The sequence below is a fragment of the Enhydra lutris genome, unplaced genomic scaffold (genome assembly GCF_002288905.1).
Source record: "Enhydra lutris kenyoni isolate GAN:26980312 unplaced genomic scaffold, ASM228890v2 scaffoldscaffold47, whole genome shotgun sequence".
NCBI classification, from domain to species: Eukaryota; Metazoa; Chordata; class Mammalia; order Carnivora; family Mustelidae; genus Enhydra; species Enhydra lutris.
Window position 1 is genome coordinate 14,365,689 of NW_019154131.1, and position 71,324 is coordinate 14,437,012.

The 71,324-nt window shown below is 46.4% G+C and overlaps 1 protein-coding gene across 1 annotated transcript; it reads left to right on the top strand.

Moving 5' to 3' along the window:
- The first annotated feature begins 5,045 nt into the window (after nucleotides 1-5,045).
- On the top strand, nucleotides 5,046-36,149 carry LOC111156598 (alkaline ceramidase 2). The gene is made up of 6 exons (XM_022517587.1): nucleotides 5,046-5,281; nucleotides 13,547-13,661; nucleotides 14,380-14,521; nucleotides 23,021-23,158; nucleotides 29,499-29,636; nucleotides 33,684-36,149. Exons 1-6 carry the CDS (start codon nucleotides 5,174-5,176, stop codon nucleotides 33,868-33,870), a joined length of 828 nt encoding a protein of 275 aa, XP_022373295.1. The 5' UTR covers nucleotides 5,046-5,173; the 3' UTR covers nucleotides 33,871-36,149.
- The last annotated feature ends 35,175 nt before the right edge of the window (nucleotides 36,150-71,324 follow it).

Below are 71,324 nucleotides of genomic sequence, written 5' to 3' on the forward strand. Positions count from 1 at the left end.
TAAAGCACATAACAAGAACTCCATAATTACGTGTAAATGAATGAAAGCATGCTTTAGCCAGGGTCCTCTCATCCCTCAGCTGGATTGTGGAAAGACCTCACCAGCTGTTTCTGGTATCTGTGTACTCCTCAGATCACCTATTAGTCTTGTAGCTTGACTTCCCTGTCTGTCGCTTTTCCAGCTGAAACACAGTATTTGAAGTTTCCCGAATTATTATGCTTCCTCAGACTTTCATCCTTTTGCACATGCTGTTCCTTCCCTAGAATTCCCTTTCTGCACTGCTGTTCCTGGTAAAATCCTCTTCATCTTGTACACCTCCGTTCTGAGGCGGTCTCCTCTGCTGGGCCTACATTGGCTCTCAGTGCAGACTCCAGCCCCCCACCCCTTACTTCCCCATTTAATCCGCACATCTCCATTTTAGCAGTTATCTTGTGGTACTCTGATGGTTTGTGGGCCTCTACTAGACTCAGCTGCAGGAGGCCAAGAAGAATATTTAATATGGGGCCTTGCACAAAGCAGGTGCTCAAAATTGCTCAAAAGGTGCTCAAAAAGGGGACCCTTGTCCCCTTGCAAGCTAATTCTCACAGAGTAACAACTTCTCTGTTGAGAAGCGCCGTCAAAACCCACGTTAACAAATTCCATGCACTGTGGGCATAGGCCAAAGCCTCAGCCTTCCAATCAGAATTGACTGACTTGTGCTATATATATACCCAGTCCTAACAAATTGTTTGTGGTTTTCCAGTATAGATTAGAGAAAGGAGAGGGGCCCAGGGCCAAGGGCAGGAAGTAGCCTCTGACCGTCTGTCCGTGAACTACAGCAAATATGACCACGTTCCTGACATGGCCACAGTAGTGTGTGGTCCTGGGGAGTCCCTGTTTTCTGCACAATTCTGAGCCTGGAGACTCTGTCTTAGATTAAAACAAAAACAAAAACAAAAACAAAAACAAAAACCAAAAAAACCCCTTGCTTTATTTCCTTGTTTCCCTCCTGACTGAAGAGGGCAAGCAGACTCTACCCCTTGGTTTCCTCATGCTTAACCAGGGGAAAGAGAGGACGGTCTCTCTTGGGCTTTGGTCCTCTCCTTCCTTTCACTGGTGGTGGCAATCTTGGCTTGGATTTGACTGATTTTTTTCAGGCAACCAAAGCTTACTGTCCACAGTGGAGTTTTGCCCTGGCGCACATTGGCTCAAATAGTGGTTCTGCACTTTGAGTGTGGGTTGGAATCTCCTGGAGGGTTTGTTAAGCCTCAGATTGCTGGAATCCACTTCCAGAGTTTGTGAGTCAATAGGTCTGGGGTATGGACCTAAAATTTTGCATTTCTAAGAAGTTTCTAGATGATGCTGAGGCTCTTGGGCTGGGGATGGCCGTTTGAGAGACACGGGCCTGAACAATGAGCCTCAAGCAAGACCATGATGAGAAACTCTGGCCAGACAGGAAAACGCAGAAAATTTCACCCTTGATCATGCACTTCGTACTTCATTGGCACAGGTGCCTGCAATTTTTTCCAAGGAAGACTTTGTGACTTGATATTTTCCACTTGTAGAACGAGTTGAACTGGATATTTATTATCAGATATTTACTTAGACCAAATAAACATAGTTAAAAACTCTGTAAAAAGAGAAGATGCTGGCATCCTGACTTCCCTCCTCAAGGATCTGTATCATGGACTCATATTTAGATCCAAAGCCACACAAGAAAGTCATTGTCAGAAAAATCAGGAGTGCCCTGTTGTCTGCGGTCACATCCCCCAACCCGCTCTCCCCAAGCTCTCTGCTTACACCTGATTTCAGAGTTTTGTATTCAACTATTAAAGGTAGTTGTGAAGGCCTATTGTTAATATAAATCAATTTCAAAATTAATGACCCAATGATAGGCCCTAATGTTAAATTACTAGATGACATTCATTGAAAAAGTGGCAACAATGGGGAGAGTCGATGACAACATCTAAAAACTTTAACACACTCCCAAGAAGAGCAACACTGGTGTCTTTGGAGAAACGTCCCTTGTGTCCCTGATGTTTTTCGCCAGTAGCCTCAGGCTTAGCACTGTCTCTCTGTGCAATTGTAATTAGAATCCAGGTGGTTGGTTTTGATCTTAAACTAGGATGGTCATTGCCAGTAAGAATTCCTAAGTAGGAGGAAAACTCATCAGTCTCTAGCAGGACCTGCAGAAGAAAGATTTATATCCAGTGAATTCTACATTTGAGTGGTGCTAAAAAGTCACAGTGTTTTGCATTGTAACATCCTGAAATCCAGATACATCTTACGGTGAATGGCATCTTATAATCACGGTTGGCCAAGTGGGGGTCAAGACGTGTTGTCATTGCCTGAACACGCACAAACTCTGTGGTTAATCCTGATGGGATGACTTGGCAGCTGTAATCTCCATGTTTCTGTCAACAGATCACCTAAGGATTGTCTGGAAAGGAAACATGATGCCTAGTGTCTGAACACTTTTCCTTGCAACCTCCAGGTAAGATCAAGAATGTGCTAGCATCACAATATGTACCCTAGGTTTGGAAGCATTCAGGAGTGAAGTGTAGTTAAGAAATGCTGCATCACCAGTGCCTGGTAATTAACAATACGAGGACAGCAATGACTCAGTTGAAAAATGACTAAGTAAAAGAATAGAGATTCAGAGTGTGAAGAAATTAGAAGTCTTTAATAAGTTTGTTGTGTTCCCTTTTTATGTACACACAAGAGCGATAGAAATATGTCTAAGTCTAAAAGCTCTCATTCAATAAATATTTAAAAGTTCAAAAAGATTAAAAACCTTACGAAGAGTTTAACTGGGTATATCTTTTTTTCTAATAGCAGTTCTCAACCTTTTTGATCTGAGGACTCCTTTTATACTGAAGATTGAGGATCCTAAAATTCTTTCATGTAGTAATATCAATCAGTATTTATCATATTCAAAAATATTTTTGAAAGAGAGAGAGTGCACGTGTTCTTGGGGGGGGAGGGGCAGAGGGCGAGGGAGAGAAATCTTAAGCAGGTTCCCTATCCTGCACTGAGCCCCCCGTAGGGCTTGATCTCACCACCCTGAGTCATGACCTGAGCCCAAACCAGGGGTTGGATGCTTAATGGACTGAGCCACCCAGGCACCCCTCATATTCAACATTTATTTGTTTTAATTTTAATTTTTTAAAAGATTTTATTTATTTGGGACAAAGCGAGAGAGAGAGAGAGAGAGAGAGAGAGAGAGAGGTGGGGAGGGGCAGAAGGAGAATCAGAGCTCCCAATGAGCAGGGAGCCCGATATGGGGCTTGATACCAGGACTCTGAGATCATGACCTGAGCTGAAGGCAGATGCTTAACCAATTGAGGCAATTGGGCGTCATAGTCAACATTTAAAGAGACTTTTAATACCAAAAAATACGCAAGCACAGATTCCATAAGCCGCCAGAGATAATGACACCATTCAGCCTCTGAAAAGCTCTGATGTGCACTGGGGAGAGAATGAGATCCGGAGAGGCGGATTTGTGTTGGCATGTCCACAGGAAGAGGGTTTCTACCTTGTGGATATTTATTTATTTGAGAGAGATAACATAGGCAGAGGGAGAGGGAGAAGCAGACTCATTGCTGAGGAGGGAGCCCGATGCAAGGCTTGATCCCAGAACCCTGAGATCATGACCTGAGCCGAAGGCAGAGGCTTAACCTACTGAGCCACCCAGGCAACAGATAGATTTCCACTTAAGTGCTGGAAGGAGTACAATGTGGAAAACTGGTGTTGGACCACTGGGAGTGCTGTGAGGCATGGGGAAATGAGCTGATTAAATGTCCTCTGTGGCCGTGAGGAATATTCCTCCCAACCCCCAGCTCATACCTGGTGTCCTGCAGGCCTGAGTCATTCCAACCTTAGGAGAAGGTACCCGTGAACCTGGGTTCCAGCACGGTGGAACCGGCCGTCTAGGAGGAGAACAGAGTTGGGACAGAGGAATGAAGGAGTGTGATTTGCCCCCTGGGGAAGAAAGCTGGGTTTTTCTGGAGACCAACGGAGGAGTTGGGGCTTATAGTTTCTGGAGATCTGGGGAAGCCTGCAAATGCCTGTGTGGGCATTTGCTGATGGACACTGGAGGCCAGCCAGGGTTTGCCTGGACTGTCTGGCGGAGAGAGGGCAGTCCCTGGGGAGCTCAGAGGCGGCTTTAGAGACTACAGCAGCAATGTAGTTACCAGCCAGTCTGAGATCATCCTGATGAGTTTGATTTCTAGCTCTGCCTTACTGGCTGGAATGTCATTGTCACTAGAGCCCACTTCGCAGGATCCCCCTGAGAACGTTAAGTAAGGGACACATGGAAGTTCCTCAAACAGTGCCTGGTGTATCATCAATGCTATACATATGCCATCATCTCTTGCACTTTGGATGTCCTGGAGAGGTCATACCTGCCACACCGTGTCCTCCGAGAGTTGCCATGGCTAAAGTTTCACCCTGTGTTTAATTGAAGACCAGATTAAAGCCCTAAGGCTGGAGTCCGGGGGACCAAGAGCATCCTGGAAATCGCAGAAATGCTCTACTGAACAGTGGGTGGGAGAGGCTACGGTGGGGAAGGTCATCGAGCCGGCCACTCCACCCTGTAAGGTCTTCCTGCTCTAGCCCATGGCACTGGGTCCTGCTCAGCAAACCCTCACTGACTTCAGAGGGACTGAGGGCTTTTCTTTCTTGAGTGTGAGCACCGGCGTCCCACGCAGGGCATAGCCAGATCAGTGCCAAACTCCTTGAGAGTCCACCGGGGCCTGGATCCTTCAGTGGGTGGCGGGGAGTGGTGGCGCCTGTGTGTCTGAGCCGGGGAGGTGGGCGTGGGCAGGCATGGGCAGGCACGGGGCCGACCGTCAGGGCTCCTGCCACCTGCCATATAGCACGGGTATCTGAACTTGCCCGGACCTCTGTCCGCGCTTCCGGACTGCCTCTCCTCCCACACGCATCCCGCCCCCAGGGTGGGCGTGGCCTGCTCGTACCCTCGCCTTCCCCTCCAGGGGGCGGAGCTGGGGGAGGGGTCCACGAGTGAGTCACGTCCAACAGGCGGAGCTGAGCACTAGGGGGCCGGCTGGGGAGGCGCCACATCCGGCGGCTGACTCGTTGTGTATAAAACCGAGGCCGCAGTAGTCGGCTTCCAGCAGCAGCACTGGGCTCTTTTCGGCTACGGGAGCAGTTGCTCCAATGCCCCACAGCGGCCATGAGCATCCCGCACTGGTGGGACCAGCTGCGGGCCGGCAGCTCGGAGGTGGATTGGTGCGAGGACAACTACACGATCGTGCCTGCCATCGCCGAGTTCTACAACACGGTGCGGGAGCGGGAGCGGGAGCGGGAGCGGGAGCGGGAGCGGGGATGGCAGGCGGACTGGAGGGAGGGGACCATCCCTAATCGTGGCTGCGCCGGGAACCTGGACATGGGTCCCTGCGTGTATTTGGGGTATGCTCTCTCCAGGGCCAGGGTCGATCCGTGCGCCCCCTTCTCTGCGCTCATTCCAGCTCTCCATCTGTCTGTCCTCTTCTGTCCCTATCCCGACATCTGGGCTTATTCACCCCTTGTCATTTCCTTCTGATGGCTCTATTGTCTTGTTTGACCGGCACCTGTCCCGAAGCCAGCGGTCCGCGCCAGCCCCTCACCTAGGTGGGTGACTCAGGGACTGGTGAACCCGCCGGGACAATTCCCTTCCTCCGCTAGGATCTCTGAGGCGTGACGCACTTGGGTCGCATTGTGCGGTTTCTCCCTGAATACCTGCTCTAGGAGTGGGTGGGGGGGGGGGGAGGTCCCGGGCAGGTTTCAGGGGCAGGGCCCACTGCCACCGCGCTGATTGGCCCCGCCCCGCTAACACACCAATAATAGGTCGAATTACTTTGGGCCAGAATCACGTTGTTACTTGTTCCCATGTCTTTACCTTTAGTTTACAGGCTCACTCCAGCACCCAAGTCAGCTCCCCCAGGTCTGTGCCCTCTCCAGCGATTAAGCCTGGGGAGTGAGAGGGAAGTTTGGGAGTGACTGTGTGCGTGTTTCGTGGACTTGCCTTGGTCCCACTACGGGCAGGCTGAAACTTCCCCACCGCAGTAGTGGGTGTTGCTGTTAGTATTTATGGGAGGGAAAGCTTGATGCTGGAAGGAAATGCCTTTTCTTTTCCCTGTGAGGTGGTTCAGGATTCTCAGACCAAATGGAAGACTCTGCATGGTCATTTCTGCGGCTGCCCAAATACACACAAAAACCAGGAGCTCCTGGTTTACAAGTCCCTGTGAATTTGAGGTTGTTTGTTAGGGTTTTCTCCTTGGATTTTCTGGAGAGAATGTACTTGGCATGAGTCAGTCTGGAGGGATCTCTGATGAGCTGGTCAGAGCCTTTTCATTCATTGATGATGAAACTGAACTCTAGAGAAGGGAGCAGTCATCCTCATGTTTCTGGCACAGTCCAGAAGTCTGCACTCTCCCTCCTTCCTCTCTCACAAACACTCCTGCTTCTTAATTATGACCAGGTTAGTTTTTCAAGAAAACCTACCCTCTCCTGTCCATCGATCCTGTGAAAGACTAGTGGAGGTGGCCACAGGTCACCTGTTGAACCCCTTCCTTCAGAGCGTACCCTCAGGGGTAGACAGGGGCACACAGTACTGGAGCTGGCTGGGTACTCTGAGTACCCGGTGCTCTTCAGTGTCTGTGGGTGATTAGCCTGGCTGGTCCTCCTGACAGGCCTTGTTCTTTGCAATACTCCTAAACCACAAAATTTGCTTTAGCCCATTAGAGAGCTTTAAATCTCAGAGAAGTGTTTGGTCTCCTGACTTTGTTGAGTCTGGGTCCAAAAGAGCTTAGCAAAACTGTTTCCTTCTCTCAGTTTCCTTGCCCTACTTATCTTCTGAAGCTTATCACAGGACAAACGCGTGCTTCTCTTTCTCTTGTATTGAGGAAGACTGAACATAGTTACTTGGCAATAAATAGCTTATTAAATCCTCATTGGAAGGCAGCAGGTCTAATTATCCATTTTAGAATAATCATTACTCATTACTAATTTTGAGGAAGTTTCGGGAACCGAAAATAAAAATCAGGGGATGACTGGGAGAAGGATCTAGAACCTTCTTAATGGGTCTTGGGGTAGCACATCAGTACTACAACTTACGTCACTTCTGGCTACCATTAATTGTTTGCTGGGTGTTGAAGCTTTGCTGTGTAGTGCACAATCACCCCGGGTGGTGGGCACTCGTCATTAGGTCCACTTGATAAAAGGAAGAAACCAGGGTCTAGAGAGATGATGCAATTTGCCAAGGTCAAGAAAATGGCAGAATTAGAGTTAGACCTTAGTTCATTTGACTCTTCAAAGATACTTCTCCTGAGGATGGAAATGTCACGTAGCTCCTTTTGACTTCTTTATTTTGCACAGCACAGCTGTTTATAATTCAGTCATTTTTTAACTGAAAACTCCTGCATTGGGACCATTGGATCTACAGGATAGAACTCATGATGTTGGGTATGAAAAAGTCTGTGTAGTTATTTGTTCCAGTTGTTTAAAATGTTCACCTTAAAAATAAAATTTACTTTACCAGCAAACATGGGTTTATTTTGGAGGAAGAGAAAATTGCCATTCAGGACAAGCAAGCTATAGCAAAAGCATAGGCAAGACCAATAAACAAAGGAGCGGAATGTTATCTTATGGAGAAGGAGGAAGTTGGGAGGGGTTGTTTTGAGCTGGAGAAAAGCAAAGAGTTCAGGGTGATTGTTTCTCATTGGCTGAGGGTCAGGGGTAGTGGATTTCTCTTGGGAGATACAATGTATATCTTTCCCTGTTGGGACCTGCAATAAGTTCCTTGGGGAATCTTCTGTCACCGGTCTGTCATTCACATTGAGTGGTGTGGGCTTCTCCTTCCAGCCTCCCCAGGGAGCATCCCCAGGCAACTTCAGTGAGGTTTGCACTTACTAATTTTCACAAATAGTAGCACGATCAGGGTAAAAAAAAAAATCAGAGTATGCAAGTTATAAAGTGAAAAATCTACTTTTTTGTATTATCTTTTCATACCTTTTCTCAGGCATTGTACAAAACACACGCATTTGTGTGAGTATTTAAAATACATATGTTAAATGTGTACACCCAATATCTAAGTTTTCATTCAACCCGGTTGAGATCATACTACACAGACTCCTTTCGATGTCTTACTTAATAGATCTTAGAGATGGTCCTAGATTTGGCTCAAAGTTACCTTCCTCTTTACAGTGTCTAATCGGTGTTCCATTGAATGGACTGACCGTGATTTATTTAACCACTCAATCTCTTATTGATGGACATGTAGGGCGGTTTCTGTTTTATGCTTTCGATTTGGTTTTGGAGCAGTGATGCAATGAATATCTTTATATCTGCTTCTGGATGGACTTATACAAGTACGAATCCTCTGGAGGGAATTCTGGAGGGAATTGCTAGATCAAGGAGAGAGTTTACTCAGAGACTGATAATCGTTGTTAAATGGCCCACCAGAGAGAGTACCCTGATTTATAGTATACTCGCACTGACAGGGTTTGGGTGGACAAAGCCTTTTGCTTTGGGGCCCTGCAAATCTCTGTTGCCTCAAGACTTGTCATCATCCTTTGCTTCAGCCAATCCTACATTTCCCTTCCAAGAACGTGTCATGTTCTTCCATAGCCATTTGTTTCTGCACATTTTGTACTGTTTCTTCCATCCACAAGTTTTATGGATGTGGGTTCCTTTTTATGTTTTAAGTTTCCAGGCTCTAGTCATACCAAAGAGAAGGACTCTAGAACGCACTGCTTTAGAGAAAAGTAGGGTCTGCTTTTTAACCACAGGGCTTTACTTTTGGGGACTGTCTTGCTGGGCAGTGACTCAGGGGCTCAGGAGGAAATCCACTGGTGCTGAAGAAAGTCTCGAAGCAAATTATCTGCATAAAACCAGTCCATCATCTGTTGCCTTTCCCAATGAGCTCTGCTACCCATCAAGATAAGGAAGGTAGTTCTCCTGATATGCTAAGGCCCATGTCCCCATAGGGCAGAATGACCTATATATTCTGTCTCTGTTCATGGCTAGATCTGTCTGTTTACTGGGCAGCTGCTGTGTGCGTGTCACAGAGATCACACCTGCAAACAATCTTTTGGGTGGTGATGGTCAAACCCTGAGAGGTACACAGGTTGGCAAAGGTATTATTGGTATTCCACATGGGGTTCGGGTACTGTGGAGGAATTTTGCAAGAAGTCTTCTGAGTGGGGTGGCCAACGTGTCCTCGTTTGTCCAGGCCTTGCCCGTGCCCTGGGGGACCCTCCTCAGTCCCAGGCAGGCCAGGACAGCTGGTCATCCCAAAGGCATGAGGGCAGCGATGGAATGGAGGATTAGACATCTGCATGCAGTTAAGAGGCCCAGACCTTCTACTCAGCTGGGGAATACCCCTTAGCTGTTTCTGAACCTTCTGTTCAGAAAATCTCACAGCCTGTTGCTTTGTCAGCATTTACTGTGCGCCTGGGAAAGCGCACACTCCCATGCGTTGGGAGGAGATTGCTGCCTGTTCTTGAGATTATTTTGGGGCGATGTTACGGAGGAATTCGTGGAATGAGGAACTTTCTAAGGAAATAATTAATACATTTTTAAATTGCGGTTTCCTTTTAATTAAAACAATCTGCTCTGCCGACATTAAGCTAATTAGTTCTCCAAAGCAACAACAGGCTTTAAAAAATACCCCTTGGCTGAACTATTCAACTTCAGTAACCCACACAATTGTGAGGGGAAGTTTCATTTCTCAGACGAAATGGAGCCGCTGAATGTGTGTTTTAACCAGGACTTGTTTGCTTTTCTGTATTTCTTTTGGAGTTCCTTCCTCTTTTTGTCTCGGGGAGAGAGTGTCCCTCTGATTTGGTCTTTCCCTTTTCATAGACAGAGGGCTTTAAAAGGCATGGTGGAGGTGGGCCATCATTGGGAGAAGGGCTATGAAGAGGCAATAAGGTGATTTCTGTGTCATCGGGGAGATGTCCAAATGGTGCTTCTAAGTTGAACTCCTTAATACGTGCATTTAAAAAAATGTTTGAGGTCCCATGACTTTCCTGCAGGTGTAATGAATGACTTCATATCTTTGTGAAAAGTGTGTAAATACATTTAAACGTGTTTAACACAGAAGCCAGCATTGCCCCATATGTTACCCAGAATTTACATACAAACTTGAAAAGGCAAAAACAAGTGAAGAACACGCGTTGACAAAGCCGGCGCGGGGGGACAGCTTAGCGGATGCTGTACTTGGCTGGAGCAAGGGAGATTGCAAGGGTTTGAGGCAATGAAGACGAGGTAAAAAGCAAAATGTGTCCTGCCCCCACCCCCACCGCTGACATTGTAGGAGAGGCTGGTCCCTGGGGCTCCTTCCCCTGGGGAAGGACTAGATAACGCCCCCACATGTGGCACGTACAGCAAGTGAGGTCAGTCTCTCTGAACTAAGAGGAGGAGTTTGGCGCAGCCTGTGGTCGGCCTGTTGTTGAAGAAGAGGAGTAGTAGAGCGATGATGTTCTAATACGCGATATGTATGCATTCACATAAATGCAAGGAAAGGGACTTGAAGACTGTGAACCCGAGGGCAACGGGGAACCCCCTGGAGCAGGATGGCAAGGAGACTTGAAACAAAATTACAGAACGGAACAGGAGAACACGTTTATGTCTAAAAGGAGAAAGATCAGTTTTTGAGTTATCTCTGGTATAATAATTCCATTTTCTCCTTCTCCCCCTTTCATTCCCTCTCTGCTCCTGGAAAGGAGAGCCGCATTTAAATCATATCACAGGTGCACAATGCAGGGATGAGTCAGAATTTTTAGAGAACCAGCGAAGAGTTCAGCCAAGGAGGTCAGAGTGTAGCTGGAGGGAAGGGGGCCTTTGGAGGGGAAAATCAGCTCTGGGCCGTGGAAAACAGCTTAGGGCCCGCCCCTGCTCTGTGGGTGATGGGCCAGCCTGCAGAGCCCTTCTGGATGCTCATGCATTGCCCCTTGTAAAACGAAGGATGGTCTTGAAACACTCTCATTTTTACTCCTGAAGAACTCTCGTTCTTTAAAGGACTCCTTGGAAAGTCAAAGGCTGGGATAGTCAAACAACAGCTTACTGCTGACAATGTATGCGGACCCTCGGCCCAGTTCCTCCTTACCTGCTGCTTAGTGACTGAGAGTGGCCCTGTTTCTAAGCTTGGAGACTGCACCCTGGCTGGGACATCTGACACCATTTATCCAAACCCTCACCCTGGGCTGCAAGTAGCTTATGGGCCTTTCCAGTGAGAAGGAGGAAAAGATCCCCCTCAGCAGATGAACTAGAAGGAAGGTACCCTTTTCTGTACAATGGGGTAGCCCCACTGGGGATTTCAGGCTTCAATCTTAACCCCCATCCTGCATCCATCCCGCCCCGACACAGGATCTGGTTCTCCACTTGCCACTGACTGAATTCCCTCCTCTCTTCCCTGCCTTTCTAAAAGTGGTGTCCCTTATAACCTTTCCTGCTCCCAGATGTTGAAAGAGGCCTGCCTGCCTAGGTCACTGACTGTCCCAGTCTTTACTGGTCTGCCTCAGGGGTCTGGTGTTGCTGATGTGTTTGGTTTAGTTGTGCACATGCACATTTTCCTACGTCTGGTAAAGCTTTTCTACCCAGGCTCCTTTAGTTCAACTCAGAGACCCACCCTCACGGTTCTCGTGGGGCTCCCTCTGTGTTGTTCAGCAGCGGGGACTGGACTGGTCTTTGGAAAGAGCCCAGGCCCTTGATTTTCTGGACTTCATCTGCCCCAGCCTCCTACCTGTGAAAGTTTTTTTCTAGTCTTTTTTTTTGTGGAATCCTCCTACCCTTCCCCAGCGGTGTTGCTCAGTTCGACTTAGTTGTGGTTTTCCCATTCTGCACGCTTCCTCTGCCTCCTGTCATTTAGGAGTCACAGTTAGAAAGGAAACTTCAAAAGCCGAATGTCCCCACCACTTTGTACCTTGGAGGATGGCCTTCATTAAGAACAAAAACAACCGGAAAATAACACACGTTGGCAGAGTGGTAGAGCTATGAGAACCCTTGTACAGGGCTGGTGGAAAGGTAACATGGTCCAGCCATGGTGGGAAACAGCTTGGCGGTTCCTCAGTAAGTTAAACATGGAGTTACCATGGGATCCAGCAATGCCAGCTTGGGCATGTACCCAGAAGAAAACAAGTACGTGAATGTTCATAGCAGCCCCGTTCGCAACAATCCATTAATGAGGGAACAGATAAACAATGTGGTCTTCGGATGAAGGAATATTATTTGGCCATGAAAAAGCAGGAAGTACTGAACGCACCACAATGTGGATGAACCGTAGACACGTTGTACTAAGTGAAAGAAACCAGACACAAAGGTCATAGACTGTGTGACTCCGCTCTCATGAAATACCCAGAATAAGGTACACTCATAGACACAGAAAGCAGATCAACAGTTTCCAGGGGCTGGGCTGGGGGGTAGGGAGGGAGTGGAAAGTACCTGCTTAATGGGTGTAGGATTTCTCTTTGGGGTGATGAAAGATTTTAGAGCTAGACGGAGGTGATGGTTGCATATTCTGAGGGCATATAATGACATAGAATTGTACACTTTAAAATGGTTAATTTTATGTGATGTGAATTTTGCCTCGATTTAAAAAAAATTGGGAGGGGGAAAAAACAGGAGTTGGTTGTGACCTCCTAGAAACAAGAAGACAAAAGAATACATTAAAAAAACCCTAGAGCTGAGGTTCCAGAGTTATGCTGACCTGTACGGTCATCCCTGGGCATTTGCAGATGTTGAGCACATGGAGTTTGGCTGGTCCACATAGAGACGGGCTGTAAGTGTGAAGTTCACCCTGGACTTCAAAGCTTTATGTGAAAATAAATGGAATGGAATGGAAAATACCTCATTAATGATATTTAAATAGTGATTAAGTGTTGAAATGACAATTTGAATATATTAGAGAAGATAAGTTTATTTTTTGAAAAGCCAAATGCCACCCTCCACCAAGATAATAGGCTTAAATCCACACTAAAATCTGAAAGTTTGATCTTTACCTAAAAGTAGGTTTGATTAGGGGAAGAAACTGACAAGGGCAGGCACAGGAAACTAGGAAGCATCCTGCCTTGTGAGGAAAAAAGCTGGCCTTGCTAGCAGAAATTTTGGGGAGCTGGAATGTCTAGTCCTTGCTTCCATATTAAACTTTATTTTTTACTGTTACTTAGTGTAGGCCTTACTTTTAAAAACATATGTTCAAGTAGAGCAAAAGGCTTTATAGGTAGTCTTGTGCAGAAAAAGAAGATTCTTGGAATCTAGACAGGGGGCTGGGCAGCCTTCGTAGCTCGATCATGGGAGTAGGTGTAAAAATGCTGCGAAGAGACAGGAAGAAGCCCCCAAATGGCCATTAAAGAAGGCTTAAATTTCCCCGTATTTGCAGTTAAAATATAAAAAATACATACATACATATATACATAAATAAAAGATGTAACAGCTTGAGCAAGATGTGTGGCCACATCCATCACAGTTTGGAAGAAGGGTCATATCTGGAACACGCTGCTTTGTTTCTTTGCCCTTTTACTTAATATTCATCTTTTCATTTTACATCCCCCTCTCCCTCCCCCAGATCAGCAACGTCTTATTTTTCGTTTTACCGCCCATCTGCATGTGCTTATTTCGCCAGTACGCAACATGCTTCAACAGTGGCATCTACCTAATATGGACGCTCTTAGTTGTAGTGGGTAAGTGGATTCGTGTTGGAGCAGGGGCCGAAAGGGAGGAAATGGAATTCTGCACACTTCCTGTCCTAGTTGAACATTATGTTTTTGTAAACCAGAGTCACCCTGACGTCTCCGTGAACTTTTATTTTGCTTTGACGCCCGAAGGAGGACGCTTTTGAACACGGGCTGCATACCGGGGTGACTCTAATGATCACTTCATGGCTTACTTCTGTAACCCTGTTGGTGCTGTGCCAGCGCCATTTTCTGAGGACTTCGGAAGAAAATCACACACACACAAAGATTGAACTCTGATGAGACTTTAGTCTAATGGATCAAAACAAAAAAAGAAAATTCTCTATGTTTGATCTTTCATTGTTCTGGGAAATGTTTGTATAATTTCCATTTCCTTCCACAGGCAGATTGGGAATTCTTAACAGTGAGAGAATGTTGACTTTTATTGACTGCCTCTTCCCCTGAAGCCTCCAAGGAGGAGGACAGTGTTTAACTGTGGCATTATTCGAGTTCTGATGTGCTGACCTTGGGGCCCTGCTTGAAATCCTCTTTCTAGGCTTCAAGTCTGCATGCCTAGGGGGTGTGTGTTTCTTCCTTCAGCTGCTTCTTTCAGTGAGAGTGTGATCTGGCGATTGTGACAGTGGTTGGTTGAATGGCTGGCCTGTGTTGAATTTGTGAGTCTCTTCTTCTGTGGTGACCTTTTTTTACTGGTTGTCATTGATTCTAGGAATTGGATCCGTCTACTTCCACGCAACCCTAAGTTTCTTGGGTCAGATGCTCGATGAACTTGCAATCCTTTGGGTTCTGATGTGTGCTCTGGCCATGTGGTTCCCCAGAAGGTATCTACCAAAGGTCTTTCGGAACGACAGGTAAGCTTGTGCTACAGTTTTGTATTTACTGCTGAGTGCAGTACCCAGTGTCAGGAAAACAGCAGGCAACGGAGCCTCACCTGTGATGAGCTTATCAGATACTTGTTTAATGTCCACTCTTTATTCTGTCAGACCGTAAACTGATGAAAGAGGGAATTTTAATATGCTTGGTGAAGAATTGATGGGATATTAGGGATAAAAAGTCAAATGTCTCCCTCATAGGATATGAACAAAAATGGAAAGATTTTCAATGGGGGAGAAGTTACTGAGTGGTAGTTCAAAGACCTTTGATTTTCTGCTAGAACATTTCCTTGAGTCCAGTCCAGTTCTTTTTTTTTTTTTTTAAAGATTTTTATTTTTTATTTATTTCACAGAGAGAGATCACAAGTAGGCAGAGAGGCAGGCAGAGAGAGAGATAGAGGAGGAAGCAGGCTCCCCGCTGAGCAGAGAGTCCGATGCGGGACTCGATCCCAGGACCCTGAGATCATGACCTGAGCCGAAGGCAGAGGCTTAACCCACTGAGCCACCCAGGCGCCCCTCCAGTCCAGTTCTTTAACTTGATAAGTTTCTAGAAGAATTCCAGTAAGGAATTGGTTCTTGAAGCTGTAGATCCCGTGGTTGTCAAATGGTATTGGTTTTACTTCTGCTAAGATCTAAACACACACGCACACGCACACACACACACACACACACTCACCCCTCCAACCTGGAAATCCAGAATTTCAGGAAGGGATGCGTTTCAGTGTCTGTTGTGAGGCTTAAATGGTTATTTATCCAGTAAATATTTTTTTAAACACTTAATATGCATTTTTTTCTAGGCACTGGGATATAGCAGTAAATAAAACAGTGAAGTCTCTACCTTTGGTGAGCTCATACTGAAGTTGGGAAGCCTATAAATCAATGAACAAAGAAACAATGCAATGTTAGGATAAGTGCTACAGTTAAAAAATGAAGCTGGACGGGGTAGACGTGACATAGGGTGCTCATTTGGAGTTTGGTGAGGGAAAGCCTTTCTGAGGAGCTGTATGAGGTTTGTCAATATCTGAAGGAACCAGAGAGAGTCAACCTCATAAAGATGAGAAATGCTTCTAGAACATATGACCCACATATATTTCTTTGTAGGACACTATGTTTTATATGGACCCATATGTGTATGGATAAATAGTCTAAACATGGATTCAGTTAAGCAAGCTGTGTGTACCCGGGGAAGAGCTATACTAGGAGAAAAAAAGAACTCCCTACAGTTTTCCTGGTGCTGTGAAGAGGAAGAGGAATTTTGGAGCTATTAAAGCCAAAGGCTGTTCTCTGTGGATGGAGGTCGGGAAGTGCCTATAAAACATGCTGGCTGCAAAAAGCACATGGTAGAACTGTGTGGGGGATATATATAATAATTTTAGAACAAATTAGCTAATTTTTTTTCGAGTTTATGACTGTGTGTGTGCACAGAAATGCCTAGTATAGGGCACCTGGGTGGCTCAGTCGGTTAAGCGTCTGCCTTCAGCTCAGGTCAGGATCCCAGGGTCCTGGGATCAGGTCCTGTCTCGGGCTCCCTGCTTGGTAGGAAGCCTGCTTCTCCCTCTCCTATTCCCCCAGCTTGTGTTCCCTCTCTTGCTGTGTTTCTCTCTGTCAAATAAATAATAAATAAAATCTTCAAAAAAAAAAAAAAGAAAGAAAGAAAAGAAATGCCTAGAGGAGGAGGATAAACAACCACTAACATTGGCTATTCTTAGGAATCGGGGAGGGAGTCGGGGAGAGATCTTCCACTTTTGCCTTTAATCTACTATTGTGCAGTTTTGTTTTGTTTTTTTTAAACAAAAAGCACATGTTACTTTTTAATACTAAAAATGTGCTTTTCAACAAGGTAGGGAGAAAACATACTTCAGGTGAAGTAGCTGTATGGTGTTCATTGTACAGAGCAGGATTTGAATTACATAGTATTTTCTTTGAGTATCATGGAGCAGATAAAGAATCCTCAAGATTACTTATCCAAAAAACTAGAGTGAGCAAGCCAGCTGTTGACAAGAGGGGACAAGAAGGGCGTTCCTGGTCTCAGGAGAAACATGGTCTCCCTTGGCTGTGGCCTTCTCCTCAGTGGAGGGAGGAGGCTCAGTGTGTGGCAGGTTGGCTTGGGTGGTCTACAGTTCCTTATCTTGTGCTTTCTTGTCTGGCTTCAGGAGAATGAGTGGGGGTGCTTAGGAAGCCTGGTGAGGTGGAGAAGGGGGGCAGGGTGAGGGCAGAGGCAGGCAGTGCCAAGTAGCGTCATGAGGGGACTTCACAGGCAGGGGCTCTTGGGCTCTGGTGGAGGAACATCATTTACCTTGGCTTTTCCTGTCATGCTGGAAGGTGGCCACCAGTTTCCTCCATCCCTGCCCTTAGCCTGGTGGGTGATAGGCAGAGAGTTGAGGAACCTCTTTGCTCTTAGATCTGATCTTTCAAGTCCTGGGAGCTGAGTGGGAAGCCACAGACTGGAGAATGGTTTTGTTCGTGGCACTCTGGGGATGCCACTTGAAATTCCACGTGACTGTTTTTAGTGTGTTCGTAGTACAGAACTTTTTTCTTTTTCATTTTTCTTCTTCTTCTTCTTCTTACTTTTTTTAAGTAGGCTCCACACCCAACAGGGAGCACAACACAGGGCTTGAACTCAGGACCCTGATTTCCAGACCTGAGCTGAGATCAAGAGTAGGATGCTTAACCACCAACTGAGCCACCCAGGCAGCCCCTGTCTTTTTCATTTCTTGAAGTGAGGAGCGAGGGAATGTTACGAGCCAGAGAAAAGAAAATGGGATAATGGATGTAATTTCAAAGCTTACCAACTTTATTTTTATTTTTTTTTTAGATTTTTTTTTAATTTATTTATTTGACAGAGATTGCAAGTAGGCAGAGAGGCAGGCAGAGAGAGAGGAGGAAGCAGGCTCCCTGCTGAGCAGAGAGCCCGATGTGGGGCTCGATCCCAGAACCCTGGGATCATGACCTGAGCCGAAGGCAGAGGCTTTAACCCACTGAGCCACCCAGGCGCCCCCAAAGCTTACCAACTTTAATAATGAAACCAAACCATGGGACAGAGAGGTGACTGCTTGGGACCCTTCTATGGCTGGCATCATTTGTCTGGGAAGACGTGACCCCACTGTCTTCAGCTTGGGAAGAGTCCTTTGGAGCCCTGAGCACCACAGAGGTCAATGTCCCTGGCTTTGGTGACTCCCTGGCTTTGAATCCTAGCTTCCCTGCTTACAAACGATGTGACTTGTCCTGCCTCTTTCGCTTTCTGTTTCCTCATTTGTCAAATTAAATAATCCTCTCATGAGAGGCTCTTGCTGGGCACCCTGGAGCACTAGAAACATGGTGGGTGCTCAGAGTTCGCTTCCAGTACTGCCAGTAGCGCATGGAGATTTCTGCCTGGCATTTCTTTCTTTCTTTCTTTTTTTTTTTTTAAAGATTTTATTTATTTATTTGGCAGACAGAGATCACAAGTAGGCAGAGAGGCAGGCAGAGAGAGAGAGAGGAGGAAGCAGGCTCCCCGCTGAGCAGAGAGCCCGATGCGGGACTTGATCCCAGAACCCTGAGATCATGACCTGAGCCAAAGGCAGAGGCTTAACCCACTGAGCCACCCAGGTGCCCCCTGCCTGGCATTTCTGACATATACACACACGTTGAAGGAAAAAATGGGAACTGTAGATGCAGATGAAGAAAAGGCGTGTGTTACAGGAAAGCAGCACACGATACATAAGGATTTCAGCTCTATTGGTCCACCTTTAACTTGCCAGTGACAGGGGGAGCAAGACGACCAAACCCCTTTTTGTGGGCCTCACTGCCCATGACAGGGGGACAGCTCTGAGTCCAAGTGGCAGCCAGACCAAACACTTATGTCAAAACAAGGGTTTCTGTAGACCAGGGGTCGTGTGGCTTAGCTGTCCAAGTTTACCAGTTAATGTCTCTTTTTGTGACCTACACTTTGCTGGAATATTTTTTTCTTTCTTTCTTTTTTTTTTTTTTAAAGATTTTATTTATTTATTTGTTTTTAAGATTTTATTTATTTATTTGACAGACAGAGATCACAAGTAGGCAGAGAGGCAGGCAGAGAGAGAGCAAGGGAAGCCGACTCCCTGCTGATCAGAGAACCCGATGTGGGGCTCAATCCCAGGACCCTGGGATCATGACCTGAGCCGAGGGCAGAGGCTTTAACCCACTGAGCCATCCAGGCGCCCCTGCTGGAATATTTCTAAAAACACATTAAAAGTAGTTCCCATGTGAGATTCCTGGAGAAGGGGCAGCAGAGCGTGATGGCTGAGTGTATCCGACAGACATGGCTTTGGGTAATAGATTTTTGTTTTTTTTTAATTTTTAAATTTTTTTTAAGATTTTATTTATTTGTTTGACAGAGATCACAAGCAGGCGGGGGGGGGTGGGGGTGGCGGAGAAGCAGGCTCCCCACTGAGCAGAGAGTCCGATGCGGGGCTTGATCCCAGGACCCTGAGATAATGACCTGAGCTGAAGGCAGAAGCTCAACCCACTGAGCCACCCAGGCACCCCCCCCCACCTTTTTTTAAAAGCTGGTACCTCATTGTGCTTATCTGTAAACTGCAGATATTAAGAGTACCTTATGGAGCTGGAAATCTAGGGGGAGATCCTAGAAGGTGTATAGTATCTTGTCCAGAGTAAGGACTCCGTAAGGGCTAGCGGTTATTAGGAGTGGCTAATATGGATAAGTGTTTTGAAAAATGTCTAGAACAGCAGGGCAATTATTAAAGTTTACCATATAAATAGGAGTAATTGGTCAGTTAAAAAAAAATTCTTCTATCTTGCCTAGAATGTCCTAAGAATCGTCATACATTCAGCTGTTGATGATTATTAGTAATGTTTAGACATTTTTGTTGTGAGGAAAAAAAAAACTCCCTTGAAAAAAGAACTATGATGGGTGAATTGTTTCCATTTCTTATAGATTTATCCTGCTGTGATTTTTACGATTTTGCCCTCACTTTATAACCCCATCCAGTTTTTGAGTCCCGAATTACCAGGCTGGGGTCTGGCCATGTGGCTCATTTAGCTGGATGACTGGGGACCTGGGCCTTGGACTCTCTGGGCCTTATCAGTTCCTTCCTTAGAAAAGGACATGGAGGGACCTGCCAGGACCAGATGCTGTAATCCTGTAACTGTCATGGGCAGGGGTTGTTCTACATAGATTACATTTTAGTCCTAAAAGTTAGTTTAAAGCCATGGGATTTTTTTTTTAAAGATTTTATTCATTTATTTATTTGAGAGAGAGAGAGAGAGAGAAGGAGAAGGGGAAGGTGAGAGGGAGAAGCAGACTCCCTGCTGAGCTGGGAGCCCAATGTGGGACTCTATCCTGGCACGCTAGGATCATGACCTGAGCAGTTGCTCTACCAACTGAGCCACCCTAAAGGCACCGTAAAGCCGTGGATCTTAACCAGGGACAGTTCCATTCCTTGAGGGACATCTGGGAAGTTTGTGAACAGGTTTTGGTGGTTGCCATGATGGAGGTTTTATCATCCGTGAAATCCGTTTCACTTTGGAAGAGTAAAGGGGGCATTACCAGGTATTTGCTGCAGAAAAGGAGCACAGGGTCTGACAGGGTTGCAAACCTCTGCTCTAAAGGGTGGCTCCTGGAAGCACCAGCAGCAGCTTTGTTATGTTATGTTGATGGTGTTGGCTGTTTTGATTTGGGGAAATCGAGGAAGCCGGGGTGATCGGGGTACCCTGACCTGGTGTTCCACTTCGAGCCCATAATGGGCTGGAAGGTGGAGAGCCCGACCAGAGACCAGGGGTTGCCAGGTGTCACCGACATGACAGCATTCTGTCAGAACGCCACGCTCCTTTGTATGGCCAGCTCTCTTGTCCCCAGGACCTCAGGTGACTCGGGTCAGGTGGGCTGTCTCTGTGGCTTGTGTGGACTTCTGCCGGTTGCAGTGTTGTCTGCGTGGCCGCCTTTGTGAAGTGCATTCCTCTGCAACCTCTGGACCGATGTGGGCGGTGTCTGGCTCTGTTCTCCTTAAAGCAAATTGGGTCAAGCTTGCTGCCTTTGAACTGTTTGGTAATACCCTCCAGAGCCTTTGGGGATTGCTACACCAGCCCCGTCAGGTTTTCCCTGAGAGGAGCTATTATTCACAATAACACTATTTAAAATAGCATTTACTCTCAAACACTGGGAATGGTAACAGTTAATAGTGGATTTTATTAGCACATGCCATGTACCAGGCACTATGTTGAGGGCTTTAATGTTTCTAGAAACACCATGGGGTAGCGGGTCTTCATTTTCATATGGGAAACACAAGGTTTGGAGGGTTTCAGAACTTGCCAAGAGGTACCACAGCTACTAAGTGATGAAAGCAGCAAGCGAACCCACATCTGTTAGCTGGAAAATCTGTGCTTACATCACTGTTGCCTTCACTAACTCTTGAACCGTTGATCTAAAGAATTAATGCAACTTACAAGCTTTTTTTTTTTTAATTTATTTATTTGACAGAGAGATCACAAGTAGGCAGAGAGGCAGGCAGAGAGAGAGTGGGGGAAGCAGGCTCCTCGCGGAGCAGAGAGCCCGATGTGGGGCTCAATCCCAGGACCCTGAGATCATGACCTGAGCCAAAGGCAGAGGCTTTAACCCACTTAGCCACCCAGGCGCCCCTACAAGTGGTTTTTGTTTTGTTCTTTTTTTTTTTTTTTTCCTGTTTATCCAGTCTAAAAAGGCTGAAAAGCTCAGTATAGATTATAGAACCTGAAAAACCCAGTGAAAGAGTTATTGTGGGTCTCCAAGGGCCATTTGCAATGATGGGGGAGGGGGCGGGGTGTGGGGTGGGAGGGGAGCTGCGGGCTGTCATCCTCCGGCTGGAGCAGATAGCCTTTCCTCCAGTAACTTAGGATGCCAGCCAAGGCCAGGAGGAAAACACGATTCTCCTGAGGATTTGCTGCCTGGACTCTTTCCTGCATTCGTATTTTTTCTCTGGTTGAAGTTCAGGGGTACAATTCTTGTTCATTCCGGTCAGAAAGCTGGCAGCTTGATCAATGATTTCCTGCACCTTGATGATAAATGGTTTTCCTCTTTAAGAGATAAATTTGTATTTTGGAGGTTTCAGTGTACTTTGATTTCTTTATAATGGAATTTCATTCAAATGAGTTTCCCAACTGTGACCTGTTCCAGGGCTTGTGGCCAAAGTAAATTGCCAAAGTAAACTGTGCTAATGAGGAATAAAAGAAACTTCAGGAAAATCATGTGCTCCTAAATTTCAGTCATGGATGAGACCTTGGGGATCATCTAGTACAGCCTTTTCATTTTATAGATAAGGAAATGGAGTCCCAGGGAGAGAAGAAGGAGCATGTCCAGGATCACGTCGCCACTTCTGGCTCTTTCTACTGAAAGTACATCCACTGAAGGGTGTGGGGATGGTATTTTCTTGCTTCCTTTTTTTGTAATACTTTATTTATTTGAGAGAGAGAGGAGGAGAGAGCATGCACAACATGCGTACATGTCCAAGAGTGAGGGGAAGGACAGAGGAGGAGGGGGAGGAACAGAGGAGGAGGGAGAAGAACCAGTAGACCCCCTGCTGAGCATGGAGCCCCACTGGGGGCTCAGGGGCTCATTCTCCCGACCCAGAGATCATGACCTGAGCAGGAATCAAGAGTTGCCTGCTTAATGCACTGAGCCACCTAGGCGTGCAGATTTTTTCTTTTAAACTAGGGAACATTGTGGTTGGTAAATGGTCCCTGTTTTCCTTATAAAGCTCCTCCAGGTTCACCTTGTGGAACGGAAACTGGCAGGCTGGGTCCTGCAAGCCAGAAGGGTCCACTGCCTGCTTTTGCAAATCAAGTTTTATTGGCGCACAGGGGCGCCTGGGCGGCTCAGTGGGTTAAAGCCTCTGCCTTTGGCTCAGGTCATGGTCCCAGGGTCCTGGGATCGAGCCCCGCATCGGGCTCTCTGCTCAGCGGGAAGCCCGCTTCCTCCTCTCTCTCTCTGCCTGCCTCTCCACCTACTTGAGATCTCTGTCTGTCAAGTAAATAAATAAAATCTTTAAAAAAAAAAAAGTTTTATTGGCGCACAGCCACGCCCATTCCCTTCCCGCCCGTCCACAGGGGCAGACTTGGGGAGCTGTGGAGGTCCTAGGACCTGCAAAACCCAAACCGTTCCCGCTCTCACCCTTTACAGAAAGCCTTTGCTAGAACCTGCTGTACAACTTCTGAAAAACATATAGAAAAACAAGGAACACTAAGAAAACAGTTATCCATGTCTGACCCTCGGGGACTTAGATGGATTCTCATTTTACCATTGTTCTGGCTAAATGGCTGTCAAATTTGTGGTTATTTCCTAAGGATGAACTGCTAGAGGTGGAATTCCTGAGTCCGTGAGTGGGAATGGGTTTGAGACTCCTGGCACTCAGGGCACAACTCACTTCTCAGCTCACTCTCCTGCCTGCGGGTCCTGCGCTCGGCCAGCGTTCAGCAGACCCACCAGAGCTCCTTGGCTAACTGTTTGGTTTACTTTCATTGATTCAGGGGCAGGTTCAAGGCAGTGGTCTGCGTCCTTTCTGCGGTGACGACATGCCTGGCGTTCGTCAAACCCGCCATCAACAACATCTCTCTGATGACTCTCGGGGTTCCTTGTACCGTGCTGCTCGTTGCAGAGCTAAGGAGGTGGGTGCCTTTGTTCTTCTCCCCTAGCCCCTGACTGTCCCTGGGTTGGGAACACAACAGCTTCTTTGTTTTTTGGGATTTTTTTGTTTGTTTGTTTTAGATTTATTTATTTGCGAGAGAGAGAGCGCACAAACAGGGGCAAGGAAAGAGGGGGAGGGAGAATCCCAAGCAGACTCCCTGCTGAGCTCAGAGCCCGACGCGGGGCTCGATCTCATGACCCGGAGATCATGACCTGAGCTGAAACTGAGAGTCAGATGCTTAACCGACCGCACCACCCAGGCGCCTGGCTTCTGTTTTTTGTTTGCTTATGGCTTTGGTTTTGGGTTTTGTTTTTTTATTGCCCTCAAGTGTGGAAGAGGCGTTTAACTCTTCATGTAGAGTTAGTTCCTGACTGTCGGGTTGGGAGCACATTGGATGGTTTAGCTCAAAATGTTAATGATCGCACCTCCAGAAAGAGGCAAGCAGCTGGTTCGTAGGTGCAGTGCACTAGCTCGCTGAGCAGGAACATCTCAAGGACGTGGCGGGTGCCTAGGCGAGCCTGCAAGACTTAATTCTGTACAAAGAATAGATTTATTCAGAGGAGATGACCAGGGAGAAAAGTCCTAATGAGGCTGTTGCATTCACACACACAAAGAAATGTCTATATATAAGGCACCAAGGACTCCAGGCACAATACCGTGGACGGCGCTAGTCTCTCTGACACTTAGTGTCTTAGTTACAGCCTCTCCAGTAAAGCCTTCGCTATTTGCGTAAGGATTTTCCTTTGGGAAGTTGTATGCTCAAGTTCAGGTTGATATCCAGAAACAATTTAGCCTTGTGTGTACATGACCTCTCCTCTAACCCCAAAATGCATCAAATCACTGCCCTTATGGTGGTACTCAGAATATGCTGCTTTTTCTTTGTGCCCATCTTGAGAAGTGCATTTTAATTCATGACTTTCTCCTTGTATCTGTCTTCCTTTGTGTGAGAGTTGCTCTGTGCGATGTGGCAACAGCTTTCTCTCAGTCTCTGTTTTGAGAGGAGACATGTGGTTCTTCCCACTGCTTTGCCTCTGGCGGCTGCTTTGAATGCTGGCCATACCAGGCAGGGTCAAAGGTGACTGAAGAATTTAAAATAGTGTCTGGCAGAGAAAGGGTGCTGTCCAGTCTTGTCTGTTGGCTTTCCCCAGTAGCCTTGAAGGAGTGGAAAATGGAAAGACTGGTTTCAGAACACTAACAGGATTTTGAAGCTCTTTGGAAAACACACAAATTGCCAATAAAGAAATCTGAAATGGATTTGTAATCGTCCGGGGGTGCTGGCTGATATTAGGCCCGAATTGGATAGAATGTTGAGGACTTAGTTCTCTTTCTTGAGAATTCATTGCAATCTAGTTCATTTTAACTCTTGATGCTATGTTTTGGCCTAAAATTTTGTTAATTTTACACCAGCAGCTTAAGGAAAGGGAAAATATTTTTAATTCAGGGTACTTAAATAAGGACAAATGAGGGAAGACAGTGGTTAGGGGCAGATTACGGTTTGAATAAATTCTGCTTCATGAGTGTTGCTTTTAAGCAGGGAAACATTTTCTTTATTAAGATTTTACTTATTTATTTGAGAGAGAGAGAGCGTGCGCGTGCACACGAGCAAGGGGAGGGACAGAGGGAGAAGCAGGCTCCCCACCTCTGAGTAGGGAGCCTGACGTAGGACTTGATCCCAGGAGCCTGGGATCATGACTTGAGCCAAAGATGCTTCAACTGAGCTACCCAGCTACCCACATTTTCCTTTAATACTCTAATCTTTGTACATGATTACAAAGGAAATCATCTGTTTCATACTTAAAAATCTTAGCCTCTGAAAAGCTAGCCATCACTGTAGCTCATTAGGAAGTGCCCTTCCTTCCTGCTAGGTCTGTCAGCCTCTGGATCATTCCGTCCATTCTCCTATACATACTTTATTCCTGTAAATGGCCTCCTGGGTCCTCACCCCTCCTTAAACAGTCCTTCCCATTGGAGCATCTCCTGTCTTCCCTAGCTCTCACCTGTGCCCAGTCCAGGTCTGTCTTAAACCACCACTCTTTCTCTCTTGTCTGTCACAGCCCAGCGTCTTAGAAGTGTGTATTATATCTATCAGTGATTTTTACACCCAACAAGGGGCTTGAACTCAAGACCCTGAGATCAAGAGTCACATGCTCTACCCACTGAGCCAGCCAGGTGCCACAGCCCAACGTCTTTAAAAGTTGCCTTTAGGGGCGCCTGAGTGGCCCAGTCGTTAAGCGTCTGCCTTTGGCTCAGGTCATGATCCCAGCGTCCTGGGGTCGAGCCCCACATTGGGCTCCCTGCTCCGAGGGAAGCCTCCTTCCCCCTCTCCCACTCCCCCCGCTTGTGTTGCCTCTCTCCCTGTCTTTCTGTCAAATAAATAAATAAAATCTTAAAAAAAAAAAAAGTTGCCTTTATCCCTCAGCTCTCTTTTCTTCTCCAGCCCACTGCCATCTAGCTCCTGCCTCACTTCGGCACCCATGCCCCCTGGGTTGTATGCCCAGTGGTGGTTCCTCAGCCCTCCTGTATCTTACGAGCTCTTCGCTCAGCTCTTTGCACAGTTCACGCCCCTCATGCTTGACGTGCTCTTCCCCATGCCTGCCAGGAAGCCACACCTGTTGGGGACTCCACTCACTGCAGCCGCTTCTCTTCAGTCTCTGACATGAGCTCCTTGTTCGTTACACACGATGCACGTGGGGGTCCTTCAAGGTGACTTCTGCTTTGGCTTTCCTCTCTACACTTGGCCCTGGAAGATCTCACCGACAGCCGCAGCGTTCATTACCAAACATGTGCCAGTGACTCCCAGGTGTGTGTCTGCCTCTGTCCTTCCTTCTACCTTCACCATGGCGTGTCTAGACACCTGCCCCACCTCTGGGTCCGCCCCTCATAGCCATCTCAAATTCAAGTAGGTTCCTAATCCGACTTTTCTGGTTCTGGTTCTCCTAGTATTTCCAGCTGCAGTGAATGGGAGCACCATCTACCCGTTTGCTCAAAGCAGAGGTATACTCCCTCTTCCTTCCCTGAACATCCCATCGGATCCTTTCTTTTTTCTATTAGTTGACATTGCAATTGACGTTAAGTTCAATATCTTCAACATGGCCCCTGCATGCCTCTAATAGTCTCTCTTTTTTTTTTTTTAGCTGATTTTGCAATTAGGATGAAGTTCAAAATCCTAACATGGCCCTCTCTGGCTGATCTGTCCTTCACGAATTTCCCCCTTTCATTCTGTCCTCTCGCTCTTCTGACCTTCCCTATCCCCCAGGTCCTTGTTCATGCTGTCCCTTCCTGACTCTCCTGCTTGGCTCACTTCTGTCTCATTGTTAACTCACCTGTTTGGCTTCCTTGCCCCTAGCACCTCAGACTTCTTTCTGGCATCCCTCCCAATTGTAATTAAAAAATTATTTGTGCTGGGGAGCCTGGGTGGCTCAGTCATTAAGCCTCTGCCTTCCACTTGGGTCATGATCCCAGCGTTCTGGGATCGAGCCCTGAGTCAGGCTCCCTACTCAGCGGGGAGCCTGCTTCTCCCTCTCCCTCTCCCTCTGCCTCTGCTTGTGTTCTCTCTTTCACTGTGTGTCATTCTGCCAAATAAATGGGTGAAGTCTTTAAAAAAAAATTATTTGTGCTGGGTTTTGTTGTTGTTGTTGTTCCTTTTCCTGATGTTGGCTCCATGGGCAGGAATGAGGCCCCTGTGTTCACTGCTGTGTCCTAATTCCCCCTGAGTCCCAGCAAGGAAAGAGAAGATGGTTGTTGGCCTGCTTTGGTCAAATTCCCAGACAGGGGATGCCCTTGCTGCTCTTTGGGTTTCCTTCCAGGACCTGCTCTGCTGACATTAGCGATAATCTGTAGTGCGGTAGCTAAATAGTTCCCGTCCAGCCTCCCTCTGCCCGAAGGAGCTGGGGAGCTTTCTGTTTCTCATTAGCCTTGTTGCTAGAGCTTGTTTCTAGTCTTTCCTGATTTTCAGTGTCCTTTCTGAACTTTCAGACCATGTGGCAACGACATTTTATTTGGGGTTATGACTGGACATTTACTGAAATTTGTGTTGTCTTATTATCAAGTGACTCAGCTGCACTGAATATATTTTAATAAAGGTGCCCTTTTTTTTTTTTCTGGTTATAGGAGTGAGTCTGTTAAGGGCAACTTTGCAAATACAACAAAGGGTTAAGGAGAACCACAGATAACAGCCCAGATTTTTTTTTATTCTAGAATAGGGTTCTACTGCATATATCACTTTTGTTCTGCTTTCTTCCTTTAATCTCTTTTGATAGGAGCCCTGAGAAGTGGGAATAAAACCCAAAGGAGCCCAGGTTTGGGCAAGACCCAAGTGCAGATAGGCCTGGTCAGCAGCGGGTAGCAGGACCTGTCCCTCTAAAAACAGAGGAGGGGACAGTACCAGGCAACCCTGGGACCCTGACTCTGCAGGCTTTCCTCCCAAGTGACTCATCATCTGGCAAGAGAGGCAGAATGTCACACACACACTGCCTCTCCAGCATGCTGACCCATGTTCTGGAGTGTTCTTAAGCCAAAGTTTCTAGGTTTAATTGAATTGAGTGTACATGGGTCCTCTTGTACCAAATTATCTGTAGTTGTTGACACTTGTTTTTGTCCTCTTTCATTTTATCTTTAAAATAGCAAGGCAAGAGTCCTTTTCATTTTGCCTTTCATAGTGCCTAGCATTCATTCAGAGAATTGGGTACCCAGTCAATGTGGTTACTTTAAAAAAAAAAAAATCTGGAAAAAAATGTGCTCCTTTAGGTCACTGGAATTCAAGTAACATTTTTCTTTACTTCCTTATTTGTTCATTCAGCAAGCATTTATTTCATGCGTGTTCTGGGCCAGACAGTGCATATACTTGGTGAAAAGCAGGTAGAGGTCCTACTCTTGTTGAGCTCACTGTCTGACTGGATACTAGACCTTCAACAAATAATTACAGCAACGAAAACGATGTCGGCTTGCGATGAGTGTTATGAAGGAAAATGGTGGGTGCCCACGGGGCGGACAATGTCACGGGGGTGGGGGCCATCTGAGAAAGTCTATTTGAGAAGGCGCCCTGGAAGCGGAGACCTGAGGAGGCAGAGAAAGCTGAGCTGAGAGAGAGAGGAGTCTGTGAGGGCGACGTGCTCAACAAAGCTAAGTAGGAATTCAGTGTCTCCAGCCTCGGCCTCTATCATTTCAAAAAAGTTTCCAAGGGAAGACATTTAGCTGTCTGACAAGATGGTATTCCAGTTTGTGTTTTTGAGGCCTTTGAACCTACTGCCCATCCTGGTTTTGCTGCTTGTACAATGCTTCCTCAGGTGGCCGGGAAAGGTCCCAACCAACCAGTTGGGCTTTTGACACTCGTGCAACAAATCTGAACACATAGCTGTGACCCCTTCTTGGAGTCACAGAGAGCTTGACTGACCTCGGAGCAGTCCATGGAGGGACGGAGACCTGAGGGAGGGCTGAGAAGTACCCTCGGCCACCAGCTGCCTCCGGGCCTTCTCCCCTAGGAATGGAAGTCACTCCCCTTTATGAACGATTCAGGAACAAGGAAAGGAAATGGCAACGGAAATTTCTTTGGGCTGTTAGGATTGGTATCTGAAAAACATTTTGTCCTGGTGTGCGTGAGAACTCTTTTTATACAGCAAATAGTGGGAGGCCTGTGTGTGTCCTGTGCTGTTCCTGGGGAAGACCAACTGTCCACAAGTAAACATCGAGGGTGCTAGAAGGGTTGGAATCCCTCCAGAGAAGTCAGAGGAGAGAAGAGGGAAGTGGTGGGGGGGATACAAGAATGTCACTTAATGGGTGGAGGCCCGTGGGGCGATTGTTAGCAGTGGTCAGGAAAGGGTTTACTGAGGGGTATTTGAGCAGAGGCTGGGAGTACAGTGAAGCATGTGGATACATGAGTAAGAGCATTCCGGGAGCAGCAACAGCCAGTGCTAAGGTCAGGGGCACATGGCGGGGCTATCTGAGGCATATGAGGATCCCTCAGGGGCCAGGGGTTGATGACAGAGGCAGTGAGGGGCAGTGTATGTAGGAGAACAGGAGTTCGTTAAGGACATGTTAGATTTAGGTCTGTGTTACACATGGGTGGGCATGTCCAGACGGTCGCTGCATCTGTGAGTCTCGAGTCTGGGGGAGGCCTGGGTGAGAACACGGCTTTGGGAGTCATCTATGTATGGACATGTGGAGTCTACATCCAGAAGCTTGGGGGGGGTGACAGGATGTTGGGTGGGACCTCCAGTGCCGAGGTGCTGGGGTTAGGGGGGTGGTAGGAGCCAGAAGGAAGGGGCCAGCAAGGTGGGTGACAGCCAGACTGAGGCTGACTCGCTTTCTGGATCCCTGTGCAGGTGTGACAACGTGCGTGTCTTTAAGCTGGGCCTCTTCTCGGGCCTTTGGTGGACCCTGGCGCTCTTCTGCTGGATCAGTGACCGAGCCTTCTGTGAGCTGCTGTCGTCTTTCCACTTTCCCTACCTGCACTGCGTGTGGTAAGCCCCAGCCGCCACACGGGGTCTGCACCTGCTGGGCGTGCTTTTCCCTGCCCGGTGTGTGTGGGTGTGCGAGGGGATAGAGCACAGCCTGGGGGCACCTCTCTCCTCGCAGAGACGGTTGGACCTTTCAGAAGCAATGGGAAGTATTGTCAAATGCACCATAGGCTCCAGGGAGCAGGCTTAGCCAGGACAAAAAGACCTAATTGTGTGTGCTTCGGGTCTGCGGTCCCTTACCTCTGGCTCCATTACTAAAGCATAAAGGAATCTGAAAACTGAATCCGTAACCTGAGCTCTAGCTAGATTGCCCAGGGTCGGGTGGTGGGGGTGGGGAAGGCTTGGGACAGAGGTGACGTGGGGACTGGGATGCCCAGGTGACCAGGTGAAGGCATCACAGGTCACCTGGGGACAGTCTCACCTGTGCACTTTACAGGTAGAAACGGATGCCCAGAGAAGTGAATTATTTGTTCAGAATTGCTCACCTGGGAATTCAGCCATTGGGAACTGGAGCAGCTGTGCATTGGATTGCTCAGGATATGTGGTTAAGTTAAAGAAAAAAGGCAGCAAGCAGTTTAAAAAATAAAAATACAAAAAATAAAGATTTTATTTATTTGACAGAGAGAAACACAGTGAGAGAGGGAACACAATTAGGGGGAGTGGGAGAGGGAGAAGCAGGCTTCTCTCCAAACAGGGAGCCCGATGCGGGGCTTGATCCCAAGACCCTGGGACTATGACCTGAGCCAAAGGCAGATGTGCAAAGATTGAGCCACCCAGGCGCCCCTAAGATTTTATTTATTTGTCAGAGAGAGAGAGAGAGAGAGAGAGAGGGCATACACAAGCAGAGGGAGAAGCAGACTTCCTGCTGAGCAGGGAGTCCGATGCAGGGCTCAATTCCAGGACTCTGGAATCATGACCTCAGCCGAAGGCAGACGCTTAACCAACTGAGCCACCCAGGCGCTCACAAGCAGTTTATTAAACAGCATGCAGACTCCTACACTCAGAACGCTGAGGAGGAAGTCGAATGGTTTTTTCCTATGAACTGCTTCAGCTCCAAACCCAGAGCCCTGTTTCTCTGTGCCCCAGAACTTCTGATTGCAAAAGAGAACAAGGACCAAGGGAAATCTGCTTTACGATGTCCCTTGTACATTGAGAGCTCCGGGGAGAATTCTAGTGGAAAGGAGCTGGAAAAACTTTATTAGATCCAAGATTCAGAAGAAGGTTGACTTCTATTGGGTGATGCCTAAAACTCTATGGTTTCAAAGAACTTGTGTGAATGCCCTTGAACGTGGGAGCTTGTATAGATTGAGCATGAGACCCAACTTGCTCTCGGTTTAAGGTTTGGGGACTCTCAGGACTGTTTGCAAAAGACAAAACAATGTAAAACAGCACAAACTGAAGATTCCAGTCTTAAGACCCTTTTCCTGGTATTTTTTTTAGGTTCCACCTTGACTCACACTAGTGAATTTATGCACGTTAATTTGAGTTATAATGGGGATAATAAACTGTAGATTTCAAGTGTACACTTGGATGAGTTTTGATAAATGTACACACGTGTGTAAATATGACCTCATTCAAGGTACAGTAAGTACACATTTTTATCAATCCAAGTTTCTTGGTAACCTTAGCAATTTAAGCAAAATTCAAAAATTAGATTGTAATAACGTTGGCTCAGACTTGAATTTGTTTCTAAGTTTGGTGTACTTCCTGCTTTCTCAAAGTTGAATCCTATTTTTGCCCCAGTTAAGATGCTTTAAGAACAGGGGCACCTGGGCAGCTCAGTAGGTTAAGCCTCTGCCTTCAGCTCAGGTCATGATCTCAGGGTCCTGGGATCGAGTTCCGCATTGGGCTCTCTGTTCAACAGGGAGCCTGCTTCCTCCTCCCTCTCTCTCTGCCTGCCTCTCTGCCTACTTGTGATCTCTCTCTGTCAAATAAATAAAATCTTTAAAAAAAAAAAAAAAGAAAGAAAACAAAATCAAGTGTCGGATGCTTAGCTGACAGAGCCACCCAGGCACCCCTCCACTGTGGGTTTAAAGGGGTTTGTGGTTTGAAACAACAAACCACATCAACAGTTTGTCCAGTCATTCTATAGGTGATATAAAGTGTTTTGTTTTGTTTTTTTCTTACATAGGGAATACTAGATTGTGGATGACTTTCCTTACCAGTGCATACATATTATCTTCCACTTTTTTGTGTCTAATAAATATCTCCCAGTATGGATGCTTTAGAATTCATTTAGCCCACCTCTCTATTAATAGGTAATTAGGTAATTTGTTCACATGCCTGCACATTTCCTTAGGTTAAATTTTATATATCTGTAGATTATATCTGTACCTATTAGATACAGGTACATATAGATCTGTATCTCCAAAGTATTTTTTTAAAGATTTTACTTATTTATTTGACAGACAGAGATCACAAGTAGGCAGAGAGGCAGGCAGAGAGAGAGGGGGAAGCAGGCTCCCCACTGAGCAGAGAGCCCCATGTGGGGCTTGATCCCAGGACCCTGAGATCATGACCTGAGCCGAAGGCAGAGGCTTAACCCACTGAGCCACCCAGGCGCCCCTGTATCTCTGAAGTATTAATGCACACTTTTTATTAAAGTCTGTAAGATAATTCCTTTTATCCATACTTTCATATATACTAGATATTAACTCTTAACTCATGTTACCCTGATTAAAAATATTTTTATTTTCATGTCTTTGTAAAAAACTAGCATTATTGTTGAACCTCTTTTACAGTTTAAGTTTAATGGGTGCATTTCTTCGTTTGAAAGGTACCTTTTCATTTGTCGTCCCTGCAGTGTTTCTATTTTTAAAAAATTTCTATCTAGCAACCTGGTGTCTGGCACAGAGTAACCAGTCATTACTGTCCAGTATCTGTATGTATTATGCAAATCTGCATGCAAATCAGCTCAGACAGAATTCTACACTGAGCCCTCATGGAGGCAGTGGCCAGCTTCAGTGTTTATAGCATGAGGCCAAGGTCAATCATGCCATCTTCACACACCCTGATTGTGTTAAAGGGCATCCTATGAAAGGATTAGTTTTTGAGAGCTCTTTGGAAAATAGGGATTTTATTTTATTTTTTGAGAGAGAGTGCACGTGTGTGAGAGGGTTGGGCAGAGGGAGAGGGAGAGAGAGACTCCTAAGCAGGCTCCATGCTCAGTAAGGAGCGAGACCCCGGGCTGGATCTCAGGATCCTCAGATCATGACCTGAGCTCAAATCAAGAGTCAGCTGCTTAACCGACTGAGCCACCCTCCAGGATATAGGGATTTTAACTGGTCATATGATACAAATATCTCACGCCCCCCTTTCCCATTTATCTTTCAGTGCATGAGGGTTTTTTGGTACCATATGGGTTGTCAACAGTCATGTTCTCACATCGGTCAATCTCTTCCTGTAGGGTTTCTGGACTTTGTCAATATCAGAAAGGCCTCCCCCACCAAAGTTCATAAAAATATTTTCTCTGACTCTATTTTAAAAATGGATTTTAAATCTTTAGCTCATTTGGAATTTAATTTCAGTCTAGAGTAGAGGGTGGGGTTGCCTGCTTTTAAATGGTCCTTGCTTGCTAAAGGATTCATGTACAACTTCTTATGGACACAGTAAAGTGAGAAAGTTTCCCTACTAAACTATAAAAGCAGTTTAGTCCGTATAAAAGGATTCCTAATAAAGGGCATAAACTATGTGTAAGCAACATTGGAGGAAGAAGGTGGGATCTAATCAGATGGTCTCAGTTTCATCTTCTCAGGACCTGTTTTAAATCCTTGCGCCTCAGTCTTCAGGGTTGAGCCCCAAAAGCATTTGCATATTTGCTTCTATCACCACGTGGAATATTTTAGAACTTTCTAAAACAGGCCGTGTTTGCCCCAGATTTGTGGTTCTCCTACTATTCCGAGGATCGTTGGTTACCTTACCCCCCCTTCCTCCTTGGAAGGAGGGCAGGCTGGGTGGGGTGGGCGTGGGGGTGGGGGAGGGCAGGGTCACCTGAAGGCGGCCATATTTGTTGGCCCTGGCTGGGTGCTGACCTGCTGTGTCCTTTCACAGGCACATCCTCATCTGCCTTGCCGCCTACCTGGGCTGCGTCTGCTTTGCCTACTTTGACGCTGCTTCCGAGATCCCTGAGCAGGGCCCCGTCATCAAGTTCTGGCCCAGCGAGAAATGGGCCTTCATCGGTGTCCCCTATGTGTCCCTCCTGTGTGCCAGCAAGAAATCACCGGTCAAGATCACGTGATGGCAAGGCAGTGGCTAGCTTCTCTGCCTATTTTTCCTCATGCACCGGGCTTCACTTGCCAGCAAAGACAGCCGGTGGTTTGTAGAGTTGGGGGTAGGATCTGTCTTTTTAGTATTTTGTTCCCTTGGGCTCTAACCAGCAAGTCTGTGGCTCACCAGGACTCCACTGTGCATGGGGGAAGAGGGTCTTTCCCTTTCCCAAGATGGAAAGTGAACTGAGGGGCATCAGGTAGATCTTCTCAGCATCCCTTCCAGATGCAGTGACTGGTTGGGCTGTATCCTTTGTGATGGCAAGGTGGTCCCTTGTGGGAGCCTCAGTTCCCAGGAGGAGTTTGCTCCAGACCCCACTGGTCCCATGTGCTCTCAGAGTGGACTCTCTTGCTGACAGACTCTGTGACAGGCAAGACCATCTGACTGATGGAAGATGCCAGGGATTTTCATCTGGGGAAACAGTCCTAAAATAAAACCAAGCCAATGAAACCCACACAGGGCTTGTGGCTGAGGAGGCTACTGGTCTACTCGGAGACTCTCGGTAACCAGATTTTACTTGTGCTTGTGAATCCTTTCTCTACTACCTCTGCTGAGAGCCGGGACTTCAGGTGAGAGTGGAGTGGACAGAAAAACCCTCTGTGCCAAAAGCTACACTCCACTTTAAGCCATTCTTGAAGATGAGCACAATTTCTAAGTGTTGACATTGTTGCCCACCCCTGCCCCCCAGCCCAGGGGCCTTCAACACTTGGAGAAGAGTAGGTATGGCTAAGCCATCTGCACACAGAGCCCCACTCCTTGCTGCTGAACTCTAAAGTCAAGGCCTTGGGATGGTCACAGTGGGGATCCTGGTTTAACATCTGGAGCAAACACAAAGTTCTGGAAACTTCTGCTAATGGGAAACCTTCGATTCTGGAAGTTATCCTCGAAAACCTCGCCTCTTCTTTGTCCAGTGTTTCCTGTGGGAATTGTACTCCATGCACTCCCAGGGCAAGGTGCTTCCTGTGGTTTTTCTGAGCATCTGATGGCTGCTTCTCTCGACTACTGAGGGGACCCCATGCTGGCTTTTCGGGTCACTTACACAGTGGGCAAGTCTGTTGCCTTCTGAGTTTTTCCTCAGCTCAGATGACACTGGCTACCACTAACCTCTTCACTGGGCTGAATGAAGACTCCAAAAACGGTCATTGAGGTTTGAGGGGGTGGAATACATGACCTCAGGGATACTCGCTGTCCCTCCAACACCTCCTGCCTTGCAGCATTCCGCTGTGAAAGAGGGCAGGACCGAGGTGTCCTTGTGAGGACAGGAGTCGTGTCACCAAGGATTGAAGAGTTGGGCAGTACCAGTCTGTGGCATGTCTAGGAACTCTTGCTTTACTGAGAATTTTGTACAGGATCTAAGGCGAAAAGTCCAATAAGGAACAATGAACTGAAAGTTTGAAAATGAGGGACTTTGTTCTACTTCTGTGGTTTTCAAGTAACTTTTTTTTTAGCACAACCCTATTTACAGTAAGAGATCTTGATGGAACCCAAATGTGAGAAATGTGTTGTATTCTATTAAGTTTATTTGCAGGTTAAACTTAAATATTTCCCTAATATCATGCAGTGAAAATGCAAGTTAAATTGTGGTTTCCATGGTGAAAAATTTGGTGTTGACGGAGTGTACCTGTGTATTATGGTTTAAAAATATACTTTGAAAAAAGGTATTTATGTATTAGTGGGGTTCTAATGCACCTCTGAGACCTTGGTGGTTTTTGGAATCACTGAGAGTTTTAAAACTTTGGTCTAGCATTTTTTAAAGGGAAATAGCAGTCCTTGCTTCAGATTAATTTCACCTGGCATGGATTCTGGGCTCCTCCATTCTGTAGTATCAAAATGCTCCAAAGTAGGGAGAAGCTTCCACATGCTTCAGGCCCAGCTGTCTTAGCGTGGAAACTTGGATGAGGAGAGGCAGGGAAGTGCGGGAAGGGTTTGTGTTCTGTGTGAGGATTAATTTCTGTCTTGAGAGTTCCTCATTGACAGAAGCACTGTTCAGCAGTTAGGGAGGGACTGTGTCTCCCTCTCAGGTAACGGGGTGGGTGGGTCCCTGATGATCATCACCTCCAGCTCTCATCTCTTTGACCTTGCTCTTCTGGAAGTTTCTGAGTATCCTTTGGAAATAGGGATACAATGTGACTGCTGGAAATAAGGAAATCAGCGCCCTGGCTCACAGGGCTGTTTCCATCCGTCTTCTACAAGACGGATGACTTAGTTAAGGTATCAGAAGGGATATTTTTGCTGTTAAAAAAAAAAAAACAAAAGCAAAACAAAAAAACAAGGCCCTTCTAGAGATTGGTTTTAATGAGCTGAGGGCTGATAACGTACGGAATGGGTATATTTGAGGACAAAAACTGAACTCTTGAACAAAAATCACTCTAGCTTGTTAGCGTGAAGATGGTAAATTGAGAAAGGAGTTGAACAATCTAGTTTGAAGTTAGACTTCTGGCATATTTATATTTACACTTATATTTAGGATGCTTTTCTTCTAGCACTAAACACTCTTGAAAGAAAATTGGAAAACCACAGGAAAGTCGAAGGGAAAAAGAAGTCTGTATTTCTATTGTCCGAGAACAATCATTGTTAATATTTTGGTGTATTTCCTTCTCGTCTCCCCTCTCCCTCCCCATAGCCTTGTGAACAGCCGTGTTTTAGAGGGGACAGTTCTTCCGATCGCTTGAATGGAATATAAATGCCAGTTATGTATTTTTCATGAGGAGCAGCTTTTGGAATACACTCGGTCAGCTGTACCCTTGAGAGCTCATCACTGGATTCTGACTTACTGCTGACTCTTCTTTTTAAATTGAGCCTGACATGAATAGGTCCCGAGAAATAATGAACTGAATTCTGTCTTCCAGAGGCCTCTGCTCCGGATTGACGAGTTGTAGGACATCGCTGGTAAAAAATAGGGCTCTACAGGTTTTCAGATTTTAAAAAGTGAATAACTTATTAATTGATGTGCAATCAAGAATCTTTTGTTTTTTTTTCTCTAATAACGCAGATACGTGGAGATGTGATGTTTGGGACTTAGGTCATGGCAGGTCGGGCGCATTTGTGTTCTGCGTGGATAGATTTGCCTAAGACTGAGAACCAGCAGGAATTGGATCTAAGATAGTAAACATTGCTCTCCTCGTAACCGAGTGATCATTTAAGTCGGTGATTCTTATTTTCCAGTGTTTGATTCAATCTTAATTTTTAGAAAAAAATAATTTCTCTTTATGATTATGATTATATTATTAGCACATCAGTGAATATATCGAAGGTCTATGGGGGAGAGATAACCTGAATCTGTTTGGTAACAGGCTACATTTTGGGGGAAACGAGGCCTGTCCCTCGGATGAGTGCCTAAAATATTAATTGTGGATCCAAGATGTTCTGTTGGGGGAATCTAAGCTTGATGGTCATCAAGCACAGACTTACTTAAAAAAAAAACAAAACAAAACTGTAACTTGTTTTTACTGGATTTCTCAGGTGTGTCAAAACTTCTCACCTGTTCATCACGCTTATGTGAACCAATGCCATGTTGCAGTTCTGACAGTGGGATGGAGTCTCCTCGGCTCTTCATCCCATGGGGCTGACACACAGCCATCTCTGGGGGATGGGGGAGGGCTGAAGCTTGTCCAACGAGCACCCCCAACCCCAGCTCCTTTCCCCCAAATGAGCTTGGAACCTTTCATTGTCAGCTCTTTGCCTGGGTGCTACCATTCCAGCTGGCCAGAGAGAATTGGCAGGCCAGCTTGGGGTTCTCAAGGGATTTTATGGACATTCTTCTACAGATTAAAAAAAAAAGAAGAAGAAGAAGAAAAAGGCCTCTATTCTAAAGGACTAATTGTTTGAATTGCTTCTTTCTCTCTGTTAAACCAGATTGAAGACTATTTTATAATCACAGTATGTAATCAGAACATATATGGTATTTTCAGATACATCCCTTGTTTTATACTTTCTGGACTTGTTCCGTATAAGGGTGGTGTGGGCCCCCTGGCTGTGGTAGCATTTAGTCTCCATTGCTTTGGGAGTGATTTGAAGCCTTTTGAAATGGAGCTTTTGCACTTTATGCTATTTTTGTGAGCTATGATGGTTATATTCGATATTAAAGCCGTAAGGGGCATTTTCTGTGAATATGTATGTTTGTGTTTATTTCCAAAATGATCTTGGAAATACCTGAAAATGAAAGATGCATTTAATGGATTGTCAAGCAAAGCACATTTTCCCAAATTAATTTGTTAATGATTTTGGGTATCATTATTTTATTTTTTTATTCTTTAAAAGATTTTGTTTGACAGAGAGAGCGAGAGAGGGTGCACAAGCAGGGGGAGTAGAAGAGGGAGAAGCAGACTTCCCATTGAGCAGGGAGACTCATGTGGGGCTCCATCCCAGGACCCTGGGATCATGATCTGAGCCAAAAGCAGATGCTTAACAACTGAGCCACCCAGGCACCCTTGGGTATTGTTATTATTAAGCACCCTCCAGATTAGCGTAATATTTGTAGTATGAAGTGCCTAAATGCACAGCAAATTTTTTTAGCAGGAATATTTTGTATGTACCTGTTTTTAATTCCCTAGGACCATTTTTTTAATTATTAAGATTTCATAGGCCATATTTAAAAGAACAGTGTGACCATCAGAAGGGAGACTGGATCAGCGTTATCATTAAATCCATAAATCCATTAAATCCATAAAATACATTACAGTGGGTTTTTAGACTTTTTTTCTGGTCTGGGTGAAGGGATAAGGGCATAAGCCGTGGCTGCAGAGACTTTTGCCCGTCTGGTGGGAGTAGTGAGTCTTCTCCCTAGGAAAATGCCCACCCATATAATTTTTTGGGAATTCAGGTGTCCCTAGAAGCCACCCACGTAAAGAGCTTCTGCAAGGCAGGGCACCAGACCAGGATTCAAATCCTCTCTGGGGCTGAAATTGGTCACCTTAGGTCTGCTTTCCCAGCTGCCCTCTAAAACCAGTGCCCCTCCTCTCCACCTTCTCTAAATCAGGATTTCCTCTTCTGAGGGGCTGGGGGGTGGGGGTGGGGTGCCCCAGGGTGCCGGGAATGCACATTTCAAGTGATCTCAACAAACGAGCTTACATTTGCCTCAAGCCTCTTTATAGTTTGGTTTCTAGTATCAGACCCTCCATAGGATTGTATACCAGTCTGTCCTATTATTCTAGCTTTTGTATTGTGGAATTTTTCCATAATAAATATAAGAGGTAGACTATTTGGGGTTTTTGTTTTTCATTCACTGGGGTGAGGTTCAGCCTCCTTCCTGCCCCAACTTAAGGGTGCTGCCTGCCTCTCTCCTCAGCTAAGGATTTGTCTTAGCCTCGTGAGCACTTGTTTCTGTCTCCAGGCCTGGTGGGTGACACCCCACTTAGCTGGGAAGTCTCTCTGGGTGGTAACTCACAAAAAGGGAAAGATAAACCCGTTTTTGGTTGGTTTATTTTATATTTCTTATTAAAACAAAATATTTGATCCAGCTGCTTTTACAACAAAACGGAGATCATACCGCTATCTTAAAGATGTAACAAATAGCCAAAAAAAAAAAAAAAAGGAAAAAAGGAAAAACACCCCCAAAATTTAACAGATAGCAATGAAATCAGTATTTTTTGCATTAAGGCTAGTTACAAGAAAGTGACCTCGGGGAAGGCCAAGAGCACGAAGAGACACAAAATGGCCGGTGTTATCAGTGGCAGTTGCTAGGGAAGGAAGTCTGAACAAAGGAAGGCACAGCTACCGGGGGTGAAGGACTGGGAGAGACTCCTGGAGTAATATCGCCATCTTGTGGCCCTTTCAGGTATTCCTCTCCACGGAACGCTTGAAACCCTTCCCAATTGCAAATCACCCCAGAACTCAATATAATTATCTCAAAACTCCCACATGTCACACAGCTTCTTTTTGGGTCCAGGTATGTGTTCCTGCGTTCCCCCCCCCCCCAAGCATCTCTCTGCTTTTTCCCCTCCTCGCTTCCCCTAGCAACTCATTCTTCACCCTCTAGGTGTTTGATCTCAGAATTCTAAAAATCTGCCGAATACCATAAAGCAAATATTTTCCGGCACGTAAAACTGAGTTAACATAGTTGTGATCTAGAGGAAGTTTTTTTTATTAATCCACTGGAGTTAGGTTTAACTTCTGGGATTAATAGTTCTGCTCACACAAGTCAAATGCCAGTACAACCCAAAACATCTCTAAGACTGAGTCCAGTTTGAACCAGCTCTTGGCCTGCTTTGTATTACCTGTGGAGCTAGCTGCAGGGGGCTGTGTGATGAACACAGCAGTGTACCCTGTGGAGGACGAGAGAAGCCACCAATGGCTGAAAACCGTGCGTACAAGACGCATCAGCAGCTCCGGGAAGGCAGGCGGGAGAGAGTGGTAACATCTGACCAGTGAGGAGCTGGTTTGAGACCTTCTAAGACGGAACTGATGGACTGAGAGCCATATTTGATAATCTAGAATCTCAGACCGATGAAAGAATGGGTATGTTGCCTGGAAGTAGTGTTTTCTTAAAGCAAGCCCTATTTGAGAGCTCAGCGCATGAGTTATCTTTGCCTTATTTACTCTGACTTTTTTGTGAAGCCAGTATCACTATTATTCCTGGTTTAAGGACGATAAAACTGAGGCTCAGAAAGGTATTCAGAACACAGCCAGTAGGTGGCAGAGTCAAGATTCAGACCCAAGGCTTTCAACTCGTCCATTTAGTTCGCTTTCTACAAAGGATTTTTTATTTTCATTTATTCAAATTCAATTAATTAACATAATGCATTATTGGTTTCTGGGTTAGAGGTGAGTGATTCATCAGTCTTCTATAAAACCCAGTGCTGGTTACATCATGTGCCCTCCTTTTTTTTTTTTTTTAAGATTTTATTTATTTATTTATTTGACAGACGGAGATCACAAGTAGGCAGAGAGGCAGGCAGAGAGAGAGGAGGAAGCAGGCTCCCTGCTGAGCAGAGAGCCCGATGCGGGGCTCGATCCCAGGACCCTGGAATCATGACCTGAGCTGAAAGCAGAGGCTTTAACCCACTGAGCCACCCAGGCGCCCCATCATGTGCCCTCCTTAATATCTATCACCCAGTTACCCCAGCACCTCTCCCCTCCCTTCCAGCAACCCTTTGTTTCCTATGATTGAGTCACTTATGGTTTGTCTCCCTCTGATTTTCTCTTATTTTCCCCTTCCTTCCCCTATGATCCTCTGTTTTGTTTCTTAAATTCCACATGAGTGAGAAGGAAGGGGGAAAGGGAGAGGAGAGAATCTCCAGCAGACTCTGCGTTGAACACAAAGCTTGATGTGGGGCTTGATTGCAAGACCCTGAGATCATGATCTGAGCTGAAGCCAAAAGTTGGCCACTTAACCAACTGTCTCTCCCCCCACCCCCGTCATCTTTCTGAAGAAAAATCTGACCAGGTCAGTTAGCTGCTCAAAGCCCACCAATTCTTCTCCATCACTCTGAGAGCAAAGCAAACTTATTCTTTTAAAAAAAATTTGAGAGAGGGGCACCTGGGTGGCTCAGTGGGTTAAGCCTCTGCCTTTGGCTCAGGTCATGATCTCAGGATCCTGGGATCAAGTCCCGCATTGGGCTCCCTGCTCAGCAGGGAGCCTGCTTCCCCCTCTCCCTCTGCTGCTCCCCCCACTTGTGCTCTCTCTCCTTCTCTCACTCTCTGTCAAATAAATAAATTCTTTAAAAAAAATTGAGAGAGGGGCGCCTGGGTGGCTCAGTTGGTTAAGTGACTGCCTTTGACTCAGGTCATGATTCCAGGGTCCTGGGTGCAAGCCCCGCATCAGGAAGCCTGCTTCTCTCCCTCCCTCTGCCTGCTGCTCTGCTTACTTGTGCTATCTCTCCGTTAAATAAATAAATAAATAAATAAATAAAATTTTAAAAAAGTTTGAGAGAGAGAGAGAAGTTGATTGAGGGGAGGGGCAGAGGGAGGACAGAGAGAGAGGGGGGAATCCCAAGCAGACTCTGTGCTGAGTACAGAGCCTGATGTGGGGCTGGATCCCACGACCCTGAGATCAAGACCTGAACCAAAATCGAGAGTTGGACACTCAACTGACTGAGCCAGCCAGGTGCCCCAAATCAAACTTTCTTTGAGGCCTGAACATGATTTAGAAACCCCTTCACCATCTGGTCCTTGCCTTCTTTCTTAGTCTTGTTATGAGCTGCTCTCCTCTTGGACCCTCCTCTTGAGTGAAGACATTGCTGTAGCTCTACGTGATCTTTCACGTGGCCGTAGGGCCTGCATTAGTTACCCAGCGCTGTGTAACGAGTCACTCCAAACTCCGTGGGCTTGAAAGAACAGACCTACCCCCTTAGGTCATAAATCTGGGAGCAACTTAGCGCCTCATTTTGACCAGCTGCTCATGAAGGACCTGTCAGCTGGGGCAGCGGTCATCTGAAGGCTTGACTAGAGCAGCTGGATTCCCTCCCAGGGAGCTCTCTCGTAGGACTGTTGGCTGAAGGCCTCAGCTCCTTGCTGGTCAGAGGGCTCTGTAGGGCTCCTCCACAACAGGCCAGAGGACTCCTAGACTGAGTGACTCAACCGAGCAGGTGGGAAGCTACAAGATCTTTTATGACACAGCCTCAGGAACCACAGTCATTCCTGTAACATCCTGGTACGTAAGTCAGCCCTTTGTTCAGCGTGGGAAGGGACTACATGAAGGTAGCATGAGTTAGGGATCACTGGGGCCATCCTGGAGGCTGGTAAGAACAGGGCCATTGTAGAAAGCATTCCCTCCGCTAGAATGCCCCATAGCACAAGTCAACTTGACTGGGTGAGGAGATGATCTGAGAGCTGGAAAACATTTCTGGGCATGTCTGTGAGGCTGTTTCTGGAAGGGATTAGCATTTGAATCAGAGTGAGTGAAGGTGATCCTTTACCAGGGTAGATAGACATCCTCCTATCCATGGCGGGGGCCACTCGAGAACAAAAAGGTACAACAAGGAACACTGGAACATTGAAGTTCTATTCTCTGGCTTTCAGATTTGGACTAGGACTTATACCCTTGGATCCCCTGGTTCTCAGGCCTTCTGGCTTTGACTAGAATTACATGGTTGGCTTTCCTTGGCCTCCATCTTGCAGATGGCAAATGATTGCATGAGCCAGGCCCTCATAAATCTCTATCCATTGTAATTTTTTTTTCTATTTCTCTGAAGAACCCTTACTAGTACACTTCCCTTAAAAGCAACTTGTATCTCCACTTGTTCCTTTTCTTGGTTGCCCTTCCTCTCTTCTTCCTAGAATGTGGAGGTGGTGGCTGGCATTCTGGCTGCCATCTTGATTCAGGAGTAAAACAGCACATCCTTGAGAGGACAGAAACCTGGGGTTTTAAAAGTTTTGTGGAGCTGCCCTACCAATGTTGGACTGTCTTGTGATACAGAAATCAATTTTTCTTTTCTTTGGGTAAACTATATTTAGGTTTTCAGGCTTATGTAGCCGAACTGAAAGGTTTACCTCATTACACCTCTGCAAATGCCTGGTAGGCAGGCCGTGCTCAGCACAGGGATAAGTGATTTTTTTCAAAGGTGGGGTCAGAGTGGTCAACCACATGCCATCACAAGGATGGTGCACAAAGAGCACCAGGGCCGGGGGACCTGGGTCATATTTTCAGCTCTCCTCTCTTGGGCTCCATTTAATTATCTTTCATGAAGAGAGGCTGGTGTAGTGCTAGAATTTTCAATCTGTTCTCAGCAACAGATGGGAGCCAATATATGAAAACAACAGAAGTTGTAATCCACCCGATCCTGTTGGTTCTGGCCCTGAACTGTCCTGGGACTGGGGGTGGGGTGGGGTGGAGTGGGGTGCGGGGAGTCCTGAGGTGTCTAAGAGCATTATTTGAGCAACACAGAATTGATGGATTCTCCAGGTTGTGTCCAGGAGCAACAGCATGACCCTAAGATGCTGAGCTGGGATACTTGGTCAGGCTCTCTAGAGCACGCTGTCATCGGGGGTAAGGGGAATGACAAGCCCCTCATGGTCCTAGGTTCCCCAAGGACTCTGGCTCTACATGTGCTGATGCTGGAGCTTGGGGTCCTCATCTTACAGTGAAGGAAAGCACATGAATTCATAACCTCGGAAGCTTTCCCCTTTGCAGTTCTAGGCTACATATTACATTGGGCGAGCAGAACTTGGGTCAGTGTTATCAAAAACAATGGGAACATGTGAAATTTCATGTTGCTGGGGCTGCAGGATGGACAACGTCAGCCCTTTCTACCCACCTAAGCCATAGGTGAAGGAGTTATGCCACAGATCAGGAAACAGGTGCCAAAACTTAAATCCTTCACTGGAAAATCGGGCTCTAGACCACAGGAAAGGGACAATGTGGCTGTACAACGCACGTATCTCCATCCCGTTGCGGAGATCACGGTCCATCACTGAGGCGAATCAGCATATACTTGGTCTAGTTACATGACGATGGGAGGAGGTAATCCACAAACACTCTAAGACTAGGTCAGCAAGTAACTGTTTCTTTAGTGGTCAACGGGGGGGGGGTACTTCAGTGTTTTCCTTATTGAGAAGGCTACAGGCAAGGAAGTGAGCCTTGGAATATAGTGGTTACCTATTCTTTAACACACATGTTTGAAAGTTTTAGGTGGTCATATTGGATCTTTTCCTTAGCAATAGCAAATGTCTGTATGTGTGCGCACCAGGCATCCAGACACAGTTGCCTTTTTAAAGTCTTTTTCTAGCCAGTTTCTCAAGTTCTCATCACTCCTGCAGGTGCTATGGTATTTGTATCCATTGTATAATTAAGCCAGCAGTTTTCTACAATCCCCACCCAGCACGCCTTGTGATGCCCTGTACCCATGGGCCACAAAGCCTCACAGAGGTTCCTTTCCTTTAAGGCAGGTGCAGAGGGTAGGGGAAGGCTAGGAGCACGTGGAGGGGGAGAGGCCTCGGGGCAAGGTGACCTCTGAGTCAAGTGAGAAAAAGCCTCGCAGGAAATTCTGGTAAGTCCAGTAGGATGTGCCATAGGTTTGGACACTTACCCACTGTTCTGGAATGGCAATGGAGGAGAAAACCACTCACCAGAGCAGGTTTTGATTGCAGACTTCCACTCCCCTTAGCTCCTTGCAAAACCACCCCCAATATAAATGCTCTTGTTTTTAGTTTTTCCTCCAGGATTATCAGCCAAGCAGCCACTGGATTTGGCAAGTTGGCTATGGAATGGAAGTTGGAGCTTTGATTTGAACTCGGGGAGTCCTTGCCTGACCACTGAATAGCCCTGGGAGTTTGGGCAGGTAGAATTGCTTTGTGAACTACAGAGGTCTGTGTACAAAAGCACAGGGTGAATACTCAGGGCATACTTTATTGAGTGATATTGCAAGCTGGTGGCCGTGACCTTGTTAATGTGGATGTTGAGAAGTGTTTTTGGCTGTCTTCCCATCTGCAGCCCAGTTTAGCGATTGCCTAATACCCTAGAAGGGAACACTTCTGAGAGGGTTTATGAACTCCATCACTGGGCACCTCTCCAGGCTCTGGTCTCCTTCTTCCAAACTACATGCCACCTACACATAGTACCCTCCCTCTAGACTCTGGGACTTCCATGCCCCTGGCCAGCTAGCTTTCTTCCCTTCCCACATTTTCAACCCCCTTACTTCTGCTTGTCCTTCACGATTCTATTTACCTAACACCTCCTCCAGGAAACTTTCTTTGCTAACTCCCCTGCCCCACACTCCCAAATTGGCTTAGGTGCTCTGTTTTTCCATAGCAACTTCTGTTTTCCCATCACAGGGCACAGACTGTATCCAACAGTCTTTTGTTTTATTGTTTTTTAAAGATTTTATTTATTTGATAGAGAAAGAGACAGTGAGAGAGGGAACACAAGCAGGGGAAGTGGGAGGAGCAGTTTCCTGGTGAGCAGGGAGCCCGATGTGGGGCTTGATCCCAAGACCCTGGGATCATGACCTGAGCTGAAGGCAGACGCTTAATGACGGAGCCACCCAGGTGCCCAATGTATCCAAGAGTCTTTAACCCCAGAGAAGAAATGAATAAGATAGACTCTCCACAGCAGAGCTACAGGTCCTTCCTAGCATTCTAGAATTACTCAGTGTTTGAACTGGAAAGGATCTTAGATGGTATCTCGTGTCCACCTTACAGAGGACCAACTGAGCCAGGAAAGAACTCGCAATTAGCCCAAAGGCCTCTGGCTACTTGCTAAGAGAAGGGAGCCTGGAACTCGGGTCTTCAGACGACAGAGACTTTTTTCCTTCCATATGGAAGGTGTGAGACCGGGGCTTGCATGCTGGGCATCCCTGGACCAGCAGCATGGCTTTGAGCAATTGCTTTTCCTTCCAAGTTTTTGTGCATGTGGGAGGGGAGAATAATACTGAAGACCTAACATGATTGTGGGGGAGGATCGATTAATTTATGGTGAACAGAGAGCACAGTGCTCGCTAAGGAACAGGGGTGGGGTTACGAGTTTAAAACAAGGCAGCTGTTGCTGACTATTATCTTACATGGGCTGAACTGGACCCATTCTATGGATGGGTCACTCCCCTGCATGTAAGCTCCATCAGGGAAGGTGTATGTTCAGCTCACGGCTGAATTCCCAGAGCTTAGAATAGCACCCGGCCCACAGCAGGTGCTTGGTAAATGTTGATTGAAGGAGCAAATGAACTACCAAGAGACCCTATGGGGTAGTTAGAGATCAGTGGCCGCTCCAACGGTCCTGGTTCAGGAATTCTTTCTTGGCCTTGGAACCTGGCTAGCTTGTGTCCCCCAAAGAACCTTCCCTTATCCCAAATCAGAGGACCCCAAGCATTTCCACTAACTTTCCTCCAAAGACATGGCAAAGAAAGGCTATTTCTCTTGAAGAGAAAGAAGGGAGAGAATGCCTTCCCTTAACCTCCATCAACAAACGGAGCCTGAAACACACATACCTTCATGGCTCATGTTCTCGGGAGAAAGACATGGTAGCATGCATCTGGGAAAAAAACCCACCTGAAGCCAGATTTGGGTAAATGGCTTCTGTCAGTCTGTGCTTCCCCTCTGGAGTGTACCATGATGACAGCCGCCCTCCCCCCACCATTTTCTGTCCTTGCTTCTTTCCAAAGGAAACTTTGATGGGGAAAAAAATTTTTTTAGAAGATACACGGGGAACCAATTCCTAGCCCATAGGCTAGCATTTAGCCATCCTAACATTCTGTGATGGAAATGTTCTAGAATCTGCACTGCTGGGCATGTCAGCACCAACCACATGTGACTCGAGCACTTGAAACGTGGTTGGTGCAAGGGAAGGGGCTTAATTTAGATAGCCACGTATAATTAGCAGCTACTGAACATGGTGGATAATGCAGACAGATGGAGGAAGAATGGGAAGGGTCTGACTCTGGAAGTCCTCATTTGGCTCTTTTGCAGGGACCAGAATCAAGAAAACCCCACCAGCTTTTCTGTGCTTCTTAACACAGGTGCCCCTTGACCTGCTGAGATGAAGAAATGAAGTCCTGTTCCTTTTAATATTCAAACCACAGGTCTCTGAGCCCTTAGTCCTACCTCTCCTCTCTCCTGCTGGGCTTCTACCTCCTGGGAAAGCTATAAACTCCTTTCAGGAGTCTCCTCTGTCCAAGGGTAGGTGGTAATTATGCTCACCTCCAGGAGAGAAAACCAGGAATTCCGACTCCTCTGTTGCTGCCTCTGCCTTGGCCACTAGATGTCGCCAGTGCTCCCTCCGCGGACCTCCAGGCCACAGGCCAGTAAGAGGTCTGGGGACAAACATGGGGGCTGGAGGTGGAGGAGGAAATCCACTTCCTGAATGGTGGAAGGAAGACAACCATACCAGAGGCAGCAAGCCATGTACGGTTGTACAGGGAATGTGTGCAGGAAGCTGGATGGGGCCCGGAAGGGTTTGCCACTGGACTTTCCTTGAATCCTAGTCTGATTGTCCTGAGGAAGAGTTAGCACTCATCCCGCTGAAAGAAGAGGCCTTTAAAATACCTGCTCTCGGGGTGCCTGGGTGGCTCAGTCGGGTTCAGTGTCTGCCTTCGTCTCAGGTCATGATCCCAGGGTCCTGGGATCGAGCCTCCACATAGAGCTCCCTGTTCAGTGGGAAGCCTGCCACTCCCCCTGCTTGTGTCCTCCCCGCTCTCGGTGAAATAAATAAAATCATTAAAAAAAAAAATACCTGCTCTCTTGCCTCAGTGGACACAGGCAATCTCCTTCATAAGAAAATTGATGGGCTCAGCCTGCTGTGGGCATGTTCCAATGTCTGCAGTCCTCTGGGAAGGGACAGGTTCTCACAGCAGGAGGGGTGGACAGACAGACTTGGGTCCTGGTCCCAGCCCCATCACTCACTTCTGGTGGGGCTCAGGGGAGCTGCTCAAACCCCCTGAGCACCTGTAGCAGAGAGAAAAATGAGACCGGCCACATGCTTTTACGGCTTTTTTATTTTGTCTCCAAGATTAGATTCTTAGTTTCCCCGACAGCTCATGGCACAGTTAGGGCTCACATCGTGATGGTTGATGGGATACTAGTGTGAGGGTTATTTAATGTAGTGGGGGCAGAACCGGATTTTTCCCCCTCCATGTGTGGTTTGGTGGTACTCCCTCACCGCCAGCTTTCTGGAGTCACAAGGACTAGGGTTGGACTACAGCCTGAGCCCCAACCAGCTTCTCGAGTGAGGGGGCCACTTAGTCCTTCTGAGCCCCATTGCCTCAGATGCAATATGAGGGCAACATTTACCTTTCAGATGGTGTGATGGCCACTTTTATAGGTCAGGTTCACCAGGCTGGAGTAGGATCAGGGGTTGGGTTAAACATTCTGGGCATTTCTATGAGGGTTTAGGATGGGTAACCCTTAAGTCTATAAACGTTATGTAGAGTGCTTTCCATAGTGTGTGTGGGCCTCAGCTCATCAGCTGAGAACTCAAACAGAACAAAGAGATCAGTCTCTCAAAAGCAAGAATTCTCCAGCAGACTGCCTTTGAACCTCGTCTGCAGCATTGGCTCTTTCTGGTTCTAGAAAAGATGGCTTTGGGGGTTGAACTGGAACAGTGGCTCTCCTGGGTCTCCAGGCTGCCCGCCGCCTGCAGGTCCCTTATATAATTCTTCGTAATAGATCTCCATCCCTTCGCCCCCCATTCCATCCTTCTCCACATACGATTGCTTCTGTTTCTCTCGAGAACCCTCATCCAGAAGGCCACGAGGATTAACAGAAGTTACAATGTACCAGTATGTAGTGTGTACCCAGTGCATGCAGTAGACCCTACTTTATTAGCCAGCCTCCCACTTGCCTTGATCAAGCAACAAACAGACACAGAGGAAGAGTACTTAGAGCCTGGGCCCCGATACGCACTGGTCTGTTAACGTTGCCCACTGGCACTGGGCCACCCAGCTTCCCACCACCTTACTCCTGGGATGCAGACATTTCCCGGGCACCTGCCTTCTCTACCAGCTCTATTCTCTCAAGTCTTAGACCAAGAAGGCATGTAGCGTTCTTTGTTCCCTGTCACTAATTGCTTCTGGGTGGGTAAGAGTGGGAGGAAGAGAATTCTTCTCCTCAATAGTCTCTATTAAGCCACACGTGTATTTGGAACCTGAAAAGGTGAGGGGGTGGGTTCATTATGCTTCTTCAGATACATTAAATCGCTTCTCAACGGAGTGCTTCTCACCAATTGGCAGAATTATTTTTAGCATATTTGAAAACTTTTTCCCCTTATTGCACTTTGGAAATCTAAAGTGCTTTGCTCTTGTGAGCTTTCTCCCCCTCCCCCCACCTATTAACAATTAACATTATAATAATACAGAAAAGCCCACTTACACGATCACATTTAAGTTCATGGCTTAGAGCTTGGTCTATGTATGTTTTCCACTCGGCCCAACGAAATACTATCAGCGGAGCAGTTTAGACCATCCCCTACTTGGGGTCGCCCAGCTCTGAGGTCAGAGGTCCAGGCATGGCGTCGCTGGCTTCTCTGCTCAGGGTCTCCCAGGACTGAAATCAACATATCCGTCAAGTGGTTTTCTCACCTAGAGCCCTGCCAAGTTTATTCAGGCTGTTGGTAGAATTCAGATTCTGGTGGTTGAAGGATGGAGGATCCTATATGCTTGCTGGCTCTAGGCTGGGGGCACCCTTGGTTCCTAGAGGCTACCCTCAGCGGCTTGCCACTGGTCAGGCCCCTCTGTAGACCCCCCACATCCTCACACCTTGAAGCTCTTAGAGGAAGTCCCAATGCCTTTTAAGGGCTCACTTGATTGGGTTAGAACCCCTGGGATAATTTCCCTTTCGATGAACTCCAAGACAACTGATTAGGGATCTTAATCACATTTGTGAAACCCCTTCTGCCATATAACACAGCAACTGGAGGGACCGTCTTTGCATCATAGGGAACCTGGGTCCTCGGGGGCAGGGATCTTGGTTGCCATATTCATTTCCCACGGCTGCCCCAATGAGTATGACACACTGGTGGCTGAAACAGAATTGAGGATGTTGCAGCTCCAAAGGTTAGAAGTTTGAGATCAAGGTGTTGAGATCAATTTTCAGAACAAGTTCATTCAAGGGCAGGGAAGGAGAATCTTTTCCATGCCTCTTCCCCGGCTACGGGGGGACGGCCAGCCATCTCTGGCCTTCCTCAGCTAGTGGAAGGGTCAACCCCTGCCTTCCTCTCCACATGGCCTTCTCCCTTGGTCCTTTCCCCACCAGCTCTGGTGAGAGGGAAGGGGGAGGGGATGACAGCCCTGGTTACAGAAATAGTTTTCAGCCTCAAATTCTCAACCAGTAGCATCAGAACAAGGGGGCTTGAGGTAAGTCACCTTACTTTGGAATGATCCCAGAGGACTACCCTTTCTCAGGCCACCACTGGGGTCCAAATTGGACCTCTGCCTCTCGTTGTGGCGCCTGAGAGCAAAGAATGAGTCTTTTTGTTTTTAACTGGGTTAAAAAAAAAAAAGCAAAAGCAAAGTATTTCATCACACCTGAAAATTATATGAAATTCAAGTTTCACTTCCCTTCACTAAAGTGTTACTGGAACCCAGCCCCTTGCACTTGTTTGCCCTGTGCATGCTGGCTTCCACATTACAGTGCTTTGGCCCTCAAATGACTAGAATATTACTACGTGGCCGTTACAGGAAAAAAGTTTGCCACCCTTGTTCTAAACGGTGGTATTTGTTAAGGCAGGTCCCTGGGCCCTCGTTTAAATTCTTGTTCTTGATAATCCCATCTGGTCCCAGGACTTCAAGGTCACTTTTTGAGGACAATACAGAGCTACAGACTCAAGGGTCTTGGGTAATCCTTTCTTGGCTTGCACCTTTTGCTGTGCAACAGACCGCCAGCAGGGGGCCTCATTGGTTTTACCACCATAACACCTCTTGTGATCACCTCTTGGTCTCCATCTGTCGCTTAAGCCCGCATGCTCTCTTGCCTAGATCATCACCATACCCTCTCGTCTCATCTATTCTCCACCTAGCAGCAAACATATGGTCTTAAAACTTAGTTAACATCATGTCACCCCTTTTTTTAAATATATATTTTTTAAATATTTTGTTTATTTATTTGACAGAGAGATCACAAGTAGAGAGAGAGGCAAGCAGAGAGAGAGGAAGGGAAGCAGGCTCCCCGCTGAGCAGAGAGCCCGATTCGGGGCTCGATCCCAGGACCCTGAGACCATGACCTGAGCTGAAGGCAGAGACTTAACCCACTGAGCCACCCAGGTGCCCCCATCATGTCACCCCTTTACTTTAAACTTCTTCATTCTCATCAAGGGCCACTTGCCTCTCAACTAACTCTAGCCACGAGGATTTTCTGTCAGCTCCTCAAATCCATCAACTCCTTGTCCAAGGACTCTTTACCTCCACCTTCTGGAATGTTCTTCCATCTGCTGTAACAATAACAGTAACAATAACTTATTTTTCAGGTCCCAGAGGACACATGCTTCTTTCATGGTCTTCCCTCACCAACCCAGCTGTGTAGACTTCACATTCCCCATTCTTCTCTGCTTTTACACATTGCTTATTCCCTTGTTAGAATTACAAAGGTTGATGGGCTCCATTTATCAAGCTGCTTTTTGTCTCTTTCGACTAGGATAGAAGCTTCCGAGGGGGCAAGGAGTAGGTCTGCCTCCTGCACGGAATCTTCAGTGTGTGGCGTAAAGTCTTTCATTTAGTGAGTTTGCAGTAAATATTTATAGAGATAATTAATGAATGGGAGGCAGAGTTGGCAGTGGTGGTGGGGGAAGCATCCCAGAAACCTTCCTGAGTCACTGAAATGGAGATACTGTATTTGAAAAATTACCTTAATAATACTTTAGAAATTAAAAATATGTTTCATGGTTGCCTTTTCGTGGAAGCCATATATCTGCATGACAGTAATTTATTCCAAGGCAAACACCTGTGTAGCCACTATCAAGTCAAGAAACAGACCTTCATTGCCATCCTAGAAGCCTATCTAGGTCTCCACTCTAACCACCATTGCCATCCTTTCTTCCCTGACAAGCCATCAACATCCCTCTAGTATTTTATTTTAGTAGTATTTTTTTAATCCAAATATGCATCCATAGACACTACAGTTTCATTTGGACCTTAAAAAATGGTGATATTCTATTCTTCCTTTTTTATTTACTAGTTGGAATACTTTGATGAAGCAAAAAATTCTCATCTATTTCATTAGCCAGTGATAAAGAACATATAGAAAACACAGGACACATCGGATTCTCTTATTTACCAATTTTCAAGATTAAAAATGGGTTCCCTATCATCCTCCAGAAAGGACCAAATATAAGTAATTATGAACTCATGGATTTAAATGTATCTGATGGATTGCAAGCCACTGCAATTACTTATACCCTGATTGTTCCGATTTTAATCCATGAGGCTAAGTTGCTCTTAAATTTTTCTGACATGACCCTAGTAATTGGTATCTTCCTTGTTACCCAGTAAGACAATGTTTTCTGGGGTCATTTTGCACATTTCCTACCAGATCTGGACTCACACACACAGAACTTCAAGTAATGGCTATTTTAGTGAAACACTATTTCAAGACCTAGTCTAGGTTCTAGCTAATGGCCTGGTCATGGTTTCTAATTCTTTTCAGTGAACAGAGCTGATAGATAGATTTGGAAGTCATGAGAGAAGTGAAGAATTACACTTTGTAAATGGTCCATAATATTCAAGTCCTTTAGACATTCCCAGTATTGTTCTCTATGCGAAAGATGGCAGCTTTGCTATAGACCAGGCCAAGCTCTGGTCTTAGTGATGGCGTTTCCCTGACCTAAATAGTTCCATTACAGCTTTAGTTAAAAATAACACTACTTCTTCACTCCATTTTCAAATGCCACAAGGTTGCCTCACAGGGGCCCATGTGGAGGCTATGTTCCCTCTCCAGAGGGGAGGTCATCCCTATAGATAGCTATAGTGTCCCCAGAGTTTCGTTAGCACTGGATCATTCCCTCCTGCCTGCCATGCTGTTCCTACAGTGCCTTCCCAGCTGCTTGTCTGCTCCCACACATCAGGGCCCAGGGAGCCTTCCGGGGCTGTGTAAGTCTGCACGTACCTCAGCTTTCACATCTGTGAAATGCAGAGAATTGTACCTGCCTCATCAAGTTGTGAAATTTAGATGAGGTATCAGCCAGTCTAAGGCTTAGCACAGCAAGTCTTCAATAAATTTGCTCTTTCATGCTCGCCATAGCCAGAGAATTCTCTCCCCAGCTGCAGGTTAGAAACATCTGAGACAGCTTTTAAGAGAAAAGAATGAAGCTTTGAATCCTTGGAAGTTTGGACTCCATTGGTCAGTGCAGTGGGAGTCTTTCCAGTTCTCCAGGGGACTCTGGGGTAGGGCTTGGCAACCCACACAGCAAACGGTCCTCTCCGTTAGCACTTTGTTGGCCCTGTGAGGGGAAATACTTCTGTGCCATTTTAATACATTTCTTCCTGACTCTAGGTCAAACTGGATTCTTTCACTTAAAACCAAAAGAGGCCTAATGAATGTGGGTGCAATTCGTAAGACAGATTATTGGATAGAATTAGGCCTTAGGGAGCACTGGGACCAAAGGCGCTTCCCCAACCCTCACCCCACTGTCCTTCCAGAAGTCACCGTATTGGGCGTACTGTTTAATGCTCTCCCTGTCTGTAGAGAGACCCAGCTACTTGATTTAGTAATACATTCTTTTCTTATCAGATTAGCTCCATAAATTTGAGGGAAAAGAAATCATGAACAATGTCTTTTCTACACACACCCCCGCCCCCACCCCCGCCTTTGAAACCAGCCACCGCAGCTGCTAACAGAAGCATCTCTGTGTAGAATGTGTTTTGTCTTTCTGGAGAAGACAAAGAATTATTAGAAGAGCAGCCAGCTGCTTTTGCTGGCAGGAGAATGAGAAGAGCTTGTCAGCATTCACGCTTCGACCCTTCCTCAGCTAATGGCCGCCATCTTCCTTTATATCCCTTTTATGCTCTCACTTCCTGGTCTGGGAATGTAGGGCTGTCGCCAGACTCTTGGGCCTCTGACTCTGGGGAGACCTAACAGCCTACTTCTTCCTGTTGGACCTGCCTGTGGCTCAATTCTAAGACTTTAAATAAGCCAGACAGTCGGTAAACTCTGCCTTGACTCAAAAATTGCCCCTCGATCTTTCACAAACACAGATCACCCAATGTTCTGATGCAGAAATTTGCACCACAGGCATAATGACGGTCTACCTCCTGGAGTTGTCATGATGAAATGAGATAGGGCCGTGGCGTCTCAAACCTGGCTGAACATTAGAATTGCCAGAGGAGTTTCAAAAAAGGATCCTAATGCCCGGCAGCACCCAGATACACGAAGTCTGAGAGTCTGGTTGTGGGAACTAGCCACGTTCATATTCCAAAAATCTCCTCAGGTATGTCAGCGTACAGCCAGATCTGAGAGCCGGTGAGATGGTCCTTGTTAGAAGCCCTCAAGGAATGGTAGCCGTTTTTATTGTAATTATAAATTAAATGGGATTTCCCCACATTTAATAGACTGCTAAAATTAAAGTTTAGTGGGACTAGATTCATTTCTTCTTTAATTCACTGAACAGTGACTGAGCATTTATTATGTGCTAGGCTCTGGGCAAATTTCCTCCCTCACCATTTGAAAGTAAAAAGATGTATTGCTTGCAAGATGAAATTCGAGTTCTTTAAGGACAATCTGGCCGCCCCCTCCACCTCAGGCCCTAGTACCTGGCAGCGAGATCACCCACATGCTGGTAAGTTCCAACCACTCCAAACTATTTGTCATACTGCTAGGCTCTGACTCTGTGCCTTCTTCCTACTCTTCTCTTTGCGCAGAATGCCCTTCCCACATTTTTCCCCTCTGCTTTTGCACCTGGCCTGCCTTATAGGATGGAATTCCTGGTACAGGACCCAAAGAGCAGGTGTGTGCCCAGCACTCCTTGGCCATCCTCAGCCATCTCCGCTGTTAGCGCTGGCCTGTGTCCTGGTGGTTTCAGGATTCCTCGAGGATCCTGCAGTGGGCGAATGATTTGTGCTCAAGGTCTACTCTCTACAGAGGGGCTGGACAACTATGCGCTCTTAGGTCTCCCTCTGGCAGAACCTGCCAGACTCAGGCAGACTTTCTTTCCTTGGTCTTGTTCAACAGTCTCGGTTGTTCCCAGACCTCATAAGAGATGCTCCCCAGGGCTCCCCCTCAGGCAGAGGGCTCTTCCTCTTCAATCACCCAAGGGAGGGCAGCTCAGAGCCCACAGCTCAGAAAGGGCCCAAGCCTGGAGGCTGGATTGTCAGGGGCCACTGCATGAAATCCCAGGAGGTTGGCAGCCTTGAAGGAGTCCTAGGACTTTATGAGCATGGATCCCCCTGGAGGACCATTCTGTTACCTCCAAAGGCAAGAGACCCTCTGGTGCCCCAGCACTACAGGGATCGGACATAACCGGTGAGGGTGCCATGGCTGTGGCTAACTCCAATGAAGCAGGGGGTCCTATGAGGAATCTTCTAGTCCTTTCCTTGTCTGAGTGGATCTCCAGACTGGCCCAGCTTGGACAGGTCTCAATGCTGTCTCTGCATTTCTGGGACTACCATGGAAGTGACCCCCAGGGAATAGATTTGCATGTTGCTGGGCCCACAGAGCTCTTTCTGTACTCTATAGGGGTTGACCAGGAAGACCTTGGTCAATGTTCCAAGTGCGCACGCACACACACACACACCTTCACCTCCACACCCCGCCCCCTGCTTAGTTCTGGCTCTTTTAGCTCTAGGCCTGTGTCAGAGGGACGTTAACCAAACTTTCCAGCTAGGCACCGGGACACCTTCCTTCTGCTCCATCTGTCAAGATTTATACTCTTTTACTGGGCATGGGAAAGGGAAAAGGGATATTGGAGGGGTGTTGGTGTTTGTTTTTTTTGTTTTTTGCTTTTTTTAAAGATTTTATTTATTTATTTGACAGAGAGAGAGATCACAGGTAGGCAGAGAGGCAGGCAGAGAGAGAGGAGGAAGCAGGCTCCCTGCTGAGCAGAGACCCCGATACAGGCCTCGATCTCAGGACCCTGGGACCGTGACCTGAGCGGAAGGCAGAGGCTTTAACCCATTGAGCCACCCAGGTGCCCGTTTTTTTGTTTCTTGTTTTACAATGTTAGCACATTTAAGCTTTTATACAAATCTTATTTTGTTGGTATGATTATTGCCATCTTTCCAAAGAGAAAGCAGATTCTTCTTAAGGTCACGTGGTTGGAATACCAGTTTGCTTTTGCTGTTACAAACCATTCCCCCAAAATAGTGGCCTGAAACAATGGCCATTTATTTGGCCCACAATTCTAGGGATTCTCTGCCCGTCAGCTGGAGCATGGGGCGTAGGGAAAACCAGTCACACGATCTCACTCAGCCTTCAGGGGCTAGCTGGGGCTTTTCACACAGTGGCTTGACGAGACTGCAAGAGGAAGGGTGAATGGATGTGAGGCCTTTCAGAACTGCTAGTGCTTCTGCCAGTATCTGTCCATCAAAGTGGGGCACGAGGTCGGCCCAGAGTCAGAGGATGGTAAAGTGGACCCCAGTTTTTGGTGGAAAAAGCTGCAAAGTTGTAGTGCGAAGGGATGAGCATATGGGGAGTGTAGAGAACGGTGTCCCCTTTTTTCGATCTACTGCAGTTGTTGTCAGAGGAAGGATTTTATTTTTAATCGTGAGAATAGTAGATGCGAAGAAAAAAATCCCAAAGGAGGAAGAGAGCTTCTTATCGCTGGGATAGGAGAACTTTCTGATCTCGTCCCACCCTCCACAGGTAGACATCGTTAGGAGTTTACACATCTTGGTGCATTTTTTTGGTGCATATACAGAAGGGAGGCCAAGGCACACATTATCCTGCCCTTTCTTTTCACCTAATAATGCAGCTAAGAGCTCTGTCCATTGTAACACAACCGGAAATGTAGATCTTAAAAGGAATGGAAGTTAGCAGTCAACCAAGTAAAAGTACTGTGTTTTATTTAACCACATAACCTACTGGTGGAGACTTAGGTTACCTGATTTCAGGTTTTTTTTTTTTTTTAAAGATTTTATTTATTTATTTGACAGAGATCACAAGTAGGCAGAGAGGCAGGCAGAGAGAGAGGGGGAAGCAGGCTCGCCGCTGAGCAGAGAGCCCGATGCGGGGCTTGATCCCAGGACCCTGGGACCATGACCTGAGCCGAAGGCAGAGGCTTTAACCCACTGAGCCACTCAGGTGCCCCTGGTCAGTTTTTGTTGTTATAAATAAGACTGCAGGGAAAATCCTTGAAGGTCCTCCTTGGCATACATGGAGACTAGGTTCCTAGAAGTGGAATTTCTAGGTTCGATGCTAGATTTGAGTCTCAGTTTGTTCCCAAAGCATAGGACATTCCCAGGATGGGTCTCTGGTTACCAACTTTTCTTCCAGGCTTTTCTAGGACTAGAAACTAACTTAGGAACCATGGACCCTTGGGCACGTGTCCACACATGTGACATGTTCGTGACCTCTTCACAGCCTTTCCTTCCTGGAAAGGCTCAAGAGGTCCTGGATTGTCTGTTAAGCTCTTTCAAAATTATCCAGATGCATGGTCTAAAAAAAAAAAAAATCATGAAGGAAAACACAGAGAAGACACGAATATGAGCATACAAATGATGGGTTCCATCCAAGTGAAGGCTTAATGTATAAATGAAGATTTCATGATTAGTGCATGTACAGACGGCATGCACAGTGCATTACAGATGGCAAAATGATTCAGCTGAATCATCACATGGCAGACTAAGCCTGTCGTCACACTGACCAGTTCTAGTATAGGACTTTGTTAGATTAGATGTTACATGCATGTAACAGTTCATGAACTTTTTTTTTTTCTTAGATTTTATTTGAGAGAAAGGAAGAGAGCATGAGTGGGGTGGGAAGGGACAGAGGGAGAAGGAGAGGGAGAAGCGGACTCTCCACTGACCAGGGAGCCTGACTCCAGGCTTGATCCCAGGACCCTGAGGAACATGACCCAAACTGAAGGCAGACACTTAACCAACTGAGCCACCCAGGTGCTCCAGTTCATGAACATTTAGTTGCAAATATATCATGAGGTAGATTTCCCCCCATTCTTAAATATTGTTTTTGGGTTTCTTCATGGAATTCCCCATCCCTAGCACCCCCCCCACACACCAGTTTGGAGACTTGACATACATCATGCATAAGTTTAAGGCACATGACATGATGGTTTGATTTACAGATATTGTGAAATTACCATAGTGGTTTCAGCTAACATCTTACAGACACAATAGAAGAAAGTATGGAAGAAATTCTCCTTGTGAGGAGAACTCTTAGGATTTACTCTTAACTTCCCCATAGACGATACACCAGTGTGAGCTCTAGTCCTGTTGTACGTAACATCCCTGACACTTATTTACCTTGTAACTGAAGTTTCGAACTTTTGACCACCTTCCTCCAATTTCTGCTTCCTCCATGCTCCACCTCTGGTAGCCAAAGTCTAATAGCTTTTTCTAGAACTTTGGTTTTGTGACTCCACATATAGAAGAGATCATACAATATTTGTCTGACTTATTTAGCCAAATGCCTTCAAGGTCCATCCATGTTGTTGCAAGTGGTTGGCTTTCCTCATCTTCTTTATGGCTGAGTGGTAGCACACTGTATCTTCATCAATCTTGATGCCCACACGCCCCTGTCCGGGTGCTAGCTGGAGACCTGAAATTTTTACGAGCTATCTATGGTCTTTATTATGAATAGCAGCTTGGTGACGGTCAGAATCTGGAGAAGACAGACAAATGGACTTGGACCTATTTCTCAGTCCCTGATTACATCCCCAAGTAGATGTAGCCAGTAATTCTGCCAAAGGGAACAGCAGGGGGCTCCTTTCTGTGATGTGGGGAGTCTCTGTTTCAGGGCTGTTCTGCAAGTAGTTTAAAGAAATGGACTTGCAGTGAACACAGCTTCAAGAAGTAATTACTTAATGGCTTGAGTTCTTTAGAGAATTATAGGCATGTGCCTCAGACTTCAGAACAGGAGGTACCCAATCTCCCATCTGTTACTTAATGACAGAGACCCTGCTGTTGTCAAAATGTAGAGTTCCGAAACGTGCCTATTTTTAGAGTTCAAGGAACAACGCCGCTTTACCCCATGGGACACTGAACAGTGGGCAACTAAGGGCTGATCACTGTGCAGTCACGTTAATTTATTTCTTCATTTATTCAACATTTATACATTGAATGTCACGTTGCACCAGACACGGGGCTGGGTGTTGGGAGATCTAAAGATAAATCAAACCCCAAAGCAGCCTCTTCTTGTATCAGTCAGCTCTGGCTAGAGGACAAACACCCTGAAACTTGGTGGCTTAAAACAGAATGTAGTTTTCAGTCCTCTGGGGCAGCTGGCCAGTGTTCTGAGCTGATTCAGCATCTGTGGCCAGTTAGGGGGCTGCTGGTCTCAGGGGTTCTCTGCTGGGTGGGGGTGGGGGGGGCTCATGCTTCCAGTATAAGTCTAGGTTAGCCTTGACTTATTCGTGCCGTAGCTAGGCCAAGACGGCATGTGGAAGCCTGCCAGGCCGCTGGAGAATTAGACTCTGAACATGTCTGGCATGATGTTGCTTTAGCCGTTCTATTGGTTAAATCAAGTTCAAGGCCAGGTCAGATTCTGGGTGGGGGGTGGGGAGGTGTGGGAATGCCTTCTGATAGTCATTGTTAAGGGATTTGGAAACAGGAGAATAATGGTGGCTGATTTTTTGCAGATGGTCTAGCTCAGTGCCCTTTGGTCTGGCAAGAGAGGGAAAATTGTACTAAGTGCTATTTAGAAGTACCCCCCCCCATCCCCAACCTCAGTCTACCTCTAACAGGTTTACATTTTATAGCAGAGAAATCTAGTGACTGTAGTTAGAACACAAGTCAAATGTCTGGGGCAACGCGACTATTGTACATTTCTACCTTTTAATCTATAAGGCAGTTGGCGTAATGCGGAAGTCAACCACCAAGCTGTTGGTCCTCGGGCACCGTTGGTTATGTGTTTGGAAGGCAGACCTGTAATGACATAATCAACATTCAAATTGTGCCTAGGTTTTGTGGAAGCACATGGTCTATCCGCATACCTACACCCATTTCTTTAACCGGAAACAATCTTTTTGTTAAAATGAATGATGTGAAACCATTGAAAATAAGCCAGAGCCAGAGCCATGGCTAGAAAAGAGGATTTTTTTTTTTTTTTTTTAACCGAAGGGCTTCTTTTTGACTCCTGAAAGTAGACACCTATGCAAGGATGTTGTGCCTCTTTAAATCCATTTCACAAGCTCATTTCATGACCTGTGTCCTCTGGGCCCCCCATGGAGAAGGGAGAAAGCCCTATGTGAGGGCTTCTCAAACTTCTGTGTGCCTAAGAATCACCCGGAGGGTAGGAGATGGTTCTTATCAGGACCCTACCCTCCACCCCTCATAGTCTTCTATTTCTTCCAGGTAACATTCACAAGCGGTAAGGATCACACTTGGAGGCTCACTGACTATCTTAGAGAAGTTTTAGTTCCAGCAACAAAGCTTTTATTAGAGAGAGTGTGCAAACCCAAACTGTGGGGAGAGGGAGGAGCAGGTTCCCTGCCAAGCTGGGAGCTGGACATGGGGCTTGAACCCAGGACCCTGGGACAATGACCTGAGCTGAAGGCAGATGCCCAACTGACTGAGCCACCCAGGCGCCCCCAGAAACAAAGCTTTTTAAAAAAAGGAATCAGGACTGTCAAACTTTCTCCTTCACAGGCAGAAAGGATCAATACTTTACTAGCCTTCCTCACATAAACTTACGGAGAACCTGAGACAGAACAGCAGTAACTCACTAACCAAGGACCAAAACCAAAATTCTTTTTCAAAAAGAATCCAATTTATCACAAAGGGGAGCAACTTCAGTTGTGAGCCGTGGATGGAAGAGTGCCTGTGTTTGAACGTCCTCCAGGATTGTAGATCTGTGCAACAGAGGGGTCCAAAGAGAATTTGAGTTCACATAGCTACACTCCATTCTGTGGACACTGAAGTAAAGGAGCTTCTCTAAAGTGGCAGAGATGGGACTAAAACCCAGGTCCTTCCGATTCTTTAAAAATGGTTTACGTTCTCAAAACGGAGAGTCTGCCTCGCTAAGTCTACTAAGAGCTCTTTGGTGCTGGTCGCCTCGTGAGGCGGCCAGCCTAGCCACCCACACTGGTTTAGCAAAGTCACCATACAGCACATGGAGACTTGAGACTAGTTATTATTTTAACAGCTACTGCGTGTCCAGAAAACAGGAGCTCCTTGCAGATGTCCATCAAGTATATGACTGGTCCAGGCTTTAAAATTAGTTCAGTGTGTGCAAAGCACCAGGAGGACCATGGACTGGCTTTGTGACCACAGTATTCTGGAAAGAAAACCTTGTTCTTGTTTTGTTCAGCCTTCTATTTTTCTTTCTCTCTCCACTATTAATTCTTTAATCCTTTCGTGTTGCTCTTCACTGACTGGGTCCTAATATTCAGCTTTCAGAATTTCTTCTGATACTCTTGGTTGCTGGATTACCTGCTTCTCCACCACCTTCCTGTTGGCTCAGGGTTTTGATGGAGGCTCCAATTTTGCAGAGTATAGTGATACAGCTTTTCTCTACCACCAGGGGGGTTGATTTGCTTATCACATTCTAAAGGGCCTCTAATCTTTGGCGATTCAAAAGGCAAAGAAGGTTTGGAGCAGAATTGCACAGTGGATCCCATTTGCTTACAACAGAAGACATCAGTCTTACTCAATTAGTATCCGAATTTGGAGTCCTTCACTTGTTCTGGAATCTACTGACTAGCCCCCTTGGGCTGGGATTCTCATCTAAGCAGGCACTGAATGGCCAAGGGACAGATGCCAACTCTGTTAAACCAGGTAACATGCCCTATGGTCTTTTCTTGGCATAAGGCTTGCTTCCTTAAGACTGACAACTTAGAAGACGGCTTTGCCCAGCACCAAGTCATGGCTAAGATTGCTGTAATCCCTCTGCTCATTGCTGTGGGTCATCATCCATGGGGTAACCATTTGACCAGGTCTTCTTAATATTTAGAAAAATGAAGATTGTAAGAAACAAGCCAGGGGGTCTCCGGAATCTGTCAAATGGCGAAGAGACTAAATGCCAAAATGTTCCATATGCCTTCACTCTCCTCATTCAGGCCATCCGTTGGTGGCATGGGACATCTCCCAGCTGCCATCCCTGACTACTGCTGGCTGCCAAGATTTGGAGAAGGTTGGCCTCTTTAAATCTGAATACTTGAGATTAGTGGGATTTCCTTAACTCAGACACTGTTAAGAATCTGTCACCATTTCCAATAAGATTAAGGAGTACTATGATTAATTGCTAGTTATACCAATGTTCTGGTGTTTATTTTTTTCCTCTGGGTTGTTTGGGTGAAGACATCTGTCCCCCCAACGTGCAACAGTCACCAATGACACGTGGCCACTTAAGTTTGTGTAAAACAGGAGATGTACCCCTCGTTGTACCACCCACATTTGCCAGAAGTGGCTGACGGCTATCCATAAAGGACATTTCTATACTCGGGGAAAGTTCCCTTTAGACAATGCTGACAATAGCATAGTCGAATTTAGAACATGGCTCAGTCTTCCAACTCTTGTTTCTCTTAAGTAGCTGAAGGTCCTTGGCCAAGTTATTTTATGTCCCCAAGGGCTGTTTCTACATCCTTTAATGCCACCGGCCCCATAGGGTAGCTGCGAGGATTAGCAATAGAGCTCCCTCTGAGACTGGCTGGTGTAAGGGCTCCATGTTCACCTCCTTCGGCCTGAACAATCTCTCTCCCTTTGCTAGATCACCTGCACCCTGGGAGCCTGATCTGGGCTTGGAGGTCTGGCCAGGAGCAGAGAGCATTGCCCTTCCCTCCCTGGTATGCAAGGGGGATCCTGTGGGTGGGGGGATAGTCCTGAGCTCTGATTGGCATGCTTGCCCAGCCAGGCTGAGGGAGCATCCGGGGAAGGGAGTAATTTGGATTTTTGTACACGCTTTGCCTTAGATCTTACCCCTCCCTGCCTTCAGTTGTTGCCTGCAACCAAGCTGGGGAAGGGGCACAATCAGTAACATTTGTTCCTTAAGACACCCGAGTTTCAAATGAATGCTTATATAGCAGTGGTTCCCATATCTAAGGAGCATAGAATCAACTGGAAGGCATGTGAAAACAGTTTGCTGTCCCACCTCGGGTGTTTCTGAGCATGTGTGCTCAAGTGGGCATGAGCTGCCCGCCTGTAGACGCCTGGAGTCACAGAAGCCAGGGCGCCTTCGTCCCCCAAGAGCAAATCACCTGTGTCTTTGAGCTACGTTTAAACTTGGATGTTGTGTTTCTCTAACTGGGTTCTGGGCAGGAGGAGGGGTCTAGGAGTCTAGGAGAGCTCATGTTGAAAAACAGCCCAGCCAACGCAAGGTCTTATCAGTGTTTTTCCATAAAGAGCTTGAGGCATTTTGAGAGGAATGATTTTTTCTTTCTGTGCAGGACTTTCCCTCACTTTGCAGGACATTTAAGCATTGCTGGGTCTTGCTGCTTACATGCCAGGTGTGCTCCAGAGTCACCCCCAGAGTACAATCCCAAGCCATTTGCACACATTTTCAAATCCTCCTCAGGGCTGTGGTGGGAAGGTGGGGGTAGGCGGAGGTCAGTCCTGATAGCTTTTAGGTGAGAACCATGGAGAGCCTGAAGACCAACAGGCTTGCCTTAAGACAGCTCAGCCTCTGCCCTTTCTGAGGGGGATACTGGCAGCAGCTAGCCCTTGAGGGCTCCTGGGGTGAGGCTTTTCTACTTTCTAGGCCACCTGGTAGAACACCAAGCTGGCCCCTCCTCAGGACTCTTTCGCTGGGGCCATTTTCATGGTCGACCATTTTGCCTGTAGAAGGCAGTACCTGGAATGATGCCAGGCGAGCATTAGTAGCGCTGGCTGGCGCCTCAGCTGCTCTTCTGGGGTGGTGTGGAAGGAACACCCCCTCCCTGCAACCTGGGCATCTGGCAACGCTCCGCAGCTTGGGAAGCCTGTGTCTGCTGCCCTCCTAGAAGGCTTTTTCCCCTTTGGTTTTCCTGCACACCCCCCCCCCCCATGCCGCTTCTCAGACGTCAAAGTGGCAGACAGGAAGATTGTAGTTGCTCCTAATTCCTACACAGACAAGAGGAAAAATGTAGGGAATAGGAGAGAGAGAGAGAAGGTCAGGCAAAGGTCTAAGGAGGGAGATGGTGCTCTTTCGGCCCTTTAAGCTGCATCCCCCCGCAGAAATACGGAGAGGACACAGGAGGGAGTCCCCCTTAGCTCCCTAGTAGAATAGTTCAGAATCTTTGGATTATGCTGTCTTAGAACAAGAGCATTTTTCCTTTTTTCGACAAACATCCTAAAGCTTGGCCTGCTCCCTTCTAGAAGCCAGTTTTTCTAGGACTTTTCTCTAGGACTTCCTTACCCACAGACGCTCACTCGCTCTCCCCTGCTCTGCTCTGGCTCCCGCCTGCTGCCTTCCATTTATCTTCTCGCTGTGAAACCGGCCGCACCTGTCCTATCACTGGTGTCTCCTGGAGCTCACAGAGGCTGAACTCCCCTCCAAACCTCCTGGGGGTTGCTCTGGGGTGCTCCCAGGAGTCTGGGCCATTTGGGGCCCTCATACTGTCACGCTAATCCTGTCCATGACCCCAGGTCCTGGAGGAACCCTGGGACACACGATGCGACATACCTAAGATCCAAGATCTCAGACAGAACAGCTCACTGCAGAAAAAGCTCATCATACTGGATGCTAAAGTGGGCTCAGGGCAGGCCTGGAGTCTCCTGGACCCCCCATGGTGGGGAGAAGTCCATCAGCAGTGGCCCCAGGGAAAATATTAGCAGTGAAACCAGGGGGTAGTAGCAGAAGTGGCCTGGCAGAGAGTGGATTGCCAAAGTCTGTGTCAGGCACACTTACCCAGGTGGAGGCATGGGGAATGTGCAACGGTTGGGGTGGGGGGTATGGGGCGGGAGCGGGGGCAAGAGGCCATGTGGTCTCAGGCAGGCCCGACCACCTGGCTGGCCACCTTCTCCCGCCACCATTTTACTTTAATGGCCCCTCTCCCTGCAGGCACCCTCCGCTTGCTCTTCTTCATTCCTACTGAACGTCCCTCCTTTCACACTGAGGTGCAAATGACCAATGACAGCAGAGAGTGGTAGTGCCTAAGAGCTTTCTCCCAGCCACCCTCTCCGAATAATTGTTTATGATGGAGAATTTCAGTCATATGAAAACAATAATATAAGGAACCCCCATATAGCCATCACCCAGCCTCAACAATGATCAACTCAGATCCAATGCAGTTTCTTCTCTTTCTTCCAAACCCCCACCCCCAGTTTCATTTTTTAAAAAAGATTTATTTATTTATTTATTTGACAGACATCACAAGTAGGCAGAGAGGCGGGGTGGGGGGGGCGGAGGAAGCAGGCTCCCCGATGAGCAGAGAGCCCGATGCGGAGCTTGATCCCAGGACCCTGGGATCATGATCTGAGCTGAAGGCAGAGGCTTTAACTCACTGAGCCACCCAGGCGCCCCCCCACCCCAGTTTCATTCTGAAGCAAATCCAGGACATCATTTCTTTTCAGTATGTGCAGGACTTTCTTGAACCTTGATCTGACCAGGTCACATGCTGGCGAAGAGCCTCCAGTGGCCTGAGAGGGTCCGGGTGGCTTGGTGGGGTTGGAGAAGGTTCTCTGCAATCTGCAACCGCCCACCTTTTCTGCGTCCATCCCTCCATCACTTAGCAGGCCCTACTTAACCTTCGAGCCACACCCAATATTGTTTCCCCAAATGCCACACTCTTTTCTCATCTGTCCCTTGGTACGAGTTCCTCATTAGACTTATGGCCCTCTCCACCCCAATTCCACCCCCCTCGACCCAGCTTCTGGGCCATCTTCTCTTTGTAGCTTTCCCTGAATTCTGAGATGGAGTTGATCAGGCCCCCCTCTGGCCTTCAGTACTCAGACCCCCATTTATAGCATTATTTATCAGACAGAGACATAGCTTACTCTAAGGTAGGCACTGTTCTCGGGGCATTCCCAATCATTATGCACTGATTTAACCCACATAGAACAACTCTCATGAGGTTACAGATGGGAAAATGGAGGCACAGTGAGGTTTAGGTCACCCAACTAGTAAGTGGGCAGAACTGGGGTTTCAGACCCAGGCTATCTGGTTTCTTAATCTCCCTCTAAGCCTGCTTATTCTAGTACGAGTCCTGTATTTGTCACATACTGGTTGCCCTCTACAAGCCATGCAGTCTTTGAGAACAGGGGCTGCGGCTCACTCTCTTTGGGCCCCCAGTCTAATGCCTGTCCCTGGCCACCCACAGGCTGGTTTTATGTGCGGAATTTGAAGAAGCCTGCAGGTGTGTCAGACATGCCCTTTGGGCCCAGCCTCATGGTTGAGAAGCGCTGAGCTGGAGAGAGAGGCACCAAGACAAAATTCTAGGCAACAGTCCAGAATGGAGGGGGTACTTGAGGATCTGGGGACAGGGTCTTTCTCCCATCTCCCAGGCTCTTCTAAAGGCCATTCCTGACCTAGGAATGGTTGATCTAGGCCATAGGGAGTGACAAGCATTACTTTTCTTGTGGAAAACATTTTTTTCTTTTCCTTTTCCCCTTAAGTCTAGTGGAACTCTTACAGGGATTGATTGCACATTTGAGCAAATTCCTGCTAAGAGACAGGAAAGTGTGAATGTTTACAACCCTCTCTGACCTGATTCTATTTCAAGGACATGGGTCATTAGCTGCTGGCAGCAGACAGAGCCGTATGCATTCCTTCCAATTGTTTTGTAACCAAATGTGGACATCACCTTTTTTTTTTTTTTTTTTTTTTTTGTCCCTGAGGTGTTTTTATTATTTACTGGAAATTCTATTATCAAATCCCAGCAGCAAAACCTTTCTTTTCTTTCTACACAGTTCTCACTAATTAAAAGCTGTCATCATTCACTGTCTGGCTATAACCTAACTAATGACCTGACTTAAGCCTTTTAAATGAGAAGAGTTCTTATCACGGTTCCCTAGCAAAGACTGTAGACAAAATAAAAACCAGACCTTAATATCCAGTTGGACGGATTACTAGTGTGACCTCAGGAAGGTAGCACTGACTATTTAGCTCCCATTTCCCTCATTTATTGGTTGGGCTAGAATGTGACAATTAGGTTTTGTCTTGCATGCCAGGAGCACTGATGGTTACTGGCTGCCTGGAATGCTTGGCTGGAAAGTGTAGTGGGAAATGGTGCTGTGATTGATTGTTGATGTCTGTTGAGGGCCAGGGAGTGTGAGTGGTGAAATTTACCAAGTGTTTGCCAACTCTGGGTTTGCAAGGTCCCAGGTCTGTCCCCGTAGAGATATACAGAATGTGTTTAATGTGTGAGCTGGCCCTAGAGGCAAGATCGACCAACCAGGAGGTTCGTGTTTCTGTGTGTTATTTGCAGGTATAGGCTCCCAGGGCCTCCAAAAGATGTGGAAATCCTGAGGGCTTTGGTGCAAACCAGAATTTTTTTTTTTAATTTTATTTATTTATTTGACAGAGAGAGATCACAAGTAGGCAGAGAGGCAGGCAGCGGGGGCGGGGGGGAAGCAGGCTCCCTGCTGAGCAGAGAGCCTGATGTGGGGCTCAATCCCAGGACCCTGGCTGGGATCATGACCTGAACCGAAGGCAGAGGCTTAACCCACTGAGCCACCCAGGTGCTCCAGCCCCAGCCCCAGAAATTTTTATGTCCTCGATGAGCTGACACCTAGGAAGAGATTTCATCCTGCTTTGTTGTTAGTAACTGAGCTAGGCTTTTAGATTCCCCAGGTCCTGGGCACATTGCTGAGTGAGGGTAGGTGGGGGAGCTGAGCTCAGTGGCATCCCAGGAAGAGACGGGCTTTCTGATGAGTGTAGTGTTAGAGTACTGAGACAAACAATTAGGATTCCTGTAATCTGTAAGATTAGGAAGTGTCCAGATATCCCTATAAAGGATCCACTTAAAACACCTTTTCAGTCTTAGAGAGGTTCTAGAACTTGTTCAACATCACATGGGAAGGGGAAGAGAGAGCTGACATATACTAAAAGGCTACTATGACCCAGGCACCTCATGGAGTAGTAACTCATTCTTTCCAACAAGCTCTGGTGGGGTCGGGGAGTAGAAATATGGTAGTATTATTTCATAGACAAGGCACTGGTGATGCAGAGTCATTGAGTAACTTGCAGGTAAGAAGAGGTGGATCAAAGTCAGTCTTTCTGACAGTTCTGGACTCTGATCACTGCACACTTTATATCAAGACTTCTTTATGTTTGGTCATTGTCAATGCATTTGGACCCCAGTACCTTGGTATTGGTGACTAGGGAGTGTTTTTTTTTTTTAAAACCAAACATTAATTATATGGCCAATTGCTAACATAAATAGTTGCAAAGGCAACTTTTCCCGTAACTTTTTATTTTTACAAATGCCATTTGATAAAGCTTAATAAAAATTACTTGTGGGACATATTTTCCTTTAATACTTTATAAATTAATCAAATGCAGTCCATAATAGATTTTGTTGGTGTTGTTTAAATAGTTCTTATGATTTTAGCATTACATTTTAAGCTGAGACTATATTCAGAAACAAGTTTCAAAAATGGTATTACAAAAGCATGGGGGTAGTAAACAAAACAAAACAAAACAAAACAGAAAAACAAGGGGGGAAAAAAAACCAACCCAAAACAGCAACAATAAAAAAACCCACACAAGGTTGCTGTGCTGTGGGAAATCATGTTTTCACTGCCATAAATCTTTACTGAGGCCTAACCTAAAAAAAACTAGTCATAAAAGGTGAAGGTATTCTGGAAAAAATATAGCAATTCCAAGGTATACTATGTTTTTTTCTTTAGCAACGTAACCTCCAAAGAGTATAATCTATTCTAGAATTGCAAATGAAAATAAAAAAACTACTGGAAAACTTAAATATTTTTGGTGAAATTTAGATATGTAAAATTGTACCGATAAAAACTGAGTTCAGTCCAAATCCTGGAGAAGATTCTGTTAAAAAACATTTAATTGAGTAAATTAATTAACTAATCAATTTTTAAAGATTTTATTTATTTATTTATTTGACAGAGAGAGAGAGACAGAGAGCAAGAGAGGAACACAAGCAGGTTGAGTGGGGAAGGAAGAGGCATGAGGGGCTTGATCCCAGGACCCAAGGCAGAAGTTTAATGACTGAGCCACCCAGGCGCTCCTAACCGACTAAATTTAAAGACCACATTGGCTTTATTAAACAATTCATAGATCTGGCAACATCACATCTAGCAAGTGGAGGGGAACTCCACTGAGCTAAACAAGAGAAATGTTTTTAAAGGCAGAGAGAGGGCATTAAAAAAAAAAAAACTTATTGGCAAGGAATGCATTGGGTAGACAAAGTTGCCTCTTAAAGGTGGTGGAAGGGGTCTATCAGTAAATTTCCTAGTACTGGCCATCAAATTCCATGTTGACTGTCTAAAGATTACATTCCTGAGGGGTTGAAACTGCATTTAGGTTAGGTATTAAGGCTTGGTTTAATGACTTAGGACCTAAACCTAAATGATGCTATTTTGGGCTAATGGTTTTCTTTTTAATAATTCCCAATAGCTATTCCCAATAATAACTCTGATATGGATACAAAACAAAACTTAGTTGATGAGTTCCTATTTTATTTTATTATATTTTAAAAGATTTCTGTATTTATTTTAGAAAGAGAAGGAGTGAGTCAGTGTGGGGGGTAGGGGGGCAGAGGACATCCTGAAGCAGACTCCTCAATGAGCAGGGAGATGATGTGGGGCTCCCCTGAGGTCATGACCTGAGCCTAAATCAAGAGTCAGACGCTTAACTGACTAAGCCACCCAGGTGCCCCCTATTTTAAAATTTATAAAGAAAGCAACGTCTCTATGAAAATTTCAATAAAATAAAAGTGGTTAGAAATTGTTCCCTATAGACAACTGAACAAAGATTTTAATCAAACTAATGAAAGTTGCCTGAAATCAGCACTGGTGAAATTAGCATTAATGTCATTGTGACGAAAATATTTACATTATCAAACATAGATCAAAAATACCATGGGGCCGTAAACATCACTGGATTGAACTGATGCTAAAATGTCTGTGCCTTTTCCCTAAATATAAAGCAGTTCCTAAAAAAATCCTTGTCGCTGAGAAGTGGGATTCATTCTGGAAGGAAGATGAGAGCAAGCATGGATTTTAAGCTTTCCTTAACGTTGACTGTTTGCCCTCAGCCCTTAAGTTATCCTGATAGAGAAAAAGACCTTTAAATCTTCCTCTGGGGAGAAACCCAGCTACGAGGACAGTGCCTATGGATGTTCATGAAAGAGGTCCCCTTGGAGCATGATTTGGGGGAATGTGCTATTCCATGGCTGTGGGTTGCAGAAAATCCTTCAAGAGAATGGTCAAGTTTTGCCCAGGGAGAGACCCAGAAACACAAGAGAGGCAGACACCTTAGAACCATTTTACCATGGATGGTAAAGTGCTCATCCATGTGGAATGGGCTGAAGGAGGGGTCCCAAAGTGTAGCTTCAGCAGTTTCTGTTCACATGGAGACCATTTAAAAATTGAGGCCAAATGGACTTTCCCTGCTTGAATTTGTACCTCTGCACTGCTGTGGACGGGGGACTGGATACGTGTGTGTGTGTGTGTGCGTGTGTGTGTGTGTGTGTGTGTGTGTGTGTGTGTTGGGGAGAGAAAGAGAGGGAGGGAGAGTGCGCATGAGCGAGCTGAAAAGGCAACATTGGCCGAAGTACCTCTGCCTTGATGTTTCAGCCTGAATTCTACTTGACAGAACTGTAGTGGTTCTCGAGCACAGGCGATTTTATACCCCCCACCCTTGGGTACATTTGCCAATGTCTGGAAACATTTTTTTTTTTTAATTAAAGATTTTTATTTATTTATTTATTTACTTGACAGAGAGAGGGATCACAAGTAGGCAGAGAGGCAGGCAGAGAGAGAGGCAGGGAAGCAGGCTCCCCTGCTGAGCAGGGAGCCCGATGTGGGGCTCGATGTGGGGCTCGATCCCAGGATTCTGAGATCATGACCTTAGCCAAAGGCA

Excerpts from the sequence above, each read along its gene's own strand:
- LOC111156598 (XM_022517587.1), top strand. The coding sequence starts at position 5,174 with ATGAGCATCCCGCACTGGTGGGACCAGCTGCGGGCCGGCAGCTCGGAG. Across the intron at positions 14,522-23,020 it reads AAGGTCTTTCGGAACGACAG|GGGCAGGTTCAAGGCAGTGG; the intron begins GTAAGCTTGTGC and ends TCATTGATTCAG. Across the intron at positions 23,159-29,498 it reads CTCGTTGCAGAGCTAAGGAG|GTGTGACAACGTGCGTGTCT; the intron begins GTGGGTGCCTTT and ends ATCCCTGTGCAG.